Source organism: Petaurus breviceps, unplaced genomic scaffold (assembly GCF_028583685.1).
Source record: "Petaurus breviceps papuanus isolate PSGF00001 unplaced genomic scaffold, PetGlider_PUasm1.0 37, whole genome shotgun sequence".
NCBI lineage: Eukaryota > Metazoa > Chordata > Mammalia > Diprotodontia > Petauridae > Petaurus > Petaurus breviceps.
Window position 1 is genome coordinate 34,167,745 of NW_027186296.1, and position 72,089 is coordinate 34,239,833.

General features: G+C 39.9%; 1 protein-coding gene across 1 annotated transcript; it reads right to left on the reverse strand.

Moving 5' to 3' along the window:
* Positions 1 to 6,312: 6,312 nt before the first annotated feature.
* On the reverse strand, positions 6,313 to 50,904 carry NOX5 (NADPH oxidase 5). Its single transcript, XM_069098212.1, has 17 exons — positions 50,793 to 50,904; positions 46,877 to 47,000; positions 44,051 to 44,201; positions 41,463 to 41,673; positions 39,753 to 39,987; positions 37,785 to 37,938; positions 27,504 to 27,682; positions 26,749 to 26,931; positions 25,596 to 25,728; positions 19,059 to 19,201; positions 17,735 to 17,914; positions 17,056 to 17,100; positions 15,629 to 15,753; positions 14,519 to 14,603; positions 10,796 to 10,895; positions 10,296 to 10,462; positions 6,313 to 9,744 (listed from the first exon to the last, which is right to left on the reverse strand). Exons 1-17 carry the CDS (start codon positions 50,846 to 50,848, stop codon positions 9,613 to 9,615), a joined length of 2,403 nt encoding a protein of 800 aa, XP_068954313.1. The 5' UTR covers positions 50,849 to 50,904; the 3' UTR covers positions 6,313 to 9,612.
* Between the last annotated feature and the right edge of the window lie 21,185 nt (positions 50,905 to 72,089).

Genomic DNA, 72,089 nt, shown 5'->3' on the forward strand with positions numbered 1-72,089 from the left:
ATGTTATAAACTAAAAGTAAATATATAAATAAAAAAAAATTTCCTTCTCTTGTCTTACTGCTGTTGCTAGCATTTCCAGAACTAAATCAAATAATAATGGGGAGAGCGGCCATCCTTACTTCACAATCCTACTTATTGGGAAAGACTCTAGCATATCTTTCCTGCATGTTCCACTTGCTTTTGGTATTAGATAAGTGATTTTTATGATATTAAAAAGGCCCCATCTATGTCTATAATTTTTAGTTTTGCTTTGTTTTTTAGCATAAAGGAGCGTTGTATTTTGTCAAAGGCTTTTTCTGCATCTATAGATATAATCCTGCAGTTGGGGATGTTTTGGTTTTCAATATGATTATGTTGATTAATTTCTTAATGTTGAACCATCATTGCATCTCTGCCATATGTTTCATGAAATATAATAAATGAATTATTTTAATAAATTACTATGTTTGACAGGACTTTAAGATTTTTGAGTTAATATTCATTAATGATATTGTCTAATAGTTTTCCTACTGTGTTTTATCTTTCCTGGTTTAAGTATTGGGATTATATTTGTCTCATAAAATGATTTTGGTAGAGTGCTTTCTTTATCAATTTTTGACAATAATTTGTAAAGTATAGATACAAATTATTTTTTAAAAGCTCAATAGAATTTTCCCATGAATCCATCAAAACGTAGAGTTGTGTTTTTGTTTTCCTTTGGTAGCTCCTTTACAGCTAGATCTATTTCCTTCTCTGAGTTTGGGTCATTTAAGGTCTCTACTTGGTCTTCTGATAGTTTGGGAATTTTATGTTTTTGAAGGTATTCCACTATTTCTTCTATGTTCTCAGTTTTCTTAGCATACAATTGTGTGTTGTGTGTGTGTGTGTGTATAATATGTCCTGATTATTTTTATTTCTTCTGATATTGTTGTGATTTCACCTTGCTCATTTGCTATTTTTTATTTGATTATCTGCCATCTTACTTTTAATCAAAAAAGCTAAATTAGTCTAAGAATCAGATTTTACTTTTATTGATCACTTCTTAGGGTATTCTGCTTCCAGTTTATCTAATTCTCTTCTAATTTTTAATATTTCATCTTTTGTGCTTATTTTAGGTTTGCTTATTTGTTTGCTTTCTAATTTTTAAAAATACATATTCAGTTCATCAATCCTTTTTTTTTTCATTTTGCTAACGTAGATCTGTAGGGATGTGATTTTCCCTTGAAGATTGCTTTAGCTATATCCCAGAAATTTTGTTTATTGTTTCTATGATTTGTTCTTTGACTCTCTCATTATTTAGGATTTCATCGTTAAGTCTCCATTTGGGTCTGTGTCTGGTTGCTGAATCAATGACTATTTTTCATTGTTTTATAATTTGTAAAGGATGTATTTAGTATTTCTGCTCTTTTACATTTGTTTGCAATATCTCTCTGCCCTAAAACTTGGTCAATTTTTGTAAAAGTTCCATGTACTTCTAAGAAATATATATGTTCTTTTGCAGTCCATTTAGAAGGTATCACAAGTCTTTTAGATCTAGTTTCTCCATCATTTTTCCCTTTTGTTAATCTTTCTGTCAGGTTTATACAAAACTGAGAAAGGCATATTAAAGTCTTCCCTCACTGTTGGATTACTGTTTGTCTTCTTGTAGCTCAGATGATATTTTCTTTATGAATTTGGATACTGAGGTATTTGGAGTGTTAAAGTTTATTTTTGATATTGGTTTCTTGTCTACAGTTCCTTTTGATATAATATGGTTTCTTTATCCCTTTTTATTTTTTCAATGTTTGCTTTAGTTTTGTGAGATATAGTTTAAAAAATTTTGTCCCCTCAGATTTATTTTGTATAAGTCTTTGTTTTTTAAACATTTCTTGTAAGAAACAGATTGTAGGATTTTGCTTTCTTAGCCAAACTATCATTCTTTTTTCATTTTATTGGGTTATTTAATCCATTCATATCTAAAGTTATGAGAGATTTATATTCTCCTCTATTTGTCTCTAATATTTTTTTCAAGTTATCAACTTCCCTCTCTTCCATGATTCCTTCAGTGATTTTATTTTAATCTTTTTTTTAAAAAGTGGCCCTGTTCCTATTGGCTCTCTTCCCCTTCTACCCAATACCTCCAATTTGTTATCCCTTTCTCTTTGGGGTTTTGCTTATTAATTTCTTCTTCTTTCCCGATTTTATCTGTTTATTAATTTTTCCCTCTTTTTTTCCCTCAGTCAAGTAGATCCCCATGTCTTTTCTTCAACCAGTCTTGTTCATTAGTTGTTTTTAATTCCATATTTTCCACCCATTTACTGAGAGGATTTCTCTCATTCTTTTCATTATCTATCCTTCCTTTCTGTCTACTCCAGACCCTCATTCTTTGGTTCATGACTTCTATAATTATCTAGTCTCTCTCTATTCTCTATATTCTGCACATAATCAGAACTTCCAAGCTATCCATTTTTAACTCTCTCCTCTAGGCAATTTCCATTACTGCCTGGTAGAGTTTGCCCTACAGATTTCCCTTTACAATTGTGCCTCAATCCCAAAACAATGCCAATTCCTGCAGGTAACAGAGAGGATACTACTTTATGGCAGGACATTTCCTGTTCCACATCCCTGATTCAGACCACCACTGTATGCTATCCCTGGTGATCTTCTTTCCCCATTTGCCTCAAAATCTTCTCCCTGAGTCTATACCCTCCCATTCCCCAAGGCATCAGTTACTCCCAGGAGCTCCAACTTCCTTCTTCACCCCAATGTAGGATAAGTAGTCTTTTCAAGTATCAGAAATTCCCCTGACAATATCCAGCACAGGACCCCCATCTCTCGTCACAGGATCTCTCTCTTTTTCTGTAGAAACATTCGTTACCTTCCCTTCAACAACCAAAGTAAAATGTCTTTCTTCTCCTAACCCCTTTTTAACTGCCCCCCCCTTACTCCCTGTAGACTTTTCTCCTTCTGAGAACACAGGGAGTCATTCCCCCCTCATTGCTAGCCTTGGGCTAGGGTTTGGGCACATCCCATATTCTTTTTTATCCTTGGGCTTCACTCCTCCCTTTCATGTATGTCCACATTTTGTAATATAGTCCCAGAAAAACACTGATTCACCTGCAGCAGGGTGTCATAAGATTCTGGCTATATTGCCCCAGGTCTACCTTTGTACTGTACCATCACCTGATTTCTCCCTTCACCCCTGTTTCTTTGTGTACATTTAGAAAGAGTTCTCTTTCTGTTCTCTCTGTTCTCCCTCTATTGTCGTTGCTGTCCTTGGATGTTGCATTCATTCTCTCCCCCTGCATTTCTGTTTATTTGGGGTGTATAAGAAATAAATAATCTCATCAGGTGGGGTTTTCTTTCTAAGAATGTTTCAAATGCCTTTTTATTATTGAACGTCCATCTTTTTTTCATTAAGATTCATTTTCAGATTGTCAGGTCATGATGGATACATTCTGAGCTCCATTATTCTTCAGAATACATTATTCCATTTACTCCTCCATTTTCTGGTGGGTGCAGAATAGTCTCATGTTGTTTGAATATTCTTTCCTTTGTATTTACAAGTCTTTCTCCTGCTTATTTGCAGAACTTCTTGTTTCTGAATTGAATTGTTAAATTTAACCACTATATATGTCTTAAAGTTCACAGTCTTATTTTTTTTTCCTAAAGGCAATCTATGTTTTCTTCCTATTGGTATTTCATTGTCTACCTTCAGAAGTTCTGGGCAGTTTTCTTGTATTATTTCTTGCTTTATGGTTTTGAGGTTGTTTTTTTTTTTTTAATTTGTTATGTTTTTCTGGGAGATCTCTAATTCTTGGGTTGTCTCTGTGCATCCAGTCTTTGATATCAGGATGTTTTAATCCAATCAAGAGCTTATTTTTCTATTAATGGTATTATATTTTGCTTTTGTTCTTATAGATTGTCCTTCACTTCTGTGTGTTTGCATTTCCAATCAATTGTTCCCTTTTAAAAATTTCTTTAGTGAGATTTGCTATCACAGATTCAAGTTTTTCTATTTGTCGATTATTTTTGCTGTGCAGATCATATATTCTGTCCTCAGAATTCTCATTTCTCTTTTAAACCACTCAGGAACAGGTTGTAGTAGCTCCATGTTATCTTCATATTCAGTAAAGTCCTCTATCTAATGAAGTGTTGGATCATTTTCCTTTGTTTTTCAATATTTATTCAGTGATGTCTGAACTCATCTATTAGATTTGGAGGTCGCATTTCCTTCTGTTGTTAATATTTTCACTGTTCATTTATCTGCTTCCATTTTGGGGCTTTTAGTTTTCTTCTTCATGAGGTCTTCAGTAATTTTAGTCTTCTCCTTGCTTATTTTCCCCTACTGCTGTCTTTCTGACTCCTTCCTTTCTGCTTTTTTTTGTTTTTTTGCTTTTTGGAGGAGGGAGGGCAGGGCAATTGGGATTAAGTGACTTACCCAAGGTCACGTGGCAAGTGTTAAGTGTCTGAAGCCAAATTTGAACTCAAGTCCTCCTTACTCCAGGGCTGGAGCTCTATTCACTGCACAACCTAGCTGCCCCAACTCCCTCCTTTATGATGGTGGTTTCCCTGGGGGCTAGATCTCAAAGCATGAAACCTCTTCCTATGTTAAGCAATTCACAGTTCACCAGCATACATTTCTGTCCCAAGTGACTTTTATTTTTATTTTTTATTTTTGCTTTTTGGAGGCACATTGGGGTTAAGTGACTTGCGCAAGGTCACATGGCTAGTTTTTGTGTTAAGTGTCTGAGGTCGAATTTGAACTCAGGTCCTCCTGACTCCAAGGCCGGTACTCTATTCACTGTGCCACCTAGCCACCCCCCCTCCCCAAGTGACTTTTGGGGAAACAAAATTGAACCCAGCTGGATGTTGGGTTCTTTCCTTCAGACTTAATGGAGTTCTACACAACTTCCACCCCTTCCCCCACACACACACCACTGTGTCCTGCTCTATTCTCTCTTTTTCTCAGTTCTCAGTTCCTCGTTTGGTACTGATTCTCCCCAAATTTATCTTAGAGCAAAGTTTCTTCAACTGGGGTCTGCCACTGAGGATAGATTTCAGCAGATCCATTTATCTGGATGGAGGAAAATGCATCTTTATTTTCACTAATCTCTATTTGAAAATCAGCATTTTCTACAATCATAAATATGGGCAGGCAACAAAAAATGTAGTGAGGTCTTTGGGCTTCATCAGCCTGCCAAAGGGGGCCATGACACAAAAAGGTTAAGAATCTCTCTGTCTTTGAGAGACAATGACATTTTCTGATGGCCAAAATCCAACTTCAAAGCCAGCTGGTCTGGCTACTGACAGATTTACATAATAAAGGCAGGATGGAGGGCCAGGAGAGTGAAACACAAGGATCTAGCCTGGTTTCCTTAGGTTTTTGTTCTGGCTCAAATTCATTTGTATACCAGGCCATAGTAAAAAGGGGCTTCTATCTTCATTGAAACTCTGCTGATTACTACCCATGTGATCTTGATCATTTCCCCTCTCTGGACCTCAGTTTCCTCATATGTAAAATGAGGTTTTTGGATTGGAGAGACACAGAGTAATATTTCAGATGGAGAACTGGATTTGGAGCCAAAGAATATGGGTTAGAAACCCAACTTGGCATATCTGGTCTCCACCCATGTCTGGTCTCAGATCTTTATAGCATGTTCAGATGATTGTACCCACCTAGCCCAGTTCATGTTCCCATGTTTCCCCATTATTTCTTCAGGTCTTTTTAAAGACCATGTTGTCCAACCAAGACACATCTACCATTTTTAATTTCTTTGAAACAAGTCTCCCTTTAAATGTTATTTCACCAAAAGTTCTTTTTTTTTTAAATGAGCAATCAACAATATTAGGTGGGTTTAGAGAGACATTGTAATGTAATAGTCAGCCTCAGAGCCACAGTATCCTGTATTCAAGTCCTTCCTCTGAGACATATTGGCCCTAGACAAGTATATGTCTGTGACAGTACCCTCGGGGCTCAAGGTCACTCTCTAAGACAATAAGCTACAAAACAATTGCCAGTATGCATCAGAAGAATGTTTCTGTATTGGGAATTCCCTATATCAGTGAAATGATAGGGCTGTACCAAAAAAAAAAAAGTGAAGTATTCCTGTGTTTCTGAGACTGCAAATAAAAACCTCCTAGATACTGGGACAAAAATGGAGGGGTGCTCCCAGAAGAGAAACCTCCCATGTTATCATCCACTGGACACCATCATCAGCCCAGGATGAACTCTAACAGGAAGGTAAGAAAGGTTGATATCTGTCCCAGAAGCGTCACTATGATTCTGGCATCTTTAACCCACATATTCTCCCTTCTCCTCTGGAAGTAGGCAATGTAGTCTAGCAGAAAAAATGACTTTAGAGCACAGTAAAGTTTTATTACAATGTAAGAGAATTTCAGGGCACAAGCTATATGCAATTGAAAATGACTACTGATAGACATTCTTACTGGTTAATCAGCTTAGCTCAGCTCAAGCTTACAAACACTCACAGGCTAACACTGCCAATTGTAGATGATGCTTCAGGTTCCCAAAGACAGATGTTCTCTTGGTTTTTGCTGAAATATGTTCCTGGGAACCCCTCTGTAAAGTAGAATGGGGAAGAGTGGGCATCATCACCTCTCCCACTCCATTCACTACCCCAATTTGGGGTAATTGTCTGCCTGTAGATGTATCTTTCCACCACTAGATGACGCTGGTTCTGCCAGTGCTAAATGCTGAAGAGATTATTTCAAGTAAGCTCATAGGTGACATCTAGGACTAAATGAGGTGGGGAGTGGTGTTTAAGGAGTGAATTATCAGTGTTGTTTTTTTTTTTCCCAATCAGGAAAAAGCATAACAACAAAATACAAAATAGCAATAACTACACTGATGGGACTAAATTGTTACTGAAGACTCTTGTCTGTGTCCTCCAGAAGGAAGTGTATAATGGATGGGACACTGGACTGGGAAAGAGGAAGAATTAAACCCAACTCAGGCATTAATTAAACCCAAATCAGGTGTGTGATCCTAGGCAAGTAGTTTAACCTTTCTGTGCCTCAGTTTCCTCATCTGTAATGTGAGGAGGTTGGACTAGATAAAACTTCTATCCTTTCTGCTCTCTCTATATGATCCAATATTATCAGCCTCCCACTCCCTCCCACCCCCACCACATTCCCACTCCATAGTCTGCCTTCCTGAACTAAGTTTCTTTCTTAGGTTCCCTTCTAGTCTCCAGATGAGAAAGGTCCTCAACCATTTGGGCTCAGAGTTTACCCCTCTAGTTTTTCATTGGTACCACAATGACATTTCAACTATCTCTTTTACCACTGACTATGCCCAAAGGAATTCCTAGAGTCCCATTATCTACTACTATGTTGCCTAGCACAGATAACCTTAATGCTTCCACAGAATCACAGGATTTGACATTCGGAAGGAACCTCAGTGGTCATGTAGTCCAACCATATAGAAAAGGAATCCTTACTACAACACACCTTGACAAATACCCCAATATAACATATCCTAGATATATGCATCATTTTCCTTCCTTCTTTCCTTCCTTCCTTCCTTCCTTCCTTCCTTCCTTCCTTCCTTCCTTCCTTCCTTCCTTCCTTCCTTCGTTCCTCTCTCCCTCCCTTCCTCACTCCCTTCCTTCCTCAATCCCTTCCTTCTTCTTTTATGCTTCCTTCTTTCCTCCTTCCTTTGTTCTTTCCTTTCCTTTACTTCTTCCTTCTTCCCTCCATATCTTTTCTTTCTTTCTTCCTTTACATATGTATATAGAGCTTTATAGTTTACAAAGCACTTTCATATACAGTATCTTATTTGATCTTCACAACACTTTGTGAGGCAAGCAGGGTACATAATGTCATCACCAATTAACAGATAAAGCTGTTGTATATATATAAAACTGATAAATGACTTGTGCAAGGTCACTCATATCCAGTGAATGGCAGTCAGGGCTAGAATTCAGGTCATCCTACTTTGAATCCAAGGCTGTATTCCCTATATACCATTGCATTTGGTCTTTCTGTCCCTTTGAACTATTTAATCAGATTCTGTCCCATGTTCTGAACTCAGATGAAGGGGACTGTGATACATATGATAGCATATCAGGCCATAACTTTTCAATCTTCCCAGCAAATAGTTCTCTTAGTCTCTCTGTGTCTCTGTTTCTGCCTGTCTTTGTCTTTCCCTCACCCCTCCTTCCTCACTCTCTCTCTCTCTTTATACACATATACACATACACACAGACACATATCACTGGGAGTAAGAAGCATGATCCAGTGAAAAGAGAGCTATAAGGTAGCCAGTAAGACCTGGGTTCAAATCTCATCTCATAATCATACAGGTTATATGACCCTAGGCAAGTCACTCAGTACCCCTAAGGAGTCCTCTAAGACTCAAGGTTACAGAACAGTTACTGAACTGTATTAGTAGGGGGAGTTTCCTCATGGGGAGCTCTCTACCCCCAATTAAATCACAAGTCCTGTCAAAAAAGGAAAAAAAAATTTAAGTATGTACACACATCTGCTGACATGCTGTAGATGGAGCTCCTCCTGCTGAGACTCTCTCCTGGGGACTCTTCTACCTACCTGAAAATCCCAAGAAAGAGAATTCCAGAAAAAGCCCTTGGACTTTGCTCCTCTGAGAATGTTTTTCAAGTTTTGCTTTGTGTTTTGCTGAATGTGGTAGGCACGGACATTCCCAGGATTTCACTACTTGTGTGACCTTGGACTAGTCATTTCATGCCTTTGGGACTCAGTTTCCCAATCAGCAAAATGAGAGATAGAGAGACAGACAGACAGAGACAAGAGAGGTGACTATATGTTTTGAGTTTTGCAAAGTACTTTATAATATCCCATTTGATCCTCACAAATATTCTGTAAGAGAGCTTTCCCATTTTGCAATGAGGAGACTGAGACTTAAGTTATTCTACTTGTCCAGAGTCACACCACTAGTACTTTTCAAAAGTGGGATTCAAACTCAGGTATTCCTGACTAAAAGTCCAATATGCTTCTTACACTATAATGCTGCTGTTCAAGAAAGAGAAAGGGAGACAAACAGACACAAAGATTCGGAGAGATAGAGACAGAAAGAAATACATGGAAACATGCAGAGGAAAAAGAAAACAGACAACATACAAATAAGTGGAGATTTTCTCCATGTGAATTGAAAATATCTTTCCACTTGTCTATTTGTTTGTCTTTGAGAGAGCATAGATTAGGCATAAATTGAGGGTTTGGGGAGGGTCTCTCTGAAGACTATTTTAAAAGGTAAACTTGACCTGAGATTCTCCCTGCAACTGTTTTTGCCAATATGTACATATTCCCTTTCCATCCCAGCCAGCCTTCAGTCTGAGATGGTTGAGAAACATATGTCAGCCCTCCAAAGTTCTAGAATACAAATATTCAACAATATATTTCCTACCCTATTGTGTTCGAAATGAAATCTATCTGTTATTGGTCTCTTTAGTTCCATCAGGACAAGACAAAATTTGGAGATGAACATTAATACCTCTACTTTTGTGTTTGTCCTTCCAGGTAGCCCGTGTGACCATGAATTTGATCAAAGGTGGCCATTTTGACGTTCAATAACAACAATACATCACCATTAAGTTATTCCTCCAATAATGACAGTTTCCTAAATCCTAGTGAGAAAAGCTTGTGGGCTTGGTATTAGAAAGTCTCTTTGAAGAATCTGAAGTTGCGCTGTTCACAATGACTCTTCAGCACCTTGGCCAGAGCTGGAGACCCACAGAAGAAGACATTCACTTTGCCCTTGTTTTCTGATGCCACCTTTCGGAACACCTGAAGCCGAGGATAAGAAAGAAGAGGAAGGAGTAAAGGAGACTGGTCACAGATTTAGAGCAGGAAGAGAGCTTAGAAATAACCCACTTCAACCTCCTAATTTTGTAGATGAGGAAATTGTGGTCCAGAAAAGTGAGGTGGATTGAGATAGGTAGGAAATCTTGGTTGAAGACTGAAATTAAACCAAATCCCTGTCACTAACTCCATGACCCTCCAACAAGGCACATAATTTTAGCTCCTGGGTCTTCTTCTTTCTCTACTGGAGTGGCGTCTTCTCTCTACCATGTGCCACAGAGCTTATAGGGACCATAGCATTGCTTCCATATGATCTTAAATTATAGCAAAAGGCTTGCTGAGTCCTATGCATGGTTCCTCAGTTTCCCTATTTTAGAAATTGAAAAGATCATCCATATTTTCCCTGGGAGAGAAAAGGTGTGGCTCTGTGGGTAAGTTCTTAGATGGAAAGGAGAACCACAGGATAGTATGAAAGTGGTAATGTATGCAATTAGTGTAAACTGTAGTATAATTCTATGATACCATCAGGTCCTTACTTTGCTCCAGTCTGGTCTCCCTGGCTGGGTCCTTGTTTTCAGCCCAGTGATGGAATCTTTATTTTCTTTCTTGGCCAGGAGATCGAGTGCCATCTGTAGACCAATGGCCTTCATGTCATTCTTGCCCAGGGCTGAAGTCATGTACATGTGCAACTCCAGGAAATGGCCTGGGCACAAGAGAAGAGGGAACATGCTTTGAAGAGAGGCCAGTTCAACTGAGGTAGAACATGATCTAGTTCTACCCCTTCTGGTGTTTGATATAGCAATGGAAAGGCCCTGAAATGAATTTATTTAACCAACTAATAAGTTCAATACTTGAAAATATTTATGGTTTCACAAGTATGGGCTTTCCCCAAAACAGATCAAAATCTCCTTAGCACCTTCCTTGACATTTCCTGTCCCTACCCCATTCCCAATTTCTGTTTATTAGGGTGCACATGAGTGCTACCTCATTTGTAGGCCATACCAACCTCTGAGACTCCCTGACCATCTAAACTTACCTTCAGGCTCCTCTTCAACTTGTTCCATCTCAAGCTTTGTCAACAAACTCACAAACCATTCAAATGACCTCTGGTCTCGGTTGATCCAAATGAAGTCCACCTAGTGATATTAATCCATCAAGTTGGTAAATATACCATTTATTTTTTTCATTAACTTTTTCAGGGTTATTTCAGTGCAGTTGATTATCTGAGCACTTTCTATCCACAATTCTTCTGGGTGAAGAGTGTTTCACATTTATTCTTATATTTGCTCCTTATGACAACCACTTGTGTTACTACTACTAATGCTACTGCTGTTGCTGCTACTAGCTAGCTAACTAGCATTTATATAGCACTTCAAGCTTTACAAAGTACTTTACAAATATTATTTCATTTTATCCTAACAACAACTTTGAGAGGTAGGTACTGTTTTTATCCCTATTTTACAATTGAGGAAACTGAGGCAAAGAAAGGCTAAGTAATTGCCCAGGGTTACACAGCTAGTAAGTGCCTGAGGACAGATGCAAACTCAGGTCTTCCTGACTCCAGGTTCCTTGCTCCATCTAGATGCTAGGATTTCTTTACATTCATTGACCTATGATTATTATGCTTATTTTTAAGATGAGAAAACTGAGACCCAAATAAGTCATAAGATCATAAAATCAATATTTTGAGCCAGAAGGAAACGTGGAGGCCGTCAAGCCCAACCTACTCATTTTGCAGATAAGGAAAGTTAGGTTGAGAAAATTAAGTGGTTTGTTCAAACTCAGACAGACAGCCAGGACACAAATCTGGAGGTCCTGGTTCTCAACCCTTCCATTAGAATACCTAGCACTGTTTCATCATGAAACAAGATGATTTTCTGTGTCAGGGTCAATCCATTTAATTTTTTTTAAAGCAATTGGGGTTAAGTAACTTGCTCAAGGTTACACAGCCAGTTATTTTTGTGTGGGTGCTGAGTATCTGAGGCTGGAACTGATCCCAGGTCTCTTACTCACTGCACCACCTGGCCACCCCTAAGCAATTGGGGTTAAGTAACTTGCTCAAGGTTACACGGCCAGTTATTTTGTATATCTGAGCCCAGAGCCAATCCCAGGTCTCCCGAATCTGGGGCCAGCGCTCTTACTCACCAGCCCATTTAATTTGTTGCAGGTATAGTATAGTGGAAACTGTGCCAAAGCTGGACTGTGGAGAACTGGGTGGGAAGCCTGGTTGTCTCCCCTATTGATTGTCAGCTACTTGAGGGCAGGGACTATCCTTTTGTATCCCCAGGGCTTAGCACAGTGCCTGGCACATAGTGGGCTCTTAATTTATTAAATAGAATTAAAATCAGGAGAATAATACTTGGCAACCACTGAGTAGTTGTCAGGAAAGGGCTTTGTGAACCTCAAAGTGCTATCTAAATGTAAGTCGTTATTATTGTTAATAGAATGGGACCGTGTCAGGGTCCATTCTCTCTTGGTGCCAGCATGTTGCCTATAGCAAACAGAATCATGGCTTCTGGAAATAAAAAATCATCTAGTTGGGCCCCCTCATTTGGCAGTGGAAGAAACTAGGGCCTAAAGAGAAGGAACCTGTCTAAAGTCACACAGCTGGTTTGGCAGCAGAACCAAGTATAAAACCAATGTCAAAGGTCACAAATCTAGGTCTGGGAGGGACTTCCAAAGGCCATCAAGTTTAACTTCCTCATTTTAAACAGGAGGAATCTGAGGCCCAGAGAGACAGTGGGTAACAGAACCAGGTTTTGAACTCAGGCCTTTTGACTTCAACTTCTGTAACTTTACCACATTACCATGAGGTCTCTCTTAACTCTCAAGAAAGTTTACTTTCTGATCTAGATGCTTAATAAAGAGGGCATCTCAAACTCTGGGTCTAGTGAGTGAGTTTGGAGGAGGTCTTTGTCCATCTCTGGAAGCTCCCAGTCTGCTGGGCTTGCCACCTGCACTCAGCTCACAACCATGACCTGCAGCCTTGGCATAGCCCTGCACTCAAGAATGCATGGGAAAAAAACAAATTAGATCTGGTTGATGACAGGAATAAAACCATTAAATGTCCAAAAAAAAGAATCCATGGGAAACTCATCTATTCTCTGTCCAGGCTATTTCAAAAGAGGTGTTGGGGGTGAGGGGTAGTGGTGGAATAAATCCTTTTGTACAATGGAAGAATTAGAGCAGGGATTCTTAACCTTTTTGGTGACATGAACCCTTTGGCAGTCAGGGGAAGCCTATGGATTCCTTCTTGGAATAATGTTTTTAAAAGTACGAAATAAAATGAAATACAAAGAAAGTAAAAAACTAGTAAAAATAGGGAGGTAATTTTTTTTCTATCCAAAAACTTCCCAAAGAACCCCTAGCTAGAAAGAGTTTCAGAAGAGATTGTGAGAACCATAGAATTCTTCTTCTTTTTTTTTTTTTGGAGGGCAATTGGGGTTAAGTGACTTGCCCAAAGTCACACGGCTAATAAGTGTGTCAAGTGTCTGAGGCCAGATTTGAACTGAGGTCCTCTTGACTTCAGGACCGGTGCTCTATTCACTGTGCTATCTAGCCACCCCTAACCATAGCATCCCTACCACTACCAACAGCAAAGCAAATAGAACCTGCTTTACAAGGAGATGGGGTAGCTGATCATATACTCACTGCTATTCGAATGACTATCTTTCTCTTTATCCCTACTCCCACAGCACTAGACACATTTTCCCTACTAGAAATTTATTTCTTTGTGTTGATGAATTTCTATCTTTCAAAATGAGACACATAATTCTTTACTTAAATGTAAACTTAGGAGGCATTAGAATCATAGATTTCAAAATCTAATAGAGCCTCTCACTCAATGCAAAAGTTCTCTCTGCTGGGGTGGCTGGGTGGCACAGGGAATAGAGCACCGACCCTGTAGTGAGGAGGACCTGAGTTCAAATCCGGCCTCAGACACTTAACACAAAAACTAGCCGTATGACCTTGGGTAAGTTACTTAACCCCAATTGCCCTCCAAAAACAAAACAAAACAAAACAAAAAATTAAAGAAAGCTTTGGGGTGGCTAGGTGGCACATTTAGTAAAGCACTGGCCCTGGACTCAGGAGGACGGGAGTTCAGTTCTGGCCTCAGACACTTAACACCCACACAAAAAAACTAGCTGTGTAACCTTGGGCAAGTTACTTAACCCCAACTGCCCTCCAAAAGGCAAAAAAAAAAAAAAAGAGTTCTCTCTGCAGTGTCCTTGACAAAGATTCAAATACTTCTCGTGACAGAGAACTCATTCCTGTGAAAGCCAAGCCCCTCATTTTGTTGTATAACAACTCTAATTGCTATGCATAATCTAAATCTTCCTCTCTGCCTCCCTGGATCATACACACCTGCCAGTCCTAATTTTTCCCTCAGAAACTATACAAAATAAGTCTGATCCTTCTTCCATATGACAGCCTTTCCCATCTGTTTTGATTAGTTTAATCAAATGGTTTCTTCCTGATAGGTAATTAAGATCCTCTCACAAATAGGATGGATGGAACAGAGGAGGGTGAGAGCAGGTCCCCCAGGATAGGGCAGCAGGAGAAATTTGGGCATCTAAGAAAGCAGGATGGGGGAGGCAGGGCTGGGAGAGGGTGTGGGAAAGTAGTGAAGGGTTCCAGCGGGTAAAAAGTCATCTTATTCCTCCCTCTTCCTTTGTGAAGAATATTTTCTTGGGGTGTTATCCACAATTAGAGAAAGATGTGGTCCCAGGCACCCCACCCTTAAAAAACCATCTCTTACCTTCTGCAGCTTCATCTCACCATTCCTGACATCATCACACCATGAGTAATGGCAGTTGGGGCATTTTTGCTTTCTCTTTTGGTGCCTGAATAAAGTCAGCCAGAGAGGGACAGTGAGAAAGATTGGAAGCTGGGGTACGAAAAAAGGAGGAAAGAGGAACAAGGGAGAAGAAGAAAAGGGGAGGGAAGAAAGAGGGTGTAGTGGACCAAGATACTGAAGGAACCGGGTTGCTGGTTTTTTGTTTTGTTTTAAGTTAACCCCTTACACTCCCACAATGCTAGCTGTGACTATCATGAGCAAAGAGGCTATGGGCAGACCTGGGGCAATCTTTGGCCCCACGTAACTTAATCTGTGACTGGCTATAGACTCTTGGGGTATACACAAAATTAGTTTTTAGGACTTTGGTGATGAGCTCTTGAGATCCCAGGGAACCTCCTTTCTGTCTGCTTTTAATTTTCTTGTTGCCACTTTTATTTTCCTGAATTGCTTTTAATTGTCTTGGAAACTACTTTTACCCCTTGGATATTTGAATATGATTTAATTAAACAGGAAGTTTATTTGATCCCTCAAGCAATGAGTGATCCAATACAGCAGAAGTGGAACCCCAACAAGGATAGACTTGGAATAAGAAAAACAGACCAAAGAGAAGAAGGGGGCAAGATTTTCTCTAGATTTCAGCAGAGTTAGGGCTGGTATGACAGGTGAAATCTGAAATAACTGAGACAAAGGTTCAAGCTTCTGAGTGTGTCAAGTTGTTAAATAATGCATGCCAATTGTATAACAAGTCAGGACCAAGCCTGCTCAGCTTGGCATTGGATCCCGAATATAGAGGGAGACAGATTTTTTGCATTAAAACAGTTAACAGGATATAAACCAGGACACAAGATTAAATAATCTGATTTGTAATTGGAGGAAAGACTAAGGACTTTCCAAGTTGGAGGGAATGAATGAGTTTGGGGAGTTGGGAGCCAGGAGACTGAGCAAGTGGACTTTGCCGGATGTGAAACATTTATGAAGCTTAAGTTTCAATATAGTCAGTTTTACAAGATGGAGTCAGTTTGGTAACCACAATCCCCTCACTGGCAAGTCAGTCACAGATCCCCTACTCACCTGTACATAATGCTCTGCAGAATGGAGGCAAAAGGGGTGATGCCAATACCAGCCCCAATTAATACTGCATGTTCAGAAGCAAAGATCCGTCGGGTTGGAGTTCCATAGGGACCATCCAGGTAGCACTGGAAGGAGAGGAGGGAAGGGGTCGAAGTTCATGCTTCTCCTGGCTCTGGGAACATTTGAACCTTTGGGTTGCTGAGCAGCCCTGGCCCAGGCCTCAGGGACTCCCCTCTCCCACCCCAACTCTCTTGGGGAGGAAAGGTCTCTTTGGAGAAGTCATCCAAATCACAGCATCCCAGAAGCTTAGATTTAGGAGAGTCCACCTTGTCCAACCCCCTCACTTTGAAGATAAAGATTGAGAGATAGGAAGTGCTTTGTCTACAATAGCTAGGTCATACAGTAGATAGGTTTCTGGACTTGGAATTAGAAAAGGCTGAGTTCAAAGCCAGCCTCCAATACTTCTCTGTGTGACCCTGGGCAAGTCACTTCACCTTTGTTTGCCTCAGTTTCCTCAACTGTAAAATGGGGACAAAAATCACTTACCTCCAAGGATTGTTGTGAGCATCAAATGAGATAGTATCCATAAAGCACCTAGCACAGTGACTGGTCCATATAGGTACTATATGACACTATATAAATGTTAGTTCTTATTAGCTACTATTAAAATGCATGGAAGAGCAGAAACTAGAAAATGGATCTTCTGGGTTCAGTGTAGACATAGTACAGTAGAAAGATTATTGGGCTGGCTTCAAATCTGAGCTCTGCCATTTACTAGCTATGTGAAGTTGGGAAATTTACCATTTCTCTAGGTCTCAGTTTCCTCATCTGTAAAATGAAGGAATTGGACTGAGATGCCTCCAATCCATAATCCCATTATCCAGTAGCATGGCCTACTGGACAGTTTCCACTTGTTATGTCAATGAGGCATGATGTCACAAAGTCATGGAAGGAACTGAAAGGAACTTAGAAATCATCTAGTCCACCCCACTCATTTCACAGATAAGACAATGAATGTGTAGAGAAGTGACTGCTCTGAGGTCACACAAATGGTAAAGCCACTGAGGTGGAATCGGAATCTGTCCACTGACTTCAGAACCAATTATCTTTCTACTGTTCCATTCTGCCCCTCACTTTATAGAAGAGGAAACTGAGGCCCAGAGAGGCTATTACTTGCCCAATACCACACAGGTTAAGTAAGCGATGAGCTCAAAGTTGAACTCAAGTCTCCTAATTCTCACTGAGTGCTCCTTCACCCATGGGGATAAACCTGCCAATAGGCCACCATTGTAGCTTTGGTCACTCCCATCCTGAGAAAAGAATAACAATGTAGGTCCTCTCTGGGCCACATGGTTCACAACTTCTTTAAAGACTTTTCCTCAACCACCCTCTTCCCCACCATGCCCTCTTCTCTTGGCATCTCTTACCTTGATGTTACAGAATCGGTGATTTTCATTTAACTGAGGAAAGACCTATAAGGAACAGAAAGTTGGGCTGGTCCAGAGGGCCACATTAGCTGTTTTCCCTCTTTTTGGCCATCACAACCCCTTTTTTAGTGCAAGGCTTAGGAGGAAGCTAGAATAGTCCTAGCAGTATTTTTTAAAAGGTCAGATTTTTAAAATATTTAAACACTGGACACCAGAGTTATTATGAGGTACTGTATCTGTTTCCTTTGGGAACAATGCTTCTTCAGGAAGCTAGCAGGAACAAGAAGAAATAGATTTTTGCTACATCATGAGTGATGTAGATTAGAAGCATACTCATCTCTGCTATAGATTACCCACTCTTCCTCTACCCCTGTGAAATAGGCAGGGCTCCCCATTCACTATCACCTGGGTGTATAAACATACTATGATTATTTTTAGCTGAAAAAGGGGGCAGGGCTATACACTTCTTCTCCACAAATGGATGAAGGACTAAGTCCTATATCTTGAGGACTTTTAAGAATACAAATTTAGCAGGAAGCTGAACCTTAGAGGTTTCCAAAGTAGAGATCAGGGTATAAGAATGTACAGTCACCAGGGAAAGAAAAGTAATCGCTCTCCACTCCGAACCCCTCTGTCTCCTTCCTCCCCCCACAACCTTCTTCAAGTCCCAGAGTCTTACACTTCTTGGCTGAGGCTTCTCTTCTCTTTCCTTTCCACAGTCCATAAGGTCTTCCTTCTTTGGCTGGGGCAATGTCTCAGACTTGTAGCTCATCAGCTGCACAGTGTTCTCCATGCCAGTGGCCACTACTCCTTCAGTTGCACTAGCAGAATGAGCACTCAAGACCTGGACTTTGGTTTCCTGGAAACAATATTTTTCAGTGTAGGATGTTCTGATTTGCTTTCCTGCTTAGAAAGTCACCTCCTTTGGGTTGCCTTGCCTGAATGGGCATGTCCAGCTTTGGTTCCTTCTTTTCCCTTCCCCTAATCCACAAGGAGTTGTTTTATCTCATGCTACTGGGTATCTGGTTAGACGCGATTGATCGATATGGATGGTGTGATGGCATTTCATGGGTCTTTCTTATCCTTGTCACAGATTATAAACTCCCCAGGGGAGGCAGGGATAGGATCTGGTCTCCTTTGTCTTCTCTTATAAGCTTCTGTATACGTAAGACATGGGATCAGAGGAACACAGATTCAAGAGTCGGAAGGGACCTTGGAGATGAATTGCCCTCTTCCCCAAACTCCTCACTTACCAGATGAGGAAACTGAGGCCCAGAGAGGCTATGTGATTTCCCCATAGTTATACCCATACCAAGAGGCAGAGCTGGGATTTAAACCCAGGTTCTCTGTTTCTAAATCTAGCATGCTTTTCACTGGGTCACACTGCTTTAGGCCTCCATGTCCTCTTACCACTCCTCTTCCATGGCCTAATGATTTCTTTGACTCCTTTCCTTCCTATCAGGATATGCCCACAGACCCTTCACTTTCCTCTAAGGTGTCAGAGTCTGAGAACAGTTTATCTTATTTCTGCCCAGCATTTGCCTTTTTACTGAGACTAAAGACTTAATATAAAGAGGTAAGCTTTAACTAGTGGAATTTCAGACATCATACAAAGGGTCTTCTGGAGGCTAATGAAATCATGTATCATAGGCAGGTATGTGAGTCTAGCCCTGTGCAAACTTCTATTGCTAGTAAAGGATATAACTTGATTGTAGGGGGAGTACTCAGGTCAGTGCCCTTGGCCAGGGGTGTTCTGAGCTAGCTCTAACTGGCTCCTTAAATTTTCAATGTAAGCATCTACACCTTGGAAATCTGCAAGCACTATATAAATCAGGGCTTGGTTTATTGTTTTGTTGATTGTCTGGGCTTAAGAAAGTGATGGAGAAAATGTTAATAACATAGATTAAATTTTAAAAGCGTTCATGGGTACACTTTTGCCAGCACACCTCTAGATAGGACACATGGCTTTTGAGGAAAACTTCCTTTACCCTTCAGTCACCGACCTGGGGTTTCCTCTGACTCCTTCTGAACTTCAGGCTGTGTGTCAGCCTCTTGGCACCAAAGCAAATGGGGTCAGAGGCCTTGAAGTATTCATACAGTCTGTTGGTCCACTGTCCCTGAGATCTGATGTGCAGCCAGATGGTGTCTGGAAAGGGAATAAAATTAGTGGGGAAGAGAGGTATAGTTGAATTTCGCAAGAAAGAAAACAAATACTCATTTATTAAGTACTTCCTGTGTAACAGGCACTGTGATAAATGCTTAAGAAAATTTTTGGAAGCCAAGATGGCAGAGAAGAGAAACACTCAGCTAAGCTCTCCAAATTCCCTTCCAAACAACTCTAAAATAATGCCTCAAATAAAATTCTGGATCAGCAGAGCTAACAAAAGGTCAGGTAAAACAGTTTTCCAGTACAAGATAACTTAGCAGGTCATCAGGAAAGTTCTATCTCACCAGGGTGGTGGTCAGGCAAACCTAGGGCTCAGGGCAGACCATGCAGCTCAGGATGCTTTCTGGAGGTGAGTACACTGGTGGCGGCAGCAGCTTTGGGAGTTCTCAGCCAACGGATAGTAAGGGGAGCAGACGATTGGTTAGAAGGAGATCTCAGGGAACTCTTTACTGACACTGAGTTCAGGAACCTGTTGTATTGCCCATATGCAGTTCCAGGTTGCAGTCCTAGGGACAAAAGGACTGATAGCACTTGTAACTTCAGGGGAGCAAGGGCCCTGGGTCATAATTCCAGGGTGGAGAGGAGTCCTTGTGCTCACTCATGGGGGAGTAGGGACCCTTGGTCCCTGGTCTCAGTTCTAAGACAGAGAAGAGCCCTGACAATTGAGGCTTCAGGAGACTGGTGGACCTAGTCACAGTCCCAGGGCCAGGAAGAGTGGTAGTGCTGGTGGCCACAGGGGAGCAAGTCTCTTTCTGGGTAAAGGGCATAACACAAGCCAGGAGAGCAGTGATCACACTTCTCCCTAGATCATGCCAACTTGGAAACACCAAAAACCAAAAATCTAGCTCTGAAAACAGCATCAAGAAAGGCCTGAAGTGGGGCTGCTAGGTGGTGCAGTGGATAGAGCACCAGCCCTGAAGTCAGGAGGACCTGAGTTCAAATCCAGTCTCAGACGCTTGACACACTTACTAGCTGTGTGATTTTGGGCAAGTCACTTAACCCCAATTTCCCTTCAAAAAGAAAAAAGAAAAGAAAAAAAAAGGCCTGAAGCTTAGAATAGTGCCCTCTCTACTCTGGGGAGAGAGTCCAATTTTAACAAAAAGTTAAATGTCCAGAAAAAGGCTAGAAAAGTGAGCAAACAACAACAACAAAGAACATGATGGCAAAAAGTTACTTTGGTGACAGTAAGACTCAGAAGAAGATAACAGTATCAAAGTGCCTACAAGAAAAGTCTCACAGAAAAATGTAAATTGGATACCAGCCTAACAAGAATTCCTGAAAGAGCTAAAAAAAAAAAAAAGAGGTGGGGGAACTTTTAAAATAAAATAAGAGAGGTAGAGGAAAAACTGGGAAAAGAAATGAGAGTGATGAAGAAAAATTATGAAAAGAGAGTCAACAGTTTGATAAAAGTACAAAAAGTACTAAAGGCAGCTAGGTGGTACAGTGAATAGAGCACCGGCCCTGGAGTCAGGAGGACCTGAGTTCAAATCTGGCCTCAGACAATTGACACACTTACTAACCAAGTGACTTTCGGCAAGTCACTTAACCCCAGTTGCCCTCCAAAAGGCAAAAAAAAAGTACTAAAGAAAATAACACCTTAAAAAACCAGAATAAGCCAAATAGATTTTTAAAGAGGCATAAAAATCCATTGAAGAGGATTCCTTAAAAAGCAAAATTAGTCAAATGGAAAAAGAGGTACAAAATCTCACTGAAGAATTAGAATTGGGTAAATGGAAACTAATGATTCCATGAGACATAACCCCCCCCCCCATAAAACAATATCTATGCTAGTGGGGAAATCTCAATTTTATCTTCTCAGTCTAACCATAAAATAAACAAGAAAGAAATTAAGAAGATGAATAAAAAGCATATCCACTATCACCACTATTATTCAATATTGTTTTTAGAAAACTAGCTATAGCAATAAGACAAGAGAAAATTTGGAGGAATAAAAATTGGCAATGAAGAAATAAAACCATTATTCTTTGCAGATGATTTGATGATACTTAGATGAGTTGATGATACTTAGAGAATCCCAGAGAATCAACTACAAAAAACTAGTCAAAACAATTAACAATTTCAGCAAAGTTGCAGTATATGAGAAAACTCACAAAATCATTAGCACTTCTATATATTATCAACATAGTCTAGCAACAAGAAAGAGAAAGAGAAATTTCATTTAAAATAATTGCAGACAATGTAAAATACCTGGGAGTCTACCTGCCAAAACAAACACAGGGACTGTACAAACACTATACGAACAAAGTACTTTTCACATAAATAAAGTCAGATCTAGATAATAGGAGAAATATTAATTTCTCAAGGCTAAGAGGAGTAAATATGATAAAATGACAATTCTACCTAAATCAATTTACTTATTCAGTGCCATACCAATCAAATCACCAAAACATTATTTTATAGAGCTAGAAAAAAATCAAAACAAAATTCATCTGGAAGAACAGAAGATCAAGAATTTCAACATTGCAACTTTCCACATCACAGTTTTGATATATTATGGGTCGGCATAAGAAATTTTATGGGAATTTAGAGAGAATTTTGTGGAAGCCACAGATGACATGTGAAGACCAGAAAATGACAGAGAAAAAGTTTAGAAATTCAGAAATGCATAAAATATATGTAAAGTGTTACATAATATCAACCCAAATTTTATAAGAAAATACTGTAAATACCCCCATAAAAGAAAAAGAAAAAAATTCAAACTTCTCTGGCATGTAGGGAAGGTAAAAAAAAATTGCATGGATTTTCCAAATCATGGGGGCATTGTACCCCTGATCCATGTGATGTGGAAGGGATAACTATATAGCTTCCCATTGCACACACTGGGGTGGAGGTAGGGGGTAGGAAGGGAGTGAGGTTGAGTTAAGTGGCTATTCATGCCTTCATGCATGCATGCATTATTTCCCAATCTACTTTTACTTAGTGCCATTTAGGTTGAAGTCATTGTGCTAGTAAAGAGTAAATAAGCCTCCAAAATCTATTAAAAAAGACAGTTGGACTTCCAGTAACTTGGGAAATAATTTGATATTGTAGATAAAAATGATGATGTTGGTAATGGTAACTAGTATTTATATAGCATGTTCAGGTTTGTTAATTACCTTACACAATGATAATAATAACTAGAATTTATATAGTCTCTACTATGTGTCACACACTATGCCAGATGTTTTACAAATATTATCTCATTTGAATCTCACAACAAATCTGGGAGGTAGGAGCTATTATTATCCCCATTGAGGAAATTTAGGCAAAAATATGTTAGGTGACTTGCCCAGAGGCAAATAGTAAGTGTCTGAGGCTGGATTTGAACTCTGGTCTTCCTGATTCCAGGCTCAGTAATACATCCACTATGTCACCTACTTGCTTCTATATATTGTCTTGGTTCACCCTTACCACAGCCCTGTCATATAGATGCTATTATTATCCCTGTTTGAGATAAATCCAAAGATCCCAATTGTTGGGGTAAGAATTTACTATTTGACAAAAATTCCTAGAAGGCAGCCTAGCAGAAGCTAGGTATATATTATCTCACACTGTATTCCAAGATAAGGTAAGATGGGTACATGATATGGACATAAAAGGTAACATCATAAGTAAATTAGTGGAGCACAGGAAGAAATTACCTGTCAGATCTATGGATAGGGGATGAGTTCATGACCATACAAGAGTTAGAGAGGTTCACAGGAGATAAAATGCATAATTTTGGTTATGTAAAATTAAAAAGTTTATGCACAAACAAAACAAATTCAACTAAAATTAGAAAAAAAATTAGAAAACTGGGGGAAATCTTTGCAGCAGTTTTCCCTGATAAAGGTCTGATTTCTCAAATATATAGGCAACTGAGTTAAATTTAGAAGAATAGAACCATTCCCCAATTGATAAATGGTTAAGGGATATGAACAGATAGTTTTCAGAAGAAGAAATAAAAGCTACCAATAATCATATTTTTAATATGCTCTAAATCACTAATAATTAGAGAAACAAAAATTAAAACATCTCTGAGGTACTCTCACAGCCATGAGGTACTCTTATAGCCATAAGATTGACTAAGATGAAGAAAAGGAAAATTACAAATGGGGAGGGGAGGTGGGAAAAACAGGTATACTAATGCATCATTGGTGGAGTTGTGAACTAGTGCAACCTGGAAAGCCATTTGGAACTCAACACAAGAAACTATTAAACTGTGCATAACCTTTAACCCTGTAATACTAAGTCTATACCCTAAAGAAATCAAAGGAAAAGGGCCCATGTGTAAAATATATATAGCAGCTCTTTTTTGGTGGCAAAAACTATAAACTGAGAAGATACCCATCAATTGGTGAGAAAAGTTATGGTATATAAATATGATGGAACACTATTATGCTATATGAAATGATGAAGGATATGATTTGAGAAATACCTGGGAAAACTTATATGAAATAATGCAAAGTGAAGTGAACAGAACTTGGAGAATAATCTACACAGTAACCAAAAGATTATAAAGATGTCCCACTATGAAAGGCTTAGTAATTGATCAACCCAATGACCCATCACAATTCCAAAGGGCTCATGATAAAATTGAAAATTTTTTTTGGCTTTTTGGAGGGGGAAGGGTAGGGCAATAGGGGTTAAGTGACTTGCCCAAGGTCATATGGCTAGTTCTTTTGGTGTGTGTGTGTGTGTGTGTGTGTGTGTGTGTGTGTGTGTGTGAAGTGTCTGAGGCCAGATCCGAACCCAGCTCCTCCTGACTCCAGGGCCGGTGCTCTACTCACTGTGACACCTAGCTCCCTAAAATTGAATTTTTAAAAAAATCATTATTTTTTTTTTAATGAATGAAAAGACTGAGGCTGAGAGTTGTTAGATGACTTATGCAACTAGTTTAGAGTCTGAGGCAGGTTTTGAATTTAAGTCTTCCTGACTTCAGATCTGGCACTTTTTCTACCTTACCTGGGGGAGTTACTTAACATCTCTCAGTCTGTTTTTGCACCTATAACATGGAGATAATAATAGCACCCACCTCACAAGGTTGTTATGAAAAATGAGTGAGATAATATACATAAAGTACTTTGAAAATCTTAAAGCACTATCTTCATATTAGACATTATCATCATCATCATCATTATTCCAGGCTCCATTACCAACAGGAGTGGAATGAGGGTTTTCAGATGTGAAACCAAGGATAAGTGGAGAAAGGAGAGAGGGAATTATCTTAGCAGTTCACTCAAATTGTCTTCTGCTGCCCACCTAATAGGATTGTTGTGAGAAAAGCACACATTGTCACTGAAGCCATAGGGTCACATAGAGTTAGACAGGATGACTGAACAAGTATTCACTAAATACTCACTATGTTCCAGGGGAGGGGAACCTGTGGCCTTGAGCCACATGTAGCCCTCTAGGTCCTTGGGTGCAGCCTTTTGACTGAGTTCAAGTTTTATAGAACAAATCCTTTTTTAACAAAAGATTTGTTCTTGGGGTGGGCACGTAGCACAGTGAGTAGGAGCACCGGCCCCAGTGTTGGGATGGCCTGGGGATTGAATCCAGGCTCAGATACTTAGCACCACACCCAGAAATAACTGGCCATGTAACCTTGAGCAAGTTACTTAACCCCGATTGCTTTAAAAAAAAAAAGATTTGTTCTGTGAAGTTTGGATTCAGTCAAAGGGCCACAGTTGAGGACTAGACACTGCCTGCTTAATATGTTACTTCCCTTAGAGGACAATTTAAATTGTGTTCTGACAAAATGGGATAGAATGAACAAAGTCTCTGGAATCAGAGAAACTAGGTGCAAATCCCACTTCTGACATTATCTGTGTGACATTAGCTAAGTCCTCCCCGGGCCTCAGCTTCCTCATCTATAAATGAGGAGATTGGACAAGATGGCCTCAGATGGTCCCTTTTTGTTCTAGGTGATACCTATGATCATCCCAAATCTAGGATCCTATCAGAATTACCACTTTGTTCAAGTCAAAGGAATGAAGCTCTAACTTCAAACATCAGTCAGTGGGTAGGAGAGTTATTGGGGGGGCAGAGAGTCCTTCCCAGAGTCCCTGAAATCTTCCTTTATAGGCAGACACCTATTCTGTCTACACATGAGCCTGGTTATACCTATAGCAAGGTGGTTTTGTTTTACTCCAGATGGCCAGCCTGAAGAATAGTGATGGGAGACAAGGGGAGAATGGTCACCATGAGAAAGAACCCCAACTTCCATAGGCAGTGGCAACTAAGAAGGATGAAAGCCTTTTGGTTTCATAACTTCCCCTAGGCAAAGTGAGCATTAGCCTGTATTAGAATGATCACATCAATGTTTTGGGGTACAAGTTTGGTGTGCACAGTCTCAGTCTTGCAGGTGACAGGCTGGTCAAGTGTCCCTTCTTACCTTCCTGCTCTGGAGCACTGCTGATGGTGAAAGGATGCCATTCATACTTAGCAATAGCTGGGATGTTCAAGTACACGTAGTCTCCAGGCTTGTAGTGGAAAAAAGAGGGCCGACTGATCACAAGGTGAGTGACCTGGGGATAGAGGGAACAAATTGGGTCAGACAAGCATTCCACAGAAACAAGGAAACTTTTTAGTAGTGAAAGTATAGAGGGCATCCTAATTGAAGACTCGTGGGATGTTAGAGGCCATTGAGCCTAATCCTTTCATTTTACAGTAGAGGAAACTGAGGAAAACAGAGGTTAAATGACTTTCCCAGAGTCTGTAGCTAGTAAGTGTCAAAGGCCAGATTTGAATTCAGGTCTTCCTGACTCCAGATCAAGGACTCTAATCCATTGAGCTATATTTGTCATGGAGAATGCTAACCTATTAATTGGGAGAAAACAAATGTGTGGAGCCAGGACATTAAGGGATCAGGGTAGCAACTGAAGTGGGACATGGTGAGGAAGAACATCACCTTACTTCTTTTCAGGAAAGATTTGAAACTGTTTCTAAACATATACTTCCTTCATGAAGACTACCCTGAATACCATAGCCTACACTGATTTCTCTCCTTAGACAGAAGCATGGTGAAATGGATAGCGTTGGATTTGGCATCAGGAAAACTTGGATCCAAATCCTGCCCTGGACAGCCAACAAGTACACATTAAATACCTACTATGTGCCCCCAGACACTTTCTAGCTGCGACCCTGGGCAAGTCGCTGAAATCTCAGAGTCTTAGTTTCTTCACCTGTAAAATGGAGGTAATAACAACAGCTACCTCATCAAGTTGTTGTGAGGACCAATAAAACAAACTTCACAAATTCTTTAGAGGTCTATAAAAGTGAGTTATTAGTATTACAAGAACTCCTGCTCATTTTTAGTTTGTGCCTTATAATAATCAAACACTTAATTCTGCAACACCTGACATTTTTCTCTTATTTGCAGAATGATTAGACCATAGATTTGGGGCTGGGAGAGAACCTAGAGGCCATTGAGTCCCATACACTTGAACTTTCCTCTTCCAACTTCTGTTCCCCTAAATCTTTATGGGGATGGGTGGGGATATAGAACATAGAAGGCAAGGGGTGATAGCAGAGGAGGGCCGATTCACCTTGGAGGAGAGGAGGTTGACTTCCACAATGCATAGGGTTGCCATGCGTGACAACACCAGCCCTACAACTTTCTCCAGGAAGAATAAGAGACCAGGGACCAGCAGCCACTTCCAGAAATTGGACGCATGTATGATGAGCAGCACCCAGATAGAGATGTAGGAGAGGTGGGTCCAGTAGAATACCTGTAAGAACACAGAGAGAGATACTGGCTCGGAGGCAGCTTCAAATCCAGCAAGGAATTGTCCTGTACTGCCCTATGGATGTTGGGGAGGTTTGGGGAGGTAATGGGGAAGAGTCTTGGCATAGCTATTCAGTGCTGATGACTTCTCTTTGCCGATGGAGTAGTCACAATCAGGACAGCCATGGCCAGCAGGGCCATTCATTCACTAGGAGCAATAATTTCAGCCAAAAGAGTAGCAACGAAGATAATGTTCCTATGATTTGTTGCCTAGAGTAGAGTGAGGTCCCCCACAATGAACCAGAGGGCTCAAGCCCTGTAGGGCAACCTATGGCATCTGCCCTTTTCAGTAGGGTAGAAACAGTTCCTATCTGCTATTCAACTTCTTGGGGATAGCAAAACCCTCACTCACTTTCCTTTTCCTTTTGGCCTTTGCAAAGCTTTTTTGCTTTAACTATCCACCATAGGTAGAAAGGACCTGACAATGATTTTTAGGGGGGCAGATAGCCATAGATAGGGTCCTGAGAGGGTAGATTCTCAGCAAATGGGAAAGAAAGATATAGAGAGAGATCTTACCTCAAAGTGCCCGCTCCTGCGGACAAACGAGCAGGAACACACAAGCATGATGACTATGAGAAGCTGTAGAACAATGCCCGTGAGGGAAGCCGTGCCACTGACCCAGCCAATGCCAGGCCGGGTGGTGAGGAGATATTCCCAGAACTGGAAGTGGCTGTCCTCCAATTGAGACAGGCGCACTAGACAAAAAAAAAAAATTATACACACACACACACACACATATCCCAGAATGGGGAAAACAGACAGATAAATGAACCCTCTGGGTACCTGGGGCAACAAGACAATAGATCAAAGTCAGAATTTTAAAGTAGTTTGTTCTGGAGTTCAGGGACCAGCAACCACCAGTAGACTCATCAATTTTCTAAACCACACTGTACTTTCTTCCTCCTGCACTGCATTTAGATTCTCAGTCATAGAATGCTAATATTGGAAAGGTATCTTAGAAATCTTCTAGTCTAGAATGTGCCTCTCTCCTGTCCCTCATAGTATCCAGCTCAGAGCTGGGCACACAGCAGACATGTTTGCTGATTTTTTTCCATGAAGAATCATTCAGGGGGCAGCTAGGTGGTGCAGTAAATAGAGCACCGGCTCTGGAGTCAGGAGGACCTGAGTTCAAATCTAGCCTCAGACACTTAATACTTATTAGCCATGTGACCTAGAGCAAGTCACTTAACCCCAATTGCCCTGCTTTTCCCCCTCCAAAAAAGCAAAAAAAAAAAGAATCATTCAGAAGGACTCACATGTACAAAAATATTTATAGTCTCTCTTTGTGGTGGCAAAGAACTGGAAATTGAGGAGATGCTCATCAATTGGGGAATGCCTGAACAAGTTGTGGTAGATGAATGAAATGGTATACTATTATTCTATAAGAAATGATGAGCAGGCAGACTTCAGAAAAACCTGGAAAGACTTATATGAACTGATGTTGAGTGAAGTGAGCAGAACCAGAAGAATATTTTATACAGTAACAGCAACACTGTGCAAAGACTAATTTTGATAGACTTGGCTCTTCTTAGCAATGCAAGGATATAAGACAACTCCAAATGACTCATGATGGAAAATGCTGTCCATATCCAGAAAAAAACTATGGAGTCATAATGCAGATCGAAGCAAACTATTTGTTCTCTTTCTCTTTCTCTGTCTGTCTGTCTGTCTGTCTATCTCTCTCTCTCTCTCTCTCTCTCTCTCTCTCTCTCTCTCTCTCTCTCTCTCTGTCTCTCTCTCTCTCTCTCTCTCTCTCTCTCTCTCTCTCTCTCTCTCTCTCTCTCTCTCTCTCTCTGTCTCTCTCTCTGTCTCTCTGTCTCTCTCTCTGTCTCTCTCTCTGTCTCTCTCTCTCTCTCATTTCTTTTTTCTTGTGGTTTCTCCCATTGGTTCTAATTCTTCCTTACAATCTGACTAATGTGAAAGTATGTTTAATATGAATGTATATGTAGAGCCTTTATCAGATTGCATGCTGTCTCGGGGTGGAGGGGAATAGGGAGAAAATTTGGAACTCAAAATCTTAAGGAAGTGAATGGTGAAAACTAAAAATAAATAGAATTTTTTTAAAAATGATGTAGGACATTAAAAAAAAGAATCATTGAGGCATGTATAGGATCACTTCCTGCCTTCCACTTATCTGTGCTTTTGAATCCTTACAGCTAGAAAATGGAAATGTGAAGAAGATGAATTACTCAAAATCACACAATTAATTAGTATCATATATATTTAGTTGTCTTAGATACTTAAAAGGATATCTTTTGTCATTTTGTTTCCCTCCCTGACTCCCATTCCACCAATGGGTGACAAGAGAGACCAGCAGTACCTGCTACATGCTGCTGGAAGGAGCCGCTGACTTTTTCTTTCCCCAGACAACCCTCATTGCCGCCTGCCCAGTTTCCACTAGGTGCAAGATGCCCACTGCCAACTGGAAGCTGACCCCTACATCCCTACTTGTGCTGAAGATATCCCAGAGAACTCTGGAACTCACTATTCTTTTTGTGTGGAACAGCCATTTGCCCTCAAGATCATCTGGACCTTGCCATCTACTCTGCAACTTAACCTTCCTAAGCTCTACTTGGCTTTTCCATTTTCCACAAACTGAACATAAACACAAGCTTTCCGTTTTGTGTTATCTCCTCCAATAAGAACATGACCTTTTTGAGAGCAATGATTGTCTCAATTTTCTTTCTTGTATCTTGAGTGCTCAGCAAAGTGCTTGATGCATAGTAAGTAATTAAATGCTTTTTTCATTTAGTTATATTTAATTTAGCACCTCATTATGCACTGTCTTTCCACATTCTAACTGTTCCACATGTATCGATGTCATTTCCACAACTAGAATGCTAATTCCCCAAGGGCAAAGAGTATGGCTCTTTTTTCTATCCCTCACAACACCTTGAATGGAGGAGCTGGACACATCAGAGACCAGAGACATGTTGGTTGAATGTTGTCCGTTTTTCTGGTTGAGACCGTCTAGCTCTACTAACCAGTGCCCTTCATCCTATGATTGCTTCTGCATGAGGCCATATCTTATCTCTCGTACTTGATTACTGGGCAGCCTGTCTGTTCTTCATTCTCAAAGAAGACCATGACATCAGAGAAGTGATGCCATGACATTCAAGTGAATCAGATTTAAGTGAGGGAGGGCTGTGCAAAGTCACTAGTCTCACTTTCTCCTCTGAAGCCATCTGGGTCCAGTGGCCAGATATGGATCAGGATGACTGGAGATGGCCCGGGATGCAGTGGGGGACCTTGGCCTTTTCAAGCTAAGGTCTTTAACAGGTCTCAGATTGACTGAGACAATGCCCATTCAGTGATTGAAGCTAAATAAGAATTGAGGCAGAGAATACCCTATTTACATAGTCAAAAATTAAGTAAATTAATTAATATTTTAAAATTGATAATAAGTATGTGACCATGAGCAAGCTGAATAACCCCTTGAGCCTCAGTCTCTTTATCTACATGTAACAGTAATATCCAAGAGAAAAAGAACTACATTTCTCAGGATACGGGACTCCATAGTACAAGTACTCATCGGAGGAGAGTAAGAATTTTATTTTCCATAAGGCTGGATGCTGATGGCACTCTCGCTTGGAAGGAGAAAGAAGCTTCTTTAAAAGAGGACATATCCAAGGGATGGAGAGTCTATGGTAGCAGAGTCTAGTAGCAGCAAGAATTTTAGATGTCTAGCCACCCACAGAGTGATCTGGGAGACAGTAAGACAGGAAGAGGAGGCCATGACAAGCTGAAGAGATCCAACCTGAATGGGCAGATGCCATCTTTGTTGAAGTTTTCAATCCTCCCACCCTTACTGCAAAGAGACTTTGTCCAAGCTTCTGCTATCAGAATTGTGAGAGTTTTGTCATTCAGTCATTTTTCTGTAATGTGTGACTGTTCATGACCCCATTTGGGGTTTTCTTGGCAAACATACTGGAGTGGTTTGCCATTTGCTTCTCCAGCTCATTTCACAGATGAGGAAACTGAGGTAAACAGGGTTAGGTGACTTGCCCAGGGTGACACAGCTAGATTTGAACTTGAGAAGGTGAATCTTCCTGATTCCAGGCCTAATACTCTCTCCACTATGCCACCAAGCTGCCCTGAACTACTCTGGCTAAAAGGAGGAATGAAACCATACTCACTTGAAATGTGGGCTGTAATCATAGCCTGTTGATTTGCTATTCACTTCTGTCCTGATTTCGTGTTCTATGAGGGACATGGGAACTGTGGTTTTCCAAGCTGAATATAATAATCTAGATGATTTTGTATGCATTTATTTTGCATATAATTATGTTGTACATGTTGATTCCCTTTATAGAATGCAAGCTACTTTAGGCTAAGGATCATGTTGTTCCTGTTATTATCTTTGTATCTCCAGCACCTAGCACACTGTCTTCCTCATAGTAGGCACTTAATGAGTCTTCATTGATTTATAGCTTGATCAAGTCCAATCCATACTCCTTCCATAACATACCCACCAAGTTCAGCCTCTGCTTGAAGATCATCAATGAGAACAAATGTACTATTGCCAAGGACATCTCATTCCACTTTTAAATAGCACTGATTTTTAGGAACTCTGGTCTTGTTCAGCTCTTTACAGACCCTGCCTAAAATCCTGGTCTTAAGCAAAGCTGGAGGGAAAAATAGCATAGTAAATAATCATGATGCAGGAGGCAGCAACTCTGGCAAGGAGGGACAAGTGGCAATAAGCAACTGTCCTTTCTGCTTTTGAAAATAAGCCTGCAAATACTTAATGCCTTTGGATGAGGTTGAAAATTAGTCTCATCATTCTAGAAAGCTATTCTGAATTATGCTAAAATACAAAAGTGCCTAAAATGTCCATATCCTTTGAGCTAACCAGCCCACTGCTAAGTATATACTCAAAAGAAGTCAAAGACAAGAAGATCCTGTATTATTCCATCATATTCATAATGGCACCTTTTTGTGGTAGCAAAAGACTGAAAACAAAAAAAAAATTGCCTATCCATGGGGAATGGCCAAAAAATTGTGGTATGTGAATGTAATGGAATATTGCTGCACCAAAAGAATTGACAAACATGACACATTAAGAGGCACATGGGAAGGTCAGTATGAATTGTTACCTAGCAAGGGAAACAGAGTCAGGAAAATACTTCATGTTTTCAAGGGTTCTGAGCATGAGGTCCTTGAATAGATTTCAAGGGCTCCATAAACTTGGATGGGGGAAAAATTATATTTTTTTTCTCTCACTAACCTGCTTCAAGTCTCTTCCCATTCTTCATTCAGTAACCAAAGAGATTTTCCCAAAGTGCAGGTCTGACTATGTCACTCACCAACTCAATAAACTCTTCCTACCTCTTTCAAGATCAAACACAAAATCTGTTTGACGTTCAAAGCTTTTTGTAACCTGGTCCCCTCCTACCTTTCCAGTTCTCTTACACCTTACTCCCCAACAAACTCTTTGATGTAGTGACACTGGCCTCCTGGCTGTTTCATGGACAAGACACTGCATCTCTGGGCTCTGAACATTTTCTCTGGCTTCCCCCATGACTGGAATGCTCTTCCCACTCCTTTCCCCCTCCTGGCTTCTCTGGCTTCCTTTAAGTTCCATTTAAATCCCATCTTCTAGAGGAAGGCTTTCCCAACCCCTCTCAATTCGAGTGTCTTCCCTTTGTCAGTTATTTCCAATTTTTACTTGTTTGTACATATTTGTTTGCTTGTTGTCTCCCCTGTTAGATTATAAGCTCCTTGAGGGCAAGGACATTGTCTTTTGACTTTTTAAAAAATCTCCAGTGCTTTGCAGAGTACCTGTCACATAAGCACTTAATAAATATTGCTTGAATGACTGAAGTTTAGCATTTCTTTCAATTATTTAAGAACATTATTTTGAGGAGTCCATAGGCTTCCCCAGCCTGCCCAAAGGGCCCACAACACTAAAAAATCTTAAGATTTAGTGGAAAGAACAATGGATTTGGAATCTGAGGACTACTTCTGATACCTCTATGACCTGAGTCAAGTAATTTTAAAATGGGTCTCAGTTTCCTGATCTGTAGAATAAGGGGATTAATAGTCTCTAAATTCTCTTCAGCTTCAAATCTAAGATCTTATTGTCCATGAATATATACAATGGCTATAACGATGTAATTGGAAAGAATAATAAATAAATTAATTGGATAATTCTAATGACCACACAGTCCCAGAGAAGAGATGGGAAAATATGCCATTCTCCCTTCTTTGCAGAAGATACTACAGGTGTGGATGTTGTAAAAATTTTGATACTTGGTTGATGAGTTGGTTAGTTTTGCTGAAATGCTTTTCCCCCTCTTCCTTTTTTATTCTTTGTTACAAGGAAAAGCTCACTATCTCATAGAAATATTTAGAGATTAAGGTAGTATAAAAGCAAAACATATTAACAAAATAGGATTAAAAGGAAATTGTAGGTCAGAAAAAGGAATGAAAACACAAACAAACTAACTTTCATCTGCAGGGTTGTTTGGCCAACAGGATGTGTGGTCACTGGCTTCTTGCATCACATTTATTGAGATGTTTAGCATTGGCTTAAGAATTCCTGGAATATCCCTATAAACTGGCAAAGGCAGAGCCCAGGCCCAATAAAAACATGATTGCTCTTGTTGGAGCCTCAATATAGTGACTAGTAACAGAAATGACTTTCTAAGTAATACAGACCTTCATAATGATGATTCGTTTATTGGAAATATATATCCTAGGTGTGGTTATACACAGTTCATGTCATTAAAGCTAGAGGAAGCAGAAGAAACTTGCAAAAATGGTTGACAAATCCTCCTGGTAAATACTATCACGTGTGCAGGACACATGTTCTCCTTGGCTATCTGATTGTCTACAATTCTTAGTGTTGTGTCGATGCTGAGCCAGCCTTAACCATGGGCCAAGGATGCTGCTAACTGAGTGGCATGACCAAAGGACACACTTGCTCTGCACAAAGGTACCTCTCTTTCCTTAATACCTGAAATACCACACTTAATCAGAGGGTTATAGATCTAGAATTATATGAGACTTTAAAGATCATTTAGTCCAACCTCGACTGAGGCCCAAGAAGAGTAAGAACTACCAAGTTCAATTAATGCATGCTTGGTAGAGCTACAAACTAGTCCAATCATTCTGGAAAACAACAGTGTACAAACGGCTATAAAATTGTGCATACCTTTGACCTAGCAATACCACTCATAGGTCTATATCCCAAAAAGATAAAAAAAAATGGAAAAGGACCTATATGTACAAAAATGTTTGTAGCTGCTATTTTTGTGCTGGCAAAGAATTGGAATTTGAGGATATGCTCTTCAATTGAAGAATGGCTGAACAAGGTGTGGTCTATATATGATTGTGATGGAATACGATTGTGCCATGAGAAATGATGAGCAGGATGGTTTCAGGAAAACCTGGGAAGACTTATATGAACTGATGCAAAGTGAAGTGAGCAGGAGAACATTGTACACAATAAACAGCAATATTGTTATGATGATAAAATGCTTAGCTATTCTGATCATTCTGGATGCTACCCACCTCCAGAGAGAAAATTGATAAACTCTTTTTTTTAAGCAATTGGGGTTAAGTAACTTGCTCAAGGTTACATGGCCAGTTATTTCTGGGTGGGTGCTAAGTGTCTGAGCTCGGATTCGATTCCCAGGTCATCCCGACACTGGAACCGGTGTTCTTACTCACTGTGCTACCTGGCCACCCCAATTGATAAACTCTTAGTGCAGGTTGAGGCAAGGTTTTAAAAAAAATTTTAATTTATTTTTAGTTTCAACATTTGCTTTTATAAAATTTTGAGTTTTAAGTTTTCTCCCCTTCTTTCCCTCCCTCCTCCCCAAGATAGCATGCAATCTGATATAGGCTATCATGCACAATCATATTAAATATATTTCCACATTAGCCTTGTTGTCAAAGAAGAATCAGAAAAGGGAAAAACCACTAGAAAAAGAAAGGAGATAGAGATAGAGAGACAGAGACAGACAGAGAGAAAATAGTCAACTTCTATCTGCATTCAGACTCCATAATTCTTTCTCTGGATGTGGATAGCATTTTCCATCATTTTGGAATTGTCTTAGGTAATTATATTGTTTTGTTTTGTTTTTGCTTTTTGGAGGGGGAAAGGTAGGGCAATTGGGGTTAAGTGACTTGCCCAAAGTCACATGGCTAGCTTTGTGTTAAGTGTCTGAGGCTGGATTTGAACTCAAGTCCTCCTGACTCCAGGGCCGGTGCTCTATTCACTGTGCTACCTAGCTGCCCCCCTTAGATCATTATATTGCTGAGCTACGTCTATCAAAGTTGATCCTTGTACAATGTGAAGCGAGTTTTTTTTACTTTCTTAATTTTTCTTTTCGGTTTGTGTGTTTACAACATGACTAATATGCAAATATGTTTTGCATGACTTATAATATATAATTAATAATCCTATTGCTTACCTTCTCAAGGCATGGGGGAAAGGAGGGAGGGAGAGAAATATTAAAATATTTTAAAATGAAAAACATTTTTGTGTAACTGTGAAGTGTTTAATGAAATAAATTATATACGGTATAAAATATTATTATATAGCATATAAATAAATAAAAATATAAGATATTATATATAAATATGTTTTAAAAGAACTACACAGTTCAAATAAGTAGAGAGTATATGAGGCTAGATTTAAACGCAGATCTTCTGCCTCTAGAACTAGTACACTTTTCATTGTACCACGTCTAGGGTTTGGAAATACCTTGTAATCTCTAGATTCCTTTTTAAAAATTATTCTCTCCCATTCTCCTTTGGAGGGGAACACATGAAGTTATTAGCATCTTAGTGTGAGTATATTTATTAGATGACCTCTTACCTGGGTAGAATTGGGCAGTATAGGGGTACTTGTCACTGGAGAGGAAATGGGAGTTGAAAATAGGAAGACAACCAAAAAAAGGGGAAGGGAGGTAGATGGCATCAAAACAGACCTAGAATCATAGAATCTCAGATTTGGAAAGGACTTCAGAAACAATCTAGTCTGTCGTATAACTGAATGGAACACCTCTGCCCCCTTTCAATATCCCTGACTAGTGGTCATCACTTGCTTTAAGACCTCCAGTGATGGAGAATTCACTCTCCCCTGAGAAAACCCATTTAATTTTTGGGTAGCTCTTACTGTTAGGAAGCTTTTTTTTTAACTCCTATCCTTAATCTACCTTCCTGCTGTATCAACTCACTGCTCCTAGTTCTTCCTCCTGGACCTAACAGAAACATATTAACCTCTCTTCCACAAGATAAACCTTCAGATTCTGGAAGACATCCCAAACCCACCCTTCTGTTTTCAATATTCTCTTCTCTAGGCTAATCACCCTCTTGTTCCTTCAACTAATCCCTGAGTTTTACTTGACCTAATTCACAGTTTTGTGACTTCTTCCCAATCAAGTCAGCCAGGGCCACCCTATCAGGATTTCTCTTAGCAATCAGTGATAGCTCTTTCTCCTCCATAAATATCTCAGCCAATGCCACCCCCATACACAGAGGCTTTATTGTGCTGCCAGGGCATTCTGTCAGTTTGTCCAAGAATAATGATAACAGAAACCCAGAAAAATCCCTCTGCCTCATCCCTTAGGAGATGAGGTATGGCTTATCTATCACCTACCCCCTTGTCATTGTTTATCCTTCCTTCTGGAAGAGGGCCATGACATCAGTAAGGTGATGCCATGAATTGTAAGTGAATTGGTCTTAAGTGAAGGAGGGCTGTGCAAAGTCACCAGCCTCACTTTCTTCTTTGGAGCCATGAGGGTCCAGTGGCCCAATATACCTCAGCACGACTGGAGATGGCCCCAGATGCAGTGGAAGACTTGACCTTTTTTTTTCTTTTATGCCTTTTAGAGGGCAATTGGGGCTAAGTAACTTGCCCAAGGTTACACAGCTAGTTTTTTGTGTGGGGGTGTTAAGTGTCTGAGGCCAGAACCAAACTCGGGTCCTCCTGACTCCTGACTCCAGGGCGGCACTTTACTCACTGTACTACCTAGTCGCCCCAGACCTTGACCTTTTAAAGCTAAGGTCTTCAGTAGGTCTCAGTTTCACTGTGGCAAGACCCATTCAAAGATTAAGGCTAGGTGAAAAAATAAGGCAAAGAATGGGCTTTATATTGCAGTCCAAAAGAAAAAGAAAAGTCAAACTGGGAGGGGGAGACCCTCAGGGTTTCTGGAGGAAACAAAAATTATTCCTATTCACACTCACTCTCAGTCATTCTGGGCCCAAACAATGACCAGGATACATTTCTATGTACCTTAAACCAAAATCACCCTGGCTCTCAAGCCAAACCCCATTTGGTCTTTGTGAGACATGGCTTTAGGCCTGTACAGGATATTTACTAGGTCATGGGAAGGTAGGGCTCTCATAGCTAAAGAGATGATCAGTAAAAGCCCCTCGGAGGAGGTACTCTTGAAGGAAAGTAGGGATTCTGAAAGACAGGGGAGTACATTCCAGGCATAGGGGAAAGCCAATGTAAAGGAACACAGAAAGGAAATCAGATATTGTATACAGATAAGGAATATGAGTAAGGCCAGTTCAGATGGACCATAGAGTAGATATAATGTGTAATAAGACTGAAAAAGCAGATTTAGAGCAGATCATAAGGGGTTTTAAATGTCAAAACAGAGGCCTTCACATTTTCTCTTAGAGGTACTAGGGAGCCACCAGAGTTTATTGAATCAAACGGTGATGTTAGATTAGACTTGCATTTTAAGAACAGAGCAAAGTGAGAGGGGAAAAGAGGGTCATGATGAGATTCTGGGTGGTCTTGGTTGGTGAGGTGAGTTCTTAGGAGCAGAAACTTACCAAAGTTGACCACATGGGCAGTGGTGTGGATGACTGTAAATCCAACTACCATATAACCGATAAGCTGGTGGAACTCAACATTCTGGTCCAGTGGGAAAACTCGGGCTAACCATGTGGCCCTAAGCCACGTAAGACATCGCCGAAGCATCAACACCTAGGAAGACCATGGGGAAAGGGGGTGAGGAGGAGAAAAAAGAAGCAGCAATGGCTTCACATCTGTGCCTCTCTCTTCCATTTGCATTTCTCTTTGGAAATAACCTTATTGCATCTTCCTGGGCCAGCCAGGTTCTGAAAGTACTGCTTTTTAATCACTTCCGTCCCCTGCTTGGGGTCTGACCCTGCATCCCCAGAATCTACAAGATAAAACTCAAATAATTCTGCTTGGAATTCAAAATTCCTTAGCTCTTTTTCATCCTATGCAGGTGGTAGGAGCTCACTCTACCTTCCCAAACATACTTCTCCCCTCTCTCTACCTCCTGCCCCATCATTCTCCAACAGGAAAGCTCTATTCTAGCCAAACTGATCTCCTGGCTGCTGCCTCATGACTTGGACCATTGCTCATGTCACCCTGCTTTCTTGGGATGCTTTCCAAGGCTCTTCTTCATCTACCCAAATTTTACTCGAGAGATATATGAATCTTAGATGTCCATGTTATGAGGCAACTTGCAAATATACATGCATATTAGCATAGTCCTAGAGCCTTAAGAAACCCTGGAGGCCACTAATCCAACCTCTTCATTTGCAGGTGAGAACATTGATTTCCTGAGACTTCCCCAAAGTCATCCTGGTAGTAAATAGCAGAGACCCAAACCAGTTTCGAGACATCTGAAGTCCAGCTTTTCCATAATATTGTTACCCCTGATTTCATCTCACCTTCCAAAATGAAGGCTGTCTTGGCAGAAAGGAGGTAGACCAGAGGCATAAAATTAGGCTTACTTCTCAATTGTGGCCAGTGTGTTAATTTGTTTTGTTGACTACACTTATTTGTTACGAGGGAGGTTGTGTGTGTGTGTGTGTTTTGAGGGGGAAAATTCTAGGCAGGATAGGCAGCTAGGTGGAACAGTGGATAGAACAGTGGGCTTGGAGTTAATTAAGATATCTTCCTGAGTTTTCAGACATTTATTAGCTCTGTGTGACCCTGGGAAAGTCTCTCAACCCTGTTTGCCTCAGTTTCCTCATCTGTCAAGTGAGCTGGAGAAGGAAATGGCAAACCACTTCAGTGTCTTTGCCAGGGAGACTCAAAATGAGATCACAAAGAGTCAGACATGACTGAAATGACTGAACAACAATAACAACAACAAATCCTACGGGTGGGTGGATGGTAATAATGATAAAAAAAAGGAAGAAAAGAAAAAAATAGAAGAAAAAGCATCACCGAAACATTAAAAATACACAGAAATGAATGGAAAGAAGTTCAGAAGAGGACACAGATAAGCAGGACAGTGATGGAACTACCAAGTTAATTATAATATATGCTTTTTAAAACTTGCACATAATATAGGTTCATGGTGTCATATGCAATCCTCTTTTTCTATACATTGAGGAAATAATATTAGATGCTGCATGTTAGATTCATAATAATAACAAAGGAAATTTTTAAAAAGAAATAAAACAAACACATCCTTGGAAAGAGGAGATGAGGCTACTGACCAAAATTAACTTAAAATTTTTTGAAAACTTAATTCACTGTCTCTAGTGACCACAGAAAATAGAGAATTATCTGTATTTGGGGGTCATTTCCCCAACTTCCCTTAACTTTGTACCATCCCCACCTCTTCCTCCCTGAGTAAATAACTCTGTATGCTTCTCCAAAGTAAGAAAAAGACCTCAGCTCAGGCAGCTGAGTGATGCCTATATAGTGATGGTCCTAAGACTATATCTGAGACCTTCCCCCTTCTCTCCTCTCCATTCCTAGCCATCCAAATACTTTCCCATGACCCCCTGAAGGAAAGCCCATCTAGTCCTCACCACAATGAAACTGCAGTTGAAATTCAGACATTGGCCACCGCCTCTGGCCACCATGATACTGGCTCCTGAGGACCGATGCTTTAGGGCTGCCAGGGTGAAGAGCAGGACGTTGACCCCAATGTAGGCTGCCAGAATGGCCAGCTTCCCACTATTGTTATGCCAGTATGCTGAGGTCAGGTAGCGGGGCGTCTGTGGCTTTTTCTTGGAGGATGGAGGCTTCAGCCAACTGGCTGCACTGTGAAAAGGAGAAGTGGTTTCCATTCACTGGAGAGGGCACCTAGTTATGGGGGAAAGGCTGATAAGTGAGTTCAGGGAATAAGAGAGAGGGAGAAAGGAAATCTTGGTACACTACAGATAATAATCAAAGTGAACAAACAACATAATGGATAAACTGCAAAATGGATAATCTATACAATATATCATCTACATGGAAGGGAAAAAACGAGGAAGAAAGAAAGGAAACATTAAATCCTACTATGTGCCAAGAACTTCACAAATATTATCTCATTTGATCCTCTCAACAACCCTAGGAGATGGATGCTATTATTATTTCAATTTTATAGTTGAGGAAACTGAGGCAAATATAAGTTAAATGACTTGCTCAGGGTCACACAACCAGTAAGTATCTGAGGTGGGATTTGAACTCTTCCTGATTACAGTCTCATTACTTTATCCACTATGTCTACATAACAGATAACCTACAAATTGGGAAAAATACAAAATGGATGGTTTATAAGATTAGTAAACTACGGGACAGAAAATCTACAAAGCTTACAAACCTATGAATGGGGTGACCTACCAATCAGCAAGGGAGACAATCCAATGAGAATACATCTTGATCATCATCATTGTCAGAAAGTCTTAATTTATGAACCTGATTGCATTTGGTCTGATATTCAACAGCTGTCTAAAGTATAATGTACCTGCTGTGAAGAAACTTAATCAATCAATCAATCAATAAACATTTATTAAGTACCTACTATGTAGCAGGCATTGTGCTAAGTGCTTTACAAATGTTATTTCATTAGATCTTCACAACAATCCTGGGAGGAAGCTTTTATTATTCTTCCCATTTTACAGTTGAGGAAACTGAGGCAGATACAGGTTAAGATTAATATCAAACAGTAAGAATTCTGACGTCTTTATAGTCCCGTGGCTGCCATTTAACACATGTACCTTCTAGGGAGTGCTAGACGTGGTTCCAATTAATTGCTGGTCTTCTAAAATGACCCCATTAGCCTCCCCAAAACTTAACACTTAAACTAAGCTCCTAGATAAGTACTTCCTTTAAAAGACCCTTCCCGACTCAGCGGTTAATGGTGCCCCCCCACCATCTAATGACTAGAGTCATTATGTATTTTTATTGTATATATCCCACTTGTCATGTCCCCACTCAGTAGAGTGCAAGCTCCTTGAAAGGAAGGGGCTATCTCACTTTTGTATCTATATCCCCAGAGCCTAGCATAGTGCCTGGACATGGTAAGTGCCTAATAAGAGATTTTTGATTGATTAATTGATTGGTCTAAGATGGACAGAATGGCATGCATACACACAGTACAATATATACAGAGGATCAAAGAGAAACAGTAGCTCAACTGAAATGTAGATGGTAAATGATGTGTTAGCATTAAATCCAGGCTGGGGTGAGGGTATTTGGAGAGTGAGAGCTGGTCCAAATGGATGCATCTGTTCAAATGAAGTCAATAGTACCTGATGGTTAAATTTTCCATGATCTCAGGAAAATTGTCTAGTTCCTCCCGGAGCTCCTCAAAGGTGATAGAGCCATTATGGTCCTTGTCAGCTGATTCAAAAAGGGCCAGGGTTAGGTCATCCAGCTTCTCTTCTGGCAGGGAGATGGCACTCTCCTTCAGACAAGACTGCAGTACTGTGCGAAGCTCGTCTGGATCAATGGACCCATTGCCTGGTGGGGAAAAGAATGAATTGTCATGGTGAGGAGCAATCACTTTTGACACCATAGAAACATGGATTTAGAACCAGAAGGAACTTTAAGTTCATCAAGTCCAACAGTCTAATTTCACAAATAAGAAAATGGAATTGGCCAGGGTCACACAGATAGTGAATGCCCAAGGTACCCCTTATTTCTAAACCCCTCACACTTGGAGGCTCTTCATCATGTAAATTCCCACAGCTTCCTGTCCTTCCAAAAAGAAAATGGATGACTATGACCAGGCACAAGTCCCTTCAAAGTCAACACAATGGTATAGTGAGAATGCTGACTTTAGCTGGATTCACCAGGTCTTCCTGAATCCAAGTCTATCACTCTCTTTCTTTTCCTATAGAGACCCCATAATACACTCAAGCTATAGCTGATGGAATGAGGTTGAGGTAAAGGACATCATGCAACCCCCTATGCCCCAAAACATCAACTTAACAGCCATTTATTAAATGTCTACTATGTTTGAGGCAGCTCAGCTAAATAGCACAGTGGATAGAGCCGCGGACTTGTAATCAGGAAGGCTCATCTTCATAAGTTCAAATCTGATTTCAGACACTTACTAGCTGTGCGACTGTAGGCAAATCATTTAACCCTCTTTGCCTCAATTTCCTCAACTGTAAAATGAGCTGGAGAAGGAAATGGCAAACCACTCCACTATCTTTGCCAAGAAAACCCCAAATGGGGGTCACAAAGAGTCAGAAACAACTGGAATGACTCAACAACAAAATGTTCAAAGTACTATGTTGGGGATACAAAGATTATTTTTTTTTAAGCAATTGGGGTTAAGTAACTTGCTCAAGGTTACACGGCCAGTTATTATTTCTGGGTGTGGTGCTGAGTATCTGAGCCCGGATTTGATCCAGGTCATCCCGACACTGGAGCCAGTGCTCTTACTCGCTGAGCCACCTGGCCACCCCTAAGCAATTGGGGTTAAGTAACTTGCTCAAGGTTACATGGCCAGGTGTTTCTGGGTGGGTGCTAAGTGTCTGAGCCCGGGATTCGATCTCCAGGTGTTCTCAACACTGGAGCCGGTGCTCTTACTCGCTGTGAACAAAGATTATTTTTAATGGTGCTTTGCCCCTGAGTAGTTTATTGGGTGTACGGAGTGTGTGGATGACTTTAACAAGTATGATAAGTAAGATAGAAGGTAGGTAGTGATGGGGCAAAGGCTACCCACTACCTATTTACAACCTGCCCCCCTCCCCCAGGCTCCCTGAAAATTTTACCCAGAGTCATAATTCTCTTAGGGTCTGCTACCTATTCATATTATAGCTCTGAGTCCAATTTTCCATGATTCTCCCAGGCCAAGCCAGTGGACCCATAATTTCAAACAGAAAGCACTTAATGAAACAAAGAGGTAGCAGGAATCAGGGGTAAAGGGAACAAGGGTACAAAGGGAACATTTATCAAGTGCCTACTATGTGCCAGGCACTGTGTTAAGGGCTTTATAAATATTATCACATTTGGCCCTCGCAACAATCCTAGGAGGTAGTACTATTATTATTCCCACTTTATAGTTGAGGGAACTGAGGCTGATAGAGGTTAAGATTATCATTAGATAATAAGAATTCTGACTCTTTTATAGCTCAGTGGCTGCTACCCGTACATGTGCCTTCTAGACGGTGTTGGACTTGGCTCTCATTAACTAATGAATTCTGTAATGACCCCATTAGCCTCCCCACTCCACTGAACAAAGCCCCCAGGAAGCTCAAAACCCCTGAGTCACCCAGAAAGATAAGACCAGAGGTAACAGCTCAAAACCCCTTTCCTTGCCATGGGACAGTTTGAATATCAACTAGCTGCCAATTCCCAGGAATCTCCTCTCTCCTCCTCCTCCCCACTAGAATAAGTCAGCCTCAGTCCCCAGGTTTAGGCTTTTCACTCCCTCCCCACAATGTGTGGTCCTGTTTGATCCAGATAAGAACCCTGCTACTCGTTTGGTGAACCCATTTCCACCCGGGGATCTGGGCAGACCTGACCCATTTTGACCAGATTCCCTGACTATCCTGAAGTATATGAAATTTGTTTGAGGGGTCTCTGTCCTCCTCCCATTATCTCCCTTTCCTGTTCACTTTGATGAGCCTTTCTACTAAGTGCCTGGTGGCTACCTAGGGTCCCTCATTTGGAGCTCAGGGCTGGTCATGGATTGGTACATCAGTCAACAAATGTTTATTATGTTCTTACTATTGGTCAGATGCTGGGAATACAAAAAAAAAAAAGCAAACACATTATTCTCGCACACTTTAATGGGGAGAGATAACAGCTAGATTCATACAAGATCATCTCAAAGGAGATTATCTGCTATAGTCATCAGATTCTACTCCTGTGGCCAGCCCCTTACCATCCACATCATACACCTGGAAGAGGAATTTGAGTTTGTCCGTCGTATTCCCATGGATGAGTAGAGTCAGAGCCCCCAGAAGTTCTTGTAGGGTAATGGTGCCGCTTCCATCTGAGTCAAACAGGGTGAAAAACCTCTCTGCGAAGAAGGACTGTGGGAATCACAGAAGTCACATCATCATCATCATCTCATTTTAAGTAAAGTGAGCATCTACAAAATGCTTTAGCATTTGCAAAGTGCTTTACACATATTGTTTCATTTTATCTACACAATGACCCTTGAAGATAGGTACAATTATTATCCCAATTTTACTGATGAAGAAACTGAAGCAGAAAATGGTTAAGTGACTTGCCCAGGGTCATATAGCTAGTAAATGTCTTAGACTAGATTTGAAATCTGGACTCCAAGGCCAGTACTCTATCCACTGTACTACCTAATACCCAGTCCTCCTAATTGATACAAGAATTCCCTAGACCATTGCCAAAATCTGCTTAAATACTTCTATCAATGAATACTTCACATCAATGGGAAGTCAACTTATAGGAAATGGACAAAACTGTTAGAAAATTCTCAGAATAGGCAATTTCCCTCTCTATGGCTTCTGTTTTTAGGTCTTAACTCTGTCTTCTGGAACTATAGAGAATAAGATTTATCTCTGTTCCATGTAATAACCTTTCAAGATACAAACTGTGAGATCCACAATCAGGACCCAGACAACACTGATTTTTATTTCCTTTTGTTTCATTGGATATACTTACCATCTATAGGGAGATGTTAGAATAAGCAGGGTGGAGATGCCCTGCTCACAGCTGGCCAGGCTTTGGGGGATCATATCCACTCATTTTCAATTCAATTCAGATCCCTGTGTGAGAGAATGCTCACTTCCCCAGGTATAGATTTCAAGGAAAACAGTGGGAGCCTCAGATCATTATCAGATCACTATTTTACATCCTAGGGAATCGAGGCTAACCAAGACTCTAACACTTGTTTATAAATAAAAATGATTTTTTGGACTCTGGGGGAATTCTGCTTTCACAGGCCTGAACATTTTAATATACATACATGTGTATGTATGTGCACATGTATATATACATATATAGATATGTGTGCATGTATATGTGCATATGTATATGCTGTATATACCATATATACTGTATATATACCTATCATATGTACAGTATATACACTGTACATACAGTATACACACAATACTGGAATAATCTGTTTAAGGTTCAGGATCAGTGGCCATAGGCTAGTAAGGAGATATGTCTGCTGGTAAATGTTTAACAATTAGCCCTCTGAAAAAAATGTACACAGAACCCACTTTGGAGATTAATCTGCATTATTAATATTTTCTCCATCACTCTCATAAATCTAGTCAGAGGTTCCCAGACTTATTCAGCCTACTGCCCCCTTTTCACAAAAAAATTACTGAGCACCCCATCTGGAAGTCTTGAAATTTGCATCATTTCAAACTACTACTGCACCCCTAGATCATTCCAGCACCCCCTAGGGGGTGGTATTACCCACTGTGGACCTATGACTCTAGACAATCAATAAAACAACAAATCAAGGCCTGATTTGTTTTGCTGATTTTGGAGGAATCAGTTTTCATTTTGAAATTTTAAGTAGCAAGTTTAAAGCTAGCTCAGCATACCTCTGCATGTAACCCACACAAAAGGACTACCTAAATAGGTCACTACTAGATACTAGGGCTTCCTCCATAATGAAAAGTCAAGTTCCTCTAATACCTATTAGTTGCAGCAATTCCATATCAAATAATATACATGGAAAGCCCAGTAAGACTGATTTTGATCATATGATCACCAGCAAAAGATTGACCCCCTCTGCTGGTTCTTTCTGATAATCTGGTAGCCTGGAGAGGAGTAGTATATTAGTGACAGCAATTACACTGCTGTGGAGAAAGTCTTTTATCTATGAGACATTTTTTAGCTAAGCCTTGGGCCAGCAAGGAATCAGGCCTGATAAAAACAAAATGCACATGGGAAGTGCTTATGGCAATCATGATGGAAAGAAGGGACAGGACGGCCGAACAAAAATGTTGAAAAGAAGAATTGAAAGGATTTGGAACATAGTCAGTCATGGTCTAAACCAGGGATGGGGAACCTGCAGCCTTGAGGCCATGTATGGCCCTCTAGGTCCTCTAGTGTGGCCCTTTAACTGAATCTAATCTTCATAGAACAAAGCCCCTTAATAAAGTATTTGTTCTGTAAAACCTGGACTCGATCAAAAGGACATACCCAAGGACCTAGAAGACCATATGTTGTCTCGAGGATGCAGGTTCCGCACCCTTAAAAAGCTATGGATGAATATATCATACCATGATCAGGTTATTCCTGACACTTCCAGGTGAAGCAAAGGGAACATCATTACTGCTCCCACCAAATAATAATAATTAGTATTTATATAGTGTTTACTAAGTGCTATAATAATAATTACTATCTTATTTAATCCTCACAACCACCCTGGGGGATAGCTGCAACTATTATCCCCATTTTACAGTTGAGGAAACTGAGACAGACAGCAGTGAGGTGATTGCCCAGCTAATAAGTGTCTGAGGCTGGATTTAAATTCAGGTCTTTCTGACTCCAAGTCTAACACTCTATCCACTGCACCATCTATCTGCCCTAAAGCCTAAAGGGGAACTTTTCATAAAGGAAAGAAAGATGAACAGATTCTCACAGGCAGGGCCCTCAGCTTCCTTGGAAGCAGTAAATAGACCAATCACTCATTTCCTAAGACCTTTATTGCTTTTTCCCTGGGTGACATATAAGCTTCACCTTGGGTTTGTGGATAGGCACTTGCCTCTTTCACTTTTAGTGCTGTCTTGAACTCTTGCAGGTCAATCTCCCGGTCTTCTCCAGCAATGGCCTCAAACTGGCATGACACCCACTCCAGCCACTTAACATCATCATCTGTACTCATGGCACTGAGGAACCAAAAGGAAATTTCTGGCATGTCAATGGAAAACGGAGAGATAGTGCCAATGATCCAAGTACCTTTGCTCCTGCCCCACTTAGGGGCAGGTTTCATTTGAAACCTTTGACTTTGACATTGTTCTTTGACTTCTTTCTGGTTTATAATGAGCACTTATGGACTCAGAGCTAGAAGAAAGGAAGGAAGGAAGAAAGGAAGGAAGGAAGGAAGGAAGGAGGGAAGGAAGGAAGGAAGGAAGGAAGGAAGGAAGGAAGGAAGGAAGGAAGGAAGGAAGGAAGGAAGGAAGGAAGGAAGGAAGGAAGGAAGGGAGGGAGGGAGGAAGGAAGGAAGGGAGGAAGGGAGGGAGGGAGGGAGGAAGGAAGGAAGGGAGGAAGGGAGGGAGGGAGGGAGGGAGGGAGGGAGGAAGGAAGGGAGGAAGGGAGGGAGGGAGGAAGGGAGGGAGGAAGGAAGGGAGGGAGGGAGGAAGGAAGGGAGGGAGGGAGGAAGGAAGGAGGAAGGAAGGAAGGGAAGAAAGGAGGAACGGAGGAAGGAGGGAAGAAGGGAGGAACAGAGGAAGGAAGGAAGGAAAGAAGGAAGGAAGGGATGGAGAGAGGGAGGGAGGGCAAGAAGGAGAGAAGAAAGAAAGGACTCTTTATTAAGCACTTACTATGTTCCAAGCATTGAATTAAGTAAAAAATATGAAATCCATTTAAAAGCAAATAACTTCTGCCCTGGGAAGACAGCTAGCCTTTGGTATCAACTGACAATTTTGCTCATTCTCCTTGATCTTCTGAAATCTTTATCATTTCCAGACCATAGTACCTATCATCATGCCTTAGTAGATAAAACTCTTACATATCTAGACCTATATAGCATGTGAGAGACTTCCCCTCAAATATAAAACATTTATATTATAACTCCAGTGTAACAGGACCCTGGTAAAAATGGATCCCAGAATCCAAGGAAAAATTCAGGGAAGCCAAACCTCTGGGACTATGGAAGGAAAAATTGAGCAAATTAAATATAGGATTATCAATCTACAGGAAACCTCTCTTAAAGCAAATCATTCTATTCTGTGAAATGAAGGCATCTCCTGATGAGATTAATGTTCTTTCTGAATGTCAGCAGGAAAGAGACAACTCTAAATGGAAACAGTGGGAAATAATTTGTAATCTTGGGACTGCAGCTTGACATGAAATGCTGCTGAAATGAATTAAGGGTCATGGTGGTAAAATAAGGAACATTGTAATGAAAAGTATATGTAGAAGAATGATGGTACCCATGGAATGCATATATACCTATGCATACACAAATAATATGTATATGTACATATATGCATACATATATCTAAACACGAATATACGTACATGCATATATATACATATTCATGCATATATGTGTGTATGTGTATGTATGCATGTGTGCATGCATGAAGATGGCAGCTAGCCCTTTTTCAGACCAGTTCCAATAGAATTTCCCTCTCCTAGCCCCTAGAATGCAAGCTTCTTTAGGACAGGGATTAAAAAGGAGATAGGGATAACATGCATCACTTGAGCCTCACTTTGAATGATTCAGTGAAGTGAGAAGAACCAAGAGTGGGGAGAATTCTACTATAACAACAACACTTTAAAAATGAATAATTGCAAAAGTCTTAAGAACACAGATTGACACAATAATTAGCTATGCTTCCAGAGGACTTTTAATTTAGAATGCTGTCTACTTCCTGATAAAGAGGTGATAGACTAGGTATCCAGAGGGAAACATGAATGACTGGGTATGGCCAATATGGTGTTATATTTTGCTTGATTATGCATATTTGTTACAGGGGGATTTTTTTCCAATTAGGAGTGGGGTAGGAGGTAGAAAAGTCAAATAGTGCCAGTCAATTAAAAAACAAATTGACTTTCTGACTTACAAACCCTAAACCATCTGGGTAGGGTTATTCCCCATTCTTTTACTGTAATCTTTGGTTCAAAGGTGGCTTTTCTCCTTGCTGAAGCCAACCCCTACATATGTTCTCTCGATCCCATCTCCTCATGTCTTCTCTGCCAGAATTCTTTCTTCTCTCTCTAACCTCCCCCTATCTATTGCTTCCTTCTATTTTGCTTATAAACAAGTCCAAGTCTTCTTCTCCTGCCTCATGCCATCAACCTTGAATAAACCTTCACTAGGTCCTACTTTCATGTTATTGTCCTTATTATCCTCTCTTTCACAGCCAGCTTTCTAGGGAAAGTTTTCTACAACTTTTGCATACACTTCCATTCTTCTAACTTCTTTCTTATCTAATCACTCAACCAAAGCTGCTCTCTCCAAAGAACTAATTCATTCTGATTTACTAAAGCTAATAGCTCATGCTTAGTCCTTATCCTTCTTGTTTTCTCCGTAGCCTTTGACACTGTTGACAACCCTCTCCTCATGGATATCGTCTCCTCTTTGGGTTTTCATGACACAGCTCAAAATTTAAAAAGAAAGAATGCTAAAATGTTTTCTACATGTAGTTGGGAAATATTTAATGAAATTAAAATATAAAGATCCTTTTCCAGAAGTTGTTCAGTTACGGCCAACATTCTTCATAGTACTATATTATAGGATTTAGAACTGGCAGCTGTCTGTAATGTTCATGGGATCCCAGCATCTTATATCTAGAGCTAGGAGGGATCTTAGAAGTCATTTACTTCAATCACCTTTATTTTTCAGACTGAGGTCCAGAGAGGGGAAGAGCCAGAAACAAGTGCCAGAGCCTCTATTTGATCCAAATCCAGTGCGCCTTTTCACCTAGCTCAACCTCCTGCACCTTAAAGGTGATGAAATTAAGACTCAGAGGGATGGAGGGATTTACTCAAGATTGCAAGGTAGTAAGTGGTAGAGATTAAATTCACTTCCAGGTCTTCTGACAGATAACAGGAGCAAATGAGCAGCCAGAGTTGGCAGGGCCACTCTGGAAGTCTAGAGACTGGTCCATGGGGTAGAGTGTCCAGGGGCCAAAGCCCTTGTTCTCAGATGCACCCATTTGTATCCCCTCCCCCAGATTCCCAGCTGCAAAATGGGGTAAGTCATATATGTGATATGATTTAAGGGGTCAAGAAGATTCCCCGACCCTAAATCTCTCCATTGCTGTCTAGAAATTCTTTATTAACTTCTCCTTATCATAATGGTTGGCATTCTATCAATTATTCCTTTGAATAATTCCTTTGAACCAGCTATACTCTTACAAAAATTCCCAAACCCCCAAAGTTAAAATCAGCAATAACAAAAACCAAGAAGGTTAAGGTGGCTAAGGGGTTTTGAGTCAAATCACATCTTCCTCCACTGAGGATAAGAGAGTTTTGATGAGCATGGGGAAGAGTAATGTTGCATAAGGGAATACAGTGAGAGAAGGTAGCTTATAAGGTCTAGAGTTGGAAGGGATCTCAGAAATCAAATTCAACCCCCTTATTCAACAAAGAGAAGACAGAGGCCCACTAAGGCAAAGTGATTTGCCCAAAGCTGCACAGGTAGTAACAGCTAGTATTCAAACTCAAGTCTTATGACTCAATGTTCTTTCCCTTCTATCTGGGTGGGCTTAGGGTGCTTAGAAGGAACATGAGGATAGTGTGGGTACCAGGAACCACAAAAGGGCATAGAAGAAGTAGGAAGATATCCAAGGATGGGTTTGACAATTTAAAAATTTTTCTGAGCATTAACTCTGGATATACATACATACATAAATGCACACACAAACACACATGCACATTTGGTAAATTTACTCACTAGGTTTCCCCAAATCCCTAGCCTACCTGTGTCACAGAACTTGCATGTAACTTACCTTCTGCTCTCCACGGATTCTGGTCCTGGCTGGCCCAGTTTTGTGTCCATACTCATTTTCTCTTCCTGTCTCTGGACTAAGCCTTACTGAAATTGCATCTGTGAATTTGTATATTTTTATGACAAATAAGGAAGATGTACTGTTGACCTCAGAACCAAATTTTCTTGCCAACTGACACACCCTCCTTCTCTTTAGAAATGTACTGACTAAGAGGTGGCTTGGCTGCCTTCACATTCTTCTTCCAAAGAAGTCCCATTTTTTGTTTGTAGATGGGGTGGAGATGGTGTTGGAAGAGGACTCTTATTGGTATGGAAGTCATCTGGTCATTTACCGTTTTTTCCCCGTCTATATGCTGTTGCTCAGATCCCAGTGAGAGACGGAGATAGAAAAGGGAGAGACAGAGAGAAACAGAATCAAAGAGCCAGAGTCAGAGAGAAACAGAGACAGAGACAGAGACAGAAAGATAGAGAGATAAAGAGACAGAGAGACAGAAAAGATAGAGACAGACAGACAGAAAGAGTTCATGTCTAGTTCTCTATAGAAAAACAAAGAGGTCCTCAGCTTCCAAGCAAGCACTTGGGCTGGCAACACATCAAAGACTTGATGGGCTTGATTTTGCCAGACAGAAAATGCAAAACACAAAAGGACACACAATCAAACCCATGAATTTTCAAGGCAACTCTCCCTCATAGACTCACAAAACTAGAGCTAGAAGGGGTCTTAGAAGTCTTCTGGTACATCCTCCTCATTTTAAAGATGGAGAAAATCAATACAAGGGAAGTTAAGTGATGTGTCCAGAGTTATACAGATAGTAAGCAGCAGGGCCAATATTTGAACTTAGGTCCAATGACTACAAATCTTGTAACTTTTTACATTGACCATGCTGCTTTCCAATGAGCCCTATTTCCCCCCATAGACATATATGGTTCTCAAGACTTACAGTATTACTCAAAGGTTGAAAGATGAAAGATTGGTATTACTATCTTTGACTTCCCCAGACCTGTTAGTCTACATAAACTTATAATAATAATAATAACAAATCATATTTAGATGGCACTTTAAAGTTTACAAAGTACTTTATACATGCCATCTTCTTGAATCCTCACAACAACCCTTTGAGGTAGGTACTCATATATTCCACATGTAACAGATGAGGCCATGGGGACTGAGAGAAGGTAAGCGACTTGCCTAGGATTGCATAGCTAGTAAGTAAGTAGGATTTGAAGCTAGGTCTTCCTGACTCCAAGTACAGGACTAATGATCCTAGTTTGTTCCTCTACTTGGACAACATCAGGAATCAGATTAAATGCAATTGGGAAATACTTAAAAAATAAATAAAACATCAATAGAACATAGATAATGTTAGGTGATGCAGTGGATACAATTCCAGGCCTGGAGTCAAACTCATCTTCCTCATTTCAAACCTGCATTCAGACACTTATTAGCTGTGTGACCCTGGGCAAGTCACTTACCCTGTTTGCCTCAGTTTTCTCATCTGTCAAATGAGCTAGAAAAGGAAATAGTCAACCAATCCAGTATCTTTCCCAAGAGAATACCAAAAATGAGGTCACAAGAAGTCAGACATGATTGAAATGAATAAACAATAATGTTAATATGTGGTTTTCTAAGTCAATATAATATGACTGCAAGAATCCTTGAGCAGAGTTTAGAGGCTCCATTTCTTTTTTTTTTTAATTTATGGAATAAAACAAGCATTTCCATAATAGTCCAATAGAAAGATGATTGTACATGAAACTGCAAATCTATGATGCGCAACTTACTTTTCCTTTCAAAGAGCTCCCATTTCTTGTATTTCTTTTTTATTTTTATTTTATTTTAAGCAATTGGGGTTAAGTAACTTGCTCAAGATTACATGGCCAGGTGTTTCTGGGTGGGTGCTAAGTGTCTGAGCCCGGATTCGATCCCAGGTCATCCCAACTCAGGGGCTGGTGCTCTTACTCGCTGTGCCACCTGGCCACCCCCTATTTTTACTTTTTTGCTTTTTGGAAGGCAGCTGGGGTTAAGTGACTTACCCAAGGTCACATGGCTAGTTTTTTGTGTGTTGAGTATCTGAGGCCGGATTTGAACTCATGTCCTGACTCCAGGGCCAGTGCTCTATTCACTGTGCCACCTAGCCACCCCAAGCCCCCATTTCTAATTGAGTTTGTCAATGCTGCTCTGCATCATGACTGTATTTCTTGTTCCTGAGGCTTCGTTTCCCTCATAGTCTTCAGATTCCTCTGCTTGACTCCAGAAATCTCCTTTATAGTCTCTGAACTGATGATGGACAAAGTCCAGGTTTGCTCTTCTATCCTTTTGCTGCGTCTTGACTTCGTGTGTGATCTTTGAGGCCCCCTTGGCTTGTCCGCGACTTGTCCAGGAGAGGAGCCTGAAGAGAGATAAAGAGATTGATTTCCCCCGAGGTCGCTGAGCTAAGGCTGGCTGTTTCCAAATGCAGCATCCTTAGCATTCTGCCTCCCGGTCTCCTAATGACAGATGCCTCTCTGGAGAGGAGGAGGGTCCCAATACAAAAATAATTCTTTGGTGGAGATCACACCAAAGCATTTTGTTGGCTTGGAATCATGGAATTTTCTGCTCTTTCATGCTCTTCACCCCCACGTCTCCACCAAAAAGACCGTGAATGTATGTATACTCTTTGCCCTGATCTTTTCCTGACTATGCCCACCCAGATGGGTGGTCCTGGTGGGAGGCCCTAGGCCAGCTGCAGCTATACTCTATTACTAAGCAACTCGGCTCTGGGAAGAAAGTACTCAGAACCCCGCGGCCTTTCCCTAAACTGCAAAGAGTATAAGTATCACAGGAAAATTCTATGAGTGTTTCTAGAAACAGAGGTGGGCTTTCAAAGAAGTTGTGTTGAAATTTGTTCAGAGTCTGAGCTGTCCTATTATTTCCAGTTTTGCTTATCATCCAGAGTAGAAATAGCCAGTGTGTAGGAAAGGGTCACACATACTTTGATCCCATCCCCAGTTCTTTGTAATACCTCTAGTCCCCAGGTAGCCCATGTGTTTTTATCCCTTCTTCTTATCACAAGTCTCATTTTCCTATGATGTGGCATTAAGGGAGGAATCCATCCCTTTTAGAAATGGGTATCTTTCAGGATTGTCTTGTCTCTTGGCTGCATTCAATGTATTTTTAGCCTGGGTGCTACTATAAAGTCCTTTTGATTTTCTCTGCCTGGGTTTACTTCATTATTGAGGGCAAGGGCCTGAACAAAGAGTTTCTTTTAACAGTCGAAAGAACTGTGATAAATGGGGCTTATTTGTGGAGCTGTGGTCTATGGGTATGGAACATTACATGCACTATCAGACTTGTTTAATATATTGGTTAGTTGAATTGATTTTTTTTCTTTTTTCTTCATTTCATGTTGAATATGAAATAGGGAGGTATATATTTGGAAATAAAAGTGATGGAAAAACAAGATAAATCATTAAAAAAAATTATGTTTGTAGGACTACAAATTTATAGGAGTACAAATTCTGAGTATCTCTCCCTTATTTGCTCATAGTTCACCCTACATACATAATAACTCAGGAATTTCCTAAGAATTAGAACCATCTGAAACTGGACTGACTCATGATTTCATTGAACTTTTTATCTCCCACAGTGCCTAGCACAATGATATATAAATAAAAGTTGCTTAATTAACATTGGCCAAGTTGAATTGATTTGAGTCAACAGAGAGGAACCTGTAATACAGGAACCCATATCTATTAGGAAGTAGTATGGCCCTTGGTAGGCAGAAAGACCTTGGTGTAACATAGGAACACCGAATTCCAACTTTAGACTTTGGAAAAAACTCTCACAGGGGTTCTTAACCTGAGATCATGTACTTTTTTTTAAAAAATAAAATATTTTGATAACTATTTTAATATAATTGGTTTCCTTTGTAATCCTATGTATCTTATTTTATGAATTTAAAAACATTATTCTGAAGAGTCCAAAGACCAGGTTTCACCAAGTGAATCCATGACTCCAAAAAAAGGATAAGAATCTTGCCCTAGAATGATTCTAAAGGTTTGGTTGTCTACATGAGCATCCATAAAGAGAAATGTCCATATCCTCAGCCAGTGACTCACAATACCCCCATTCTACATAAAAGTGGCTTCCAGGCACTATGAAAGGGGGAAAAGACCAAAAGCTTTGGATCAGAAGTCAGGAGATTTTTTTTGTTCTATTCCCTAATTCTTCCCCTAAATAGTGATGGAACATTTAACAAGTCATTCAGCATCTCTGTGCTTCAGTTTCCTTACCTGTAAAATGAGACTAATCATCTCTGTCCCACTTTTCTCACAGAGGTCATGTGAGAATACAATAAAAGAAGGCCCCCATAAGCATTTTTGACAAATGAAAAATGCTCTAAGCATGAAAGGTATGGTCTTCACTGATATGTAAAAGGAAAGGAATTTACAGAGATGTTTTCTGATAATTTGAAGTGTATCCTAACACTCATATCCTCCAGCTGTCCTTCCCTTCCCCAGTTTACGATTTCCAAGAGCCAAGATAATGTGTTTTCCTCTAAAAGGCAGTAACATCTGGGATAAAATTTAGTCTGTGTCTTTAGAACATTGGGACAACATCCATGATGCAAAACAAGGAAATTCCCACAACCAAGTTCCCAACACTGTATCTAGTTTTATAGCTATCTTGAATGATAATTTAGATTTTTTAAAAACTGTCTCCCCATGAGACTATAAGCTCTTTGAAGGGTTGGGATGTGTCTTCTTCATCTTTGAATTTACTTCTGCACCTAGAGGTGATGGGGAAGGGAATAATCATTTATAGAGTGCCTGCTCTGTGCCACATATTGGGCTAAGTGCTTTACAAACATTATTTCACTTGATCCTCACAGAACCCTGAAAGGTAGGTGCTGTTATTTTCTCCATTTTGTAGTTGAGGAAACTGATGCAGAGAGCTAAATAAGAAGTATGTGAAGCTGGATGTCAACTCAGGTCTTTCTGACTCTAGGCCCAGCCCTCTATCTATTCCACTAGCTACCTGCCTAGCACCTAGGTAAATAAATGAATGAAGGAAGTAATGGAGTGGGTGAATGTTAGGCACTCCATGCCTACTTGTTGCTTTTCCCACTTGGACAGTCACTGGCAGCTCAAACTGTTGTCCTTCAGCCTATCTGATTGATCTGGGGACCTATCTAAAGAGAACTTTGGTAGGCGTTGTTGGAAGAAATAGAAAGAATAGGAGAAATGGTTTCCCCTTGAAGAAACTTAAAATGTCTTTGGGGTGACCAGTTAAACATAAAGCAATATGAAAAAAAAATTCAGAGAACCAGATTGATTCAACTTTTCTCAGTTTCCTCATCTGTTAAATAATGGGGCTGGATAAGATGGTTTCCAAGGTTCCTTCCAGCTTGAGAGATATCCTGTGACTTCATCACTCTCCCATACAAGCTCCCTGTGTCAGACAAAATGATCTTTTTTCACTATCCCCCAAGTTCAGCTTGATAATCCTCTTCTTTCACTCCTTTGCTCATTTCACTGTTTCCACCTAGAATAACTTTCCATTCTCAGAAACCCATCAAGATCCTTCCCATTCATCAGGGCCCACACCATGTCCACCTCCTCCAAGAAGACTTCTCTGACCATGTGAACCTACTAAGCTCTCCCCCTCCTCTGAACTCTCATAGTGCTTAGTGCCTATATTGTCCACTTGACTCTTGTTAGTATAATTGTTACTGTATGACATCTCCAAATATCGCGTACTATCGCTGGCAGTTAGATGGCAAAAGATTGAGCACTGGAACTACAGTCAGGAAGATGAGTTCATATCCTACCTCAGGCACTTACTAGCTGTGTGACCCTGGGCAAGGTACTTACCCGTTTCCTCATCTGTAAAATGGGGATAATATGAACCTACCTCTCAGGGCTGGTATAAAGATAAAATAAGATAATATTTGTAAACCACTGTATAAATCTTAAAATGCAATATAAATGCTATTTATTATTATTTATCATCATCCTTATCAACATTATTCAACATCCCCTATTATATACTTTATTGTTGTTATTAATGAATATCATTATTTATAGTAGTAGTAGCTATAGCAGCTAACATTTATATGGCATTTAAAATGTGCCAGACACTGTGCTATGCACTTTACAATTATTATCTCATTGGATCCTTATAACAACTGAGTGGTAGGTGCTATTATGATCCTCATTTTACCAATGAGGAAGCTGAGGCAAAAAGAGGTCAAGTGACTTGCTCAGGGACACACAGCTAGTAAGTATCTGAGGCTGGATTTGAACTCTAGTCTTGTGGATTCCAGACCCAGGCCTCTATCCACTGTGCCATCTAGCAGCATATTAATACCAATGGTTGGGAAACTCACATGGCAGGACCAGGGTCCTTTTGAGGTTCCTAAGAATGAGTGAGGTGACTTTCCCTCATTTTCAGCATTCCTATGCTCTTCTTTCTTCTGGTAGTCCTGTTTTTTTAGTAGGACAGATCATTTAGCAATGCTGAAAAGGGTGGCTAAAGACCTGGGGAAGGACCTCCCTCCTCCCACTTTTGTTCTTCCAGGGTCAGTCCCTCCCCAACCCCAATCCCATTCAAGCAGGAAAGATAAAGGGATCACACATGCCTCTCTGTCACCGCCAGCCTTTAAAGTTAGAACCCAGAGGGATTTTTTGTTTGTTTGTTTTATTTTCCAGTCATCAGAAACACATGAAGATGGGTGCCAATTCCTTTTGGCCCTTCCATTCACCTTGTGGAGACTTCAAACTGCAGCTGCTGCTCTTAGGTGGCAAAGTGGTGGGGGAGGAGTGTAGAGGAAGAGAATTAAGGGAGAGTGGCATAAAGGGCCATATGAAGGGCCAGAAAGTGGAGTCAGTTGTTACAGGAAGGTCAGTCCCAGAAAGCAGAGAACAAAGTTCACTGACAGCTCAGCTCAGTTTCCAGTGTAGAAGTGACAGAAATAATAATAGCCATGATGATAATAATAATAATAATAATACACAATTAGCATTTAGATAGCCTTTTGAGGTTTGCAAATCCATTTACATATCATCTCATTTAAGGACCCTGTGATGTAGGTGCTATTATTGTACACATTTTACAGGTAAAGTAAGGAAACTGAGGCTGAGAAAGGTTAAGTGACTTGCCCAGAGTCATACAACTTTTGAATCCTGTCTCAGACAACTCAAGTCTCCCCGATTCCAAGTCAGGAAACAACTGCTTGTGTCAAGAGTTGTCAAAAAGAATTTTGGGCTTAACTTTAGTCAAAAGTGAATTTTGGGGGAAAACATACTTGACTCTATTTTGTTCTATATTTATTTTGTTGTGTATGACCCCTACATGAACTCTAGGACCAACCATAATAGCTGGTTCTCTTCAGTGCCTTTCCTTGCTCCCCTAATTGGTACAAAAAGACTAAATTGGTAAAAGAAAAAAAAAAAAGAGGATTTCAATCTTTGTAATGTCTCTCTCCTTTACCTAGCCTGTTACTTCTCTTTGATTTGGTGAAACCAGTTATCTCAACAAGGACACATCCCTTTTCTATCTCCTGTAGCTAATAACATACATTTTCTTTAACAAGCATACTTTATTTCTTTGTATAGTGAACAGCCATTCTTTTTTTCTTTGTTTCATGCAGTGTATAAATATGACTAGCTTAGTTGTGAAGACTTCATACTCCCATCACATGCTAGTGGAGTGTATCACATACACTCTGAGTGTAATAAAACTTGTGTGCTGAATTGTGCTGTCTTAGTGGGGTTAACTAGTCAAAATGGTGTCTAAATTCATGCAACAGAATCACAGGCTTTTAGACCTTGAGAGAATCTTAGTGATCACCACCCTTAACAGTTGAGGAAGCAGAAGCCCAAAAAAGATTGTTACTTGTCCAAGGTCATTCAGGTCTCCAGGTCCCCATCCCCTTTTCACAACAGCACACTGGATAAATACATGGTAATATATTTCAATAAAACCCATGTCAGAGTTAAAGCATTATGGAGGGCAGAATACTGATTAGTTGAACAGCCCTACATAAAGTAGCTTTGGTAGTTCCAAAGTTCTCAGGGCTGAACAGAGGAAACTGGAAATGTAGTGCCTAATCACAACTAGTGGAAATTAGGTCTCCAGTCATACTCTGGGCCAACTAAGAGCCAACATCCACCTTGAAAGCAAAAATTTTAGGAGGGAAGAAAAGTCTAGGAATTTAGTGAGGTTCCATATCATACTTATCACTAGAAAAACTGTGTAAACTTAAGTCATTGTTCTGAGAACTGATGGAGTGATGGAGAATACATTGGATTTCAGTCCAGAGTCCCTGGCTTTGAGGCCTAGCTTTGACACTTACTAGCTCTGACATCTTGGGCAAGCCACCTAAACTTTCTTGAGCCTAGCTTCCTCATCTGTTCCAAAACAAAACAAAACAAAAAACCCAATCGGAGAAAAATAATTTCTTTCCCCCCTGTTTCATAGAGTTGTTGTGAGAAAAGTGCTTTGTAAATCTCAACATACTTTATGAACTTGAGCTAGGAAACAGAAAGAATCAACACTATCCTTCATGACCCAGGTTGGAGAAGACTGCTCCTGAAAATCATGAAGTTCATTGTCGGTGACCTTAGTGACATTAGAACATCCTTTCTACCATTGGCCCCCATCACCAAAGGGCTTGTACTCTGTCCCTCCTCATTACCCCAATATCTCTTCTCAGGAAAGACCATTTATACATATTGAGTGTTCTAGTCTCAGTGAGCATTTTGCCTGATCTGGGATTGGGGAATAAAGTCTCTGTCCCTTAGTTGAAATTCAACCAGTTGGTGGGAGAGGTTCAAGGACTTTACCTAGGGTCTCTGAAATTATACCTAGTTTTGCCCTAAGCCAATACTGGAGACGTCCCTGACAGCACAGATCTGTGTTTAATGTAGCCCATATGTGGGCTGGTATGTTTTTATCCCTTCCTTCTTCTGGTCTTTTCACTACTTAGGTCAAATACCAAGCACCACCTCTCTGAAGCTGACAACACCCCTCTGAATTCTTAGGTTGTCCAGTTCCCTGAACCCTGTGGCTAGGGCTTGGTTCTAAATTCCAGGACTTCAGCCTAAAATTCTAAAAGGCAAGGCCTACTCCTGATACCACTCCTGCAAGCACCCACAGACCATCCTTGCCTGGCTTTCTGTCAAAGCAAAGCTCCTCTTTCGAGTCAGAGGAACAGTTCTAATCCAAGCTCTACCACACTCTGTGTGGTCTAGGGCAAATCACTTCTCTTCTCTGGGTCCCACTTCCTTTATCTGTAACACAAGAGGTTTAGACTAGACAATCTACCTCTAGAGTCCCTTCCAGTTCTAAAGTTATGATCACGGATTCTCTTGAAGCTCAAATATTTCTTGCCCTTTTCACATTCCTACCCCAACTTTCTTGGCTGGGCTGGCTTCTGAAACCAGTTGATATTTGGGACTTTTCTTATTCATAATCTACTTCTCATTTCCCCCCTCCACCCTCACTTCACATCATTGTAGACCTACTTTGCTCATACCTCTCTCATCCCCTAATGTGTTCCACAAGGAATGTCATATTAATTGCTAGTATTATTTACTAATTACTGTTTCCAACAAACCAGCCAGAAGTATAATCATCTTGATACAGGGCAAGGATCTTTTTTCTTAAAGATTTCAAAAGTGAGAAAATCAAATTGATATTGTCCCCATTTTTGTAATTGATTTCATTCTGTATCACCACCCACATTTTCTATACTAAGTCATGTTTCTTCGTCTCTGATTTAAGTTCAGCTTTCCTTTTTGAATTAAGTTTAGAAGTTCAGTTTTCCCACTAATCATTATTCTGTTCTTACATCAAGGAAAACTTTTATCCTTGAAGGATGCAGGTGGATACCAGGAAGTCTGGTTTGTTATCTCTGCAATAGTAACTAGCCTTCAAGAAAATCTGTTCTGTCATCACTGTGACATTAACTAATCATGAGCTTTCCATAGCAACAAGATAGAAGGAGGGGTTGCTACTAACCCTGCATTCCAAACTTCCAACCAGTCATATTGTTTTGACATCTATGATGCTGCCTTCTAGCTTTTAGATGCTTCTACTTTTTGCATAAAAAAGGATGTCTGCCTTTATTCAGGGTCTTTTTGCTTGCAGAGGAGCTAAAGACCCCATTTATTGGTAATTGCTAACCTTACCAATAAATTTGGCCTGAAAAGGGACTTCTACTTGTGCACAGTAATTTCTAAGTGTTCTTGTTTGTCTTGTCATATTATTTATGTTTCTGAGTCAAATTAGATTTTTCCTGGGAGTAGTCAGCTGAAGAAATAGAAGGAGTGGGGGAAAAATTTCTTTCAGAAAGAAAGTTTCTCTCTGTCTTTTAATTCTGGTTAATTTAGAAAACAGACAAGACACAGACAGAAGAGAACCTTTGTTCCCAATTTGCAGAAATGAATGGCAAAATAAAATAATTAGAGGCTAACTTTATTATTTAAATATAACTTCTCTGCTGTGAATTCCCAAAATGTGTTTTTAATGTTTTTATACATGTTGAAATGCTTTAGTGAATTTTGAGGTAACTCTCAGTAGAATTTGTTTTGAGGAAAAGCAAGAATAGAATTGTGAAAGTTAGAGAAACAACACTTAGATCTTGTGTTGCTCTATCCCTGGATGGTGATAGATTTATTGCTTTTTAGTGCAAAAGGAAAAGTAACTTCATGGCTCAGAAAAACCTTAGTCAAAAGGTAGTCTTGGATATCTGTTGGTTGTGTAACCTTAATCAAGTTACGTTACTTCTGTTTACCTCAGTTCCCTCATCTGTAAGGAGAATGATGACCTACTTCCCATGGTTGATGTATAGATGAAAATGATATAATAATTGTGAATTGCTTAATGTAGCACCTGGCATATGGTAAGCACTATGTAAATGTTTATTATTATTATTTCTTTAAATGAATATAATCACTCCATACTGTATAACCATACATTGGGTTTTTAATGCAACTAGTATAAAATGCTAAAGGTGACAAAATGAATGGTTTTCTATGTAAGATAATTTGGAAATGCATTAGACTGAATTAATGTCATCTCACTGGTATCAGGTTTTGTTTCATGCTATCATATATGTTATTATTGTGTCTCTAAATTTTCTTATATTGTGATTTTTTGGAATCCATTGTATAAGGAATACTATTAAGAAGATAATGCAATTTTATCATTGAAAATTTTAACTCTTTTCATCTGGATATTGTGAAATTATTAGTTAAGATATTAGAGGCTATTGTTATTATGTTAAAGTCAAAAAAGTACTTAAATGAGTTTATTTTAAGAGAGAATAATACTTTGTGAGGACACACAGTGAGAGTGAGAGAGAAGAAAGAGAGTAAGAGAAAGAGAGAGAGAGAGAGAGAGAGAGAGAGAGAGAGAGAGAGAGAGAGATTGAGACCTTATAATCTCCTTATTTGTAAACTTGTCAGGTTTCTGCTTGAGCAAGGTCATAAAATTTTATCAGCCATGATGAAAACTTGTGAATTGGTTTACTGAGAAAATGGGATCCATTCTTCCATTACTAACATTCCTTGATGGGGAGTGGGAGGAGGGATTTACAAATTTGCTTATAGTGTAGAAATGATTTATATGATTATTTGTGATTATGAAAATTGTAAAGTTATACTTGGAACAGTATATATTGAAGTTATGTCTTGGGCCATATTTGTTGCAATGAACTCCAGTCCCAATGATTTATTTCTGATTTAGGGATTAATTTACAATACCTTAAAATACAAATATCTGTTAGTCTGGGAGCATATTATGGTGAGTGGGGTGTGTGTGTGTGTGTGTGTGTGTGTGTGTGTGTGTATGTGTGTGTATATATACATATATATATATATTAGTGAACAATAATTTATTCATTATCTATGTGGAATCCCAGAATGTAATAATTTTCTTGATTCCTAATGATTTTTATACCAGGATAAGTTTTAAATGAAGAAGAAGAAAAGGATGTTGAATGATTTGGGGGGGTGTGTGTGTAAGGTATGACAAATGTTTTTTATTGTTAACTGGTACTGAAACAAAGTGAGTGAATGATAATAATTGTATTTAGCCCTAAGCTATAATTAGTGAAACTTGTTGTTGGAGGTAAAAATCTCTTGGGACTGGAATTTGATTTTGTTTTGAGTTTTCAATTCAGTTATGAATATCTGAAGTATCATTAAATCAATAATCCACCATTTGAGGGAAGTGCCACAAGTTACTAAGGGAGTTCAATCTGAGAACTACTACAGGTGGATTATTATTATTTATTGTTGTTTCTGTTGCAAGGCAATTGGAGTTAAATGACTTGTTCAGGGTCACATAGTAAGTGTCAAGTGTCTGAGGCCAGATCTGAACCTAGGTCCTCCTGATCCCAGGGCCAATGTTCCATCCAATGTACCACATAGTTGCCCCATACGGTAGATTATTGAATTTGGGAAAAGTTGAGAGGAACACCTTTGCAAAACCAAAGGTATGAGCTTCTTGACTCAGTTTCTCCATTGTGTCATTTTCTTTTTTGAACAGGACTATATCCCACCTGATTAGTCTTCAGCCTGGCTATGATACCCTATGAATAATGTGAATCTGTGCTTCATGATTAGCTGTTCCAAAAAGTTAACTATGACTCTTACCTGAAATCAAACAAAACTAAAGGTGCTGCATCCTACCGTGTTTCCCCGATAATAAGACCTATCCCGAAAATAAGCCCTCCCCTTACTGTGTAAGATTCCTCTAAAATAAGCCCTCCCCCAAAAATAAGCCCTATTGAGATTGCTACTGTAGTGAAGGTGATCCCCTGCGCTACACGCTACATTACAGTACCCTCTGTATGCACCGTCCCACCCCCCGTGAAACGCACGCCGTGCTCCGAGCTGCATCCAATCAGAGCTGCAGCAGTGAGCGCATCATCCTGTTCTTCCCCAGTGATTTGCTTATTGAATAAAGGTACATTTTTTGTTCACATTTACCTGTTTATTAAAATTGCTGTCAATGTTCATTAAAATAAGCCCTCCCCTGAAAATAAGCCCTCTGGTGTTTTTCTGTCCAAAAAATTAATAAGACAGTGTCTTATTATCGGGGAAACACGGTATTACACATGTTAAGTCATTCTGTGCCTTTAGGCATAGACCTGGAGGACTAGTCTTCATGTCGTTACAACCATGTTCCTGCTTCTTCCTTTCACAGCAAATCCCTCTAACCATAGTAGGTAAAGTTTTAAGTTGTTTTTGTTTTTTGTTTAACATAATTAATCTTGTTACTGCAATACACCAGGACCCCTGCACTACTATAATAGAATTCTAGTATGAAAGATCTTTCCATTTTCAATCTGAATTGGTAGGCAAATCCATATCCTAAGCAACTAAGTAAATGTTTCAGATTAGGTCCTTGAAATATTTTATTCTTTCAGGGTAATATGGGGGTAACACTTTCCTAAGGGAGGAATTAGAATAAAGATGCAAACATTTTGGCCCATTCTCCCTCTTTTCATCAGCACTTCTTCTTTGCCCCAGGGTCAGGCATCTAACTGCCCCCCATTCCCACCAATCCTCTCCTTTTAGTTAAAAATAATAGAGGGGTAGAGCCAAGATGGCATAGTAGAAGCACAAACTTGGCATGAGCTCCTGCTCCAATTACTTCCAATACATGTAAAAAAAAGACTCTAAACAAATTTTAGAGCTGCAGAACCCACAAAGTGACAGAGAGAAACAAATCTCCTGCTGAGGGCAGCCTGACAGGCAGACAGGAAGGGTCTATCCCACCGAGCAAGGAGCTGAGCACAGTCTCGAGCGAGCCACAAGGTTCTGGTCCCAGGGCTGCTTCAACCAGCTGCATCCAGAGCAGATTTCAGGAGAGTGAATCACCAGCAACTGTGCTTGTCAACCCATAAATGCCAAAGACAAAGTAGAAGATCAGAGTGGAACTCTGATGGAACAGCAGGGGACAGAAGAGCACTGTCCAGCTCCTTCCCCTGGGGTGAGAAGCAGTGGAGGGACAGAGGTGTGTGACTGCCTCAGGAGCTCATAGCCTGAAGATTGTAGGGGGACCAAGTAACCATTCAGAGGGTAATCACTTCTGCTTTAACCAGCTTGGATCTGGATCAGTCTTGGGTGGTGGCCCTGGGGTATGTGGCCAGTGAGCCAGAGCTTGTGGGGGCTGTAGAGAGGGTACCCTCCTAATAGCTCCAGCAGCTGCAAAAACCCCAGCAATTTGGGACAAAGCTCTCTCCATTCTGGAAGCATAGTACTGCCATGGCAAAGAGCTCAAAAGTCAAGTAATTGGCTGCCAATATGAGCAAGCAATGGAAGCACAAACAGAGCATACAATCCTTTTTTTGGTGACAAAAAGGATCAAGGCATGGAGCAGAAGAAAGACAGTGAAGTCAGAACTCCTACATCAAAAGCCTCCAAGAAAAAATATGAATTGGTTTCAGGCCATGGAGGAGCTCAAGAAGGATTTTGAAAATCAAGAGAAGTACAGGAAAAATTGGGAAGAGAAATGAGAATGATACAAGAAAATCATGAAAAGTGAGTCAACAGCCTGCTAAAGGAGACCCAAAAATACACAGAAGAAAATAACACCTTAAAAAATACACTAACTCAAATGGCAAAAGAGGCCCAAAAAGACAGTGAGGAGAATGCCTTAAAAAGCCCAATTGGCCAGATGGAAAAGGAATTTCAAAAACTCACTGAAGAGAATAACTCCTTCAAAACTAGATTGGAGCAACTGGAAGCTAATGAGTTTATGAGAAATCAAGATACTATAAAACAGATCCAAACAAATGAAAAAATGGGAGGCAATGTGAAATCATTGGAAAAACCACTGACCTGGAAAATAGATCCAAGGAGAGATCATTTAAAAATTATTGGACTACCTGAAAGCCATGATCAAAAAAAGAGCCCAGACACCAATTTTCAAGAGATTATTAAGGAAAATTGCCCCGATATTCTAGAACCAGAGGGCAAAATAGAAATTGAAAAAATTCACTGATCACCTCTTGAAAAAGATCCCAAAAAGAAAACTCCTAGGAATAGTATAAGCAAATTTCAGAGTTCCCAGGTCAAGGAGAAAATACTTCAAGCAGTCAGGAAGAAACAATTTGAGTATTGTGGAAACACAATCAGGATAACACAAGACCTAGTAGTGTATACATTAAGGGATTGAAGGGCTTGGAATATGACATTCTGGAGGTTAAAGGCAATAGGACTAAAACCAAGAATCACCTACCCAACAAAACTGAGTATAATGCTTCAGGGGAAAATATGGTGATTCAATGAAATAGAGGATTTTCAAGTATTCTTGATGAAAAAACCAGAGCTGAATAGAAATTTTGACTTTCAAATACAAGAATCAAAAGAAGCATGAGAAGGTAAACAGGAAAAAGAAATCATAAAGAGCTTATTAAAGTTGAACCATTTACATTCCTACATGGAAAAATGATCATTGTAACCCATAAGACTTTCTCAGTATGAGGATAGTTGAAGAGAATATATATGTGTATGTGTATTTATATATACATATATATATATATATACACATACATACATATATATCTATGTATAGGAGGGTTTATGTGTATATAAATATGTATGTGAGTGTGGGCCTATGTATGTTCATGTATACATAGACAGAGGGCACAGGATGAGTTGAAAATGAAGGGATGATATCTAAAAAATAAAATTAAGAGTGACAGAGGAATTAATTGGGAGGAGAAAGGGAGAGATAGATCAGGGTAAATTATCTCATACAAAAGAGGCAAGAGAAAACTGTGACAATGGAGGGGAAGCGCAGGAAGGTGAAAGGGACAACCTTATTCTCATTGAATTTGGCTTAAGGAGGGAATAACATACACACTCAATTGGGTATCTTACCCTACAGGAAAATAGGGGGATAGGGGATAAAAGGGGGGATGATAGAAGAGAGGGCAGATTTGGGGGAGGGTAGTTAGAAGCAGACACTTTTGAAAAGGGACAGGATCAAAGGAGAAAATAGAATAAGTGGGGGGCAGGATAGGATGGTGGGAAATATAGTTAGTCTTTCACAATATAACTACTATGGAAACATTTTGCATAACTACACATGTACAACCTATATTGTATTACTTATCTTCCCAGTGGGGGTGGGTGAGGAGGGAAGAAGGGAAAAAATCTGTAACTCAAAGTTTTAAAAACAAATTTTTTAAAAAATTGTTTTTTACATGCAACTGGGAAATAAAATATACAGGCACTGGGGTATAGAAATCCATCTTTCCTTACTAGAAAGTTAAGGGGGTGATGGGGGAGAATATAAGACAGAATAGATTGGCGGAAAGATTATTCAGTAGACTTGCTATTTTGGGGTATGGGGTAGGGGAAAGATGGGGAGAAAAATTATAAATCAAAATTTTGTGGAAATGAATGTTGAAAACTAAAAATAAATAAATATTTTTATTGAAAAAATAATAGATAATCTAATTCATATTGAGCTGGTAAAGACTGCCTGGCAAAGAGAAGAAAGCAGGGAGGCAGTACCAACTTTGCCAAGTGTTAGCTGTGTTACACTGTACAAGTCCCTTAATTTTTTGGGTCTCAGTTTCCTAGCTCTAAGGTCTCTTTCAGGAATCTAAAATTCAGTCATAAATCAAAAAATATGTATTGTGTTTATCATGTGCTAGGGAGTGGCAATAATAATATAAAGACGAGGCAGTCCCTTCCCTCAAAGAGTTTATATCCTACCTGATTAGAGATCCTTGACTTGGGGTTTGCAGGTCCCCAAGACTTCTGTGGATAGATTTCAGGTAGTCCATGAATTTGGATGTGAAAAAAAAGAATATATCTTTAATTTTACTAACTTCTAACGGAAATTAAATATTTCCCTCAATTATTTAAAAGCATTATTCTAAGAAGGTGGTCCATAGGGAACTAAAGCACAAGAAAAGTGAAAAACAGGTGGACTAGAGATATAGGGCATGCTTACAGATAAGTAAATATAGAAAATATGCAAAATAAATACACAGTGATTTGGGCAGGCAGCATTAACAACTGGGGGAATCAAGAAAGGCCTCTTGAAAGTGGTGAGACTTGAGCTGAACCTTGAAGGAAACTCATCAAGTTGAGGAGATAGAGTATTCTAGATATGGAGGACAACTTGAGGGAAGGCACAGAGATGAGACATGGGCTGTCAAGTATGGAAAATAGCAAGTAGGTGAATTTTATATGACCATAGAGTATGTGTATATGTGTGTATCTGCACATGTGTTTATGTGTTTGTGTGTATATGTGTGTTTGTGTATGTGTCTGTGTATTAGGTGAAGGTAGGTAACAAATAATTAATGAGCCTGGAAAGATAGACTGGAGCCAGATTGTAAAAGGTCTTAAATGCCAAACAGAGAAGTTCACGATTTATTCTAAGGGCATTAGGGAACCCTTGAAGCTCCTATAGCAAAGAAATGATAAAGTCAAAGCTATAGGAATATCACTTTAGTAGGTCTATGGAAGATGGGGCAGGGGGGGGGGGGGGGGCCTGCGGCCTGTGGGCCTACTTCTGGATTAGAGAGAACAGAGACTAGAGAAAAGGAAACCAATTAGGACCAATTAGGCTATTGTGATAGCCCAGGCAAAAGATACTGAAAGCCTACACAATGAATGGAGAGATCTGAACAGATGTGAGAGAAGTTGAGGAAGTACAAGTGACCAGATTTGGCAACTGATTGTATGTTGGGGCTCAAGGAGTGGAGATTAGACTGTGAAAAAGTGAAGAGTCTAGGGCAACTCTTCGAATGCAAACCTGGGTGAATGACTGAAAGAATGATAGTGCCCTGGGTGGTAATAGGGAAATCAGAAAAGGCTTTAGCGGAGAAAATAATGGAATTTGTTTTGGATCTATTGAGTTTAAGATCCCTAAGGGATAGACAGATGAAATTTGGAGATACCAGATTAGTAGAGTTCAGAAGAGAAAGGTGAGCTGGACTTACAGATTTGGGAGGCATATGCATAGAGATGATAAGGGAATACATGAGAGCTAATGAAAAGCAGAAGAGAAAGGAAAAGAGAAAGGGACACTAAGACAGAGAGAGACAGAGACAGAGAGAGAGAGAGAGAGAGAGAGAGAGTTAGCATTAGAGTAGGATCACTGATAGGGGGTGGAACATGGCTAATGGAAACTGCAAATGAACCATTCAGCATTTAGGAAGAGAGCCACAACAGAAAAGTATCACAAAAAATCAAGGGAGAAAAGTATATCCCTAGGGAAGGGAAGATCAACAGAATCAAATAATACAGCTAGAACAATGAGTTTCTAGAGAAACTGAAACTCTCTGAAAAGAGTTAATGAGAATAGTCTAGGTTACCTTGGTAACTGTAAATCTTCCCTCAAAAATTAGTTCATCATTTTAGATATTCTTACTATGCCTTGTGCTATGATTAATCAATCTTATTGTTTTTATATTAGCCATTTGGGAAAAATTGTTACCAGCCATCACAAAATTCAATAAGTTATAGCAGAGACACAACTAACTGCTCATTCCAGATGACCTCTGGTAGAATCCCTCTTCTTAGCTGCAGGAAAACAGCCTATTGGGATGACAGGTTGACAGGATAGTAAGGTCAAGTGAAAGTTTTTAAACATGGGATAAGCCTATGTTTGTAGAAATCAGAGAAAGAATCTTTGGCTAAGAAGAGATTGAAAACTAGAAAGAGGGGAGATGGTTAAGAAAGTGAAGTTTCTAACCTGGAAAGACTTGCAGGGAGTTGAGGCAAAGTGAAATGTACTGTGTACAAAGTAACAGTAACATTGTAAGATAATTAGCTGTGAATGACTTAGCTACTCTCAGCAATACAATGATCCAAAACAACTCTGAAGGATTTACAGCAAAAAATGCTCTCCATTCCCAGAAAAAAAAAAAACTGATGGTGTCTGAATACAGATTGAAGCATACTTTTTTCCTTAATTTTCCTCGAATTTTTTTTTGTCTTTATTTTCTTTCACAACATTATTATGGAAATATTTTGCATGACTACACATGTATAACCTACATCAAATTGCTTGTCTTCTCAATGGGGGGTGGAGGGGAAGGAGGAAAGGGGAGAATTTGGAACTCAAAGTTTTAAAAACAAATATTTAAAATTGTTTTTACATGTAATTGGGGAAAAAATAAAATATAAAATAAGAAAAAGTGAAGTTTCTGGAGAAGATGGGAGGGGTTGGATTCAAAAGTACAAGTAGGATAGTTGATACCAGCCTGAGGAGAAGGGCCACTTCATCCTTTGACATTAAAACCAAGTGGAAAAGGATGGGGGAATGAGGTTGAGATCATTTAAATGTGGAACTGAGGAGAGTATTCACAAGAAATTACTTCATTTTAGTGAAGTTTCTCTGCTGATGAAGAGGAAGAGCAGGGAGATGATGGTGCAAAATGCTTGTGAAAAAAAAAAAAAAGGCTTGGTGCATGTGTGGGAGACATAGATTTAGTTAAAGTGATTTAAAAATTACAACTAGGAGAGCCCTGACTTACTTTTTCTTAACCAAATGTTACAGGTCAAAGGGTTAGGGGTATATTAGAGCCAGATCTAACAGCTTGCAAGACTCCATTCTTCAAATTTCCATCTGTCACCTTAGTTTAAACTAGGTTTATATTTTCTTCTGTCATTAATATTGTTTTTTTCAAGTTACGATTTATTTTTCCTCTTCTAATATAAGCTCAGTACTATATTTCTTCAGCTGTTTTAGTGTTTCTTTAAGGTGGCTGAGTTATCCCTGACTCTCTTACCCCCACCCCTGATCTCTTACCCCCACCCCTGATCCCTTCCCCTTTGTTATCCCTTTAATGTTGGAATTTTGCTTAATAGTTCCTTTTTACCTCCTGATTTTATCGGGTTTTGTCATTCTTCCTTCCTTTTATTCCTTTCAGTCTACCTCTTTGACCCTTCCTTCAACTGGTCCTGTTCATTAATTTTAATTAATTAATTATTTTTAAAAATTTTATCTCTTGCACCTCTTTCCAAAAAAAAAAAAAGATTTATTTCACTCTCTTCATTCTCGGAATCCCCTCCTTCCCCTCATTTTCTGATTCATGACTCTTATAATTATCTGATCTCTATTTTTTGTCTGTATTCCTCATACAATTATAATTTCCAAGGTATCTTTTCCAAGTTCTCTCCTCTAGGCAGTTTCTACCACTGCCTTGTAGGGCACGCCCCATGAATTCCCCTTTTCCATTGAGCTGCATTCCCAGAACAATATCAGTTATTGCAAGTATCAAAGAGCACACCATCTGGTAGGGTCCTTCCCCCACCACATTACTGATTATGTAGCCCACCACTGATAATCACCCTCTCCCGATTACCTTCCTCCCTCCTCCCCTCCCATGCTTCCTCATTCCACCTGGTGCCAGGTGCCCCAAGAGTTCCAATTCCCCTCCTCAGAGGGTGGAATAAGTAGATTTTTCAAGCACCAAATTCCCCAGGCCACACCCAGCACAAGGTTCCCACCTCTCTTTAGACCATCTCTTTTCACTCATATGAGCATTCAGCAGTGAAACCCCCTCCCAAAGTAAGACCTCCTTCCTTTCCATACTTCATTCCTTCCCTCTTCTTCACTCACTCCCCTGTAGGCTATTCTGAGACCATGAGAATCATCTTCCCCTCATTGCTAACCCTAGATTTGACCCCAGCATATTACACATTTCTCTCTATCCCCCTCCTTCCCTTGCTCCTTTCATTTACCCTCCCATGTTATAATATAGTCCCTCAAAATAAAAATAAATAAATAAACAATTTACCTGAAGGCAGAGTTGCCAGATTCCCTCTGTCATGCTTCAGGTCCACCTCTTCACTGTTACCTCCACAGGACTCCTGCTTTCATCTATCTTTTTGTGTATATTTAGAAAGAAATTTCTTACTAGTCTCTCTGCCATCAATCTCTTGTTACTGTTTGCTGTCCTTGGCAGATGCATTTATTAACTACTTCTGCATTTCTGTTGCTTGGAGGTATTCAAGAAGTAAATAATCTCTTCAGTTCTGGTTTTCTTTCTAAGAATGTTTCAAGCACCTCTTTATTATTGAACTTCCATTTTTATAGTTTATAATTAAACTCAGATTTGTAGGATAGATTAAGTTGAACTACACCTGAGCTCCATTGCTCTTTGGAACTTAGTATTCCATTTCCTCTTGAGTTTTCTGGTGGTTGTAGATTAGTCTTATGTTATTCAAATTTCCTTTCCTTTGCATTTGAAGGTCTTTCTCCTGCTCCTTTTCAGAACTTGGTTCTGAAATGAATTTTAAAATTTAACCACTATTTGTTTTTGTTTTCCTA

Coding starts and splice junctions, on each gene's coding strand:
- NOX5 (XM_069098212.1), bottom strand. CDS start 50,848: ATGAGTATGGACACAAAACTGGGCCAGCCAGGACCAGAATCCGTGGAG. Junction 47,001..50,792: donor GAATCCGTGGAGAGCAGAAG/GTAAGTTACATG, acceptor TTGGTTCCTCAG/TGCCATGAGTACAGATGATG. Junction 14,604..15,628: donor CTGCAGAGCATTATGTACAG/GTGAGTAGGGGA, acceptor GACTTTATTCAG/GCACCAAAAGAGAAAGCAAA.